This window comes from Ascidiella aspersa, chromosome 6 (genome assembly GCF_963924565.1).
Source record: "Ascidiella aspersa chromosome 6, kaAscAspe10.2, whole genome shotgun sequence".
Classification (NCBI taxonomy): Eukaryota; Metazoa; Chordata; class Ascidiacea; order Phlebobranchia; family Ascidiidae; genus Ascidiella; species Ascidiella aspersa.
Genome location: NC_139452.1, coordinates 6,963,381 through 7,035,469, shown reverse-complemented (window position 1 = coordinate 7,035,469; position 72,089 = coordinate 6,963,381). Strand labels below are relative to the sequence as shown.

Here is a 72,089-nt window from a genome sequence, read left to right as displayed (position 1 = left end):
TGCACTAAAAAAGGTTTATGTAATGTTCGTGCCTTATTTTTGTACATTATATATTTATTTTTTATCTTGTTTCACCCATCAACAACTGGGACACAAATAACTACAGTAGGCCTATACTTAAAATAACTATATTTGGCTATGAATATTGATCTTCTATTTATGCTTCCTAAGTAAGCCGAAATCCTGCATGATATGTTTTATTAATTTTTTGTAGGACTCCGTGTTACTTTAAAGTTGCTGTTGTCAAACAATGTTGTGACTTAACATTTACCCTTAAAGTTAAGCTACGAAGTTCGGACCAGCAACATGACTGACATAATCAAGTCAATCTACTCGGTGAAAAGCTACAAAGGCAACGAGACTGGAACCTTAATTCTGCGAAGTGCCAAACTTCGCTGCGTGTTCTACAACACCAGTACGGGCGACTTTGAGGCTACTGGAATGACGCTGGTCGGGATGGAGCAGGGAAAAGTCGCCTGCGCTTCGAACCACGCCACCGTCTTTGCTGTCATGCTAACCGTGGAAGCTGTCGTCATACCGTATCCAGCTAAGGTAAAACTGATCTCCGAGTAGTGTCCGATTGGAACAGGTGCACTTTTGCTTAGTGTAAGTACTGAGACCTATATGCACGGGAGGATACAGAAAATCATAAGACCATGCTTCCTTTTCAATCTATATAAACTTTTATTATGTAAATGTAAACTTTTTTCACAAAAATACTCAGCTTCCATGCATTTTACTTCGCTTTTGTCTGTTATTAATTCAGCCCAAAGATGTTATACTTGTGAATTCATAAACACTGAAGTTTATACTAAATTAAACTACAAACGTTGTTATTCGAAAAATATTGAATTCGCTGGTCAAGAAAATGTGTTTTAAAGATTAGGTGCTTTATGACGTCACGTGAAAAAGTTACATCATTCCTAAAAAAGTTGACCCCTCAATAGCCTACCATGGTTCACCCATGGGTCTAAGTGACATTTTCTAACATGTGGCAACAATTCGCTTTATTATTATTGTAGTAACAATACCCTTATTATCTCGAGCCCTAAAATTTTAGCCAAGAAATATTGTAGCCTTTAATGTTTTTTGTACATCGAGTTGGGGCAGTAACATAGTTTTGGGCATCTTTGATACAATATTGTTATACTACGGAAATAAAAATTTGCATTGGTTTAAAGGCATTTATCGCAATGGATATGCATTCCAACACTTGCCGTTATTATTTACTATAATTGTTTGTAAGTTTTGATTTTCATGGCAAACACGAGCATTTGGATTTATTCGATAAGTAATTTAAAAAATAACAAGAATTACATCGAATCATAATAGCGTAACCCATTTGGACAACTTCAAACCGACCGTATTTTGATCAGCAACTTTGGCAACGATTTTAATATTAAAACGGGGCCGGGAGCTTTGCCAATAAGGTATAGCTGTAGTCTGTTTTATTGTGCAAATCGCCTAATTTAGAAGGAGATTGTTTGTTAGTTACCGCGCTCAAATTTGTTAGGGCGGTCCGATAAAGGTTGCAGTAATAAACGAAAACAGAAGCATGGCATATGACGACACATGTAAACAGCTCGGTAGCATATAGGTCCACACTATAAGGCTGGATTTAACAAACGAAGCGAGAATGTTTGACGCCTCGGTTAAAAGAAATAAAAGAACATTGGCTGATTTACAAGACTGGCAACGCAGAGGAATGACGTAGTGACCAACGTATATCCGCCTGCTTCGGCTTAACACAAATCGCAATTGATAGTAATAGTACGCCATTTTAATTTGTCTATATTACTACGCCATTTTAAGGGCCCCAGGCAGTTTCATCGGGTTTGGAGTGACCCAGGTTTTAAACACTGAAATGTAAAGAATTTTACAAAACTTTATAGCACTGAATTTTGTCATGTGATATGCATTAGGCATGTAAATGGCGGTTTGGGGTTTTCATGAATTTTTAGATTTTTTGTCTGCCAAACTAATCCCCGCTTACCTTAAAATGTCTCTGATTGAAATGAACTGGCGTGGATCAACCACAAAAGAGCGAGTTGACCATTAGTTGCTTTTTTACTAATTTTTTGCTGTACACAGATTCTTAGTTACGTCACCGGCTGCGTTTCTTCTTTCTCACTCGTACTGACGATCATCGCTTTGCTTGTGGCCAAACGAAAGGTCAAAAGCGGCCGAACCGTTGTGCAGATACATCTGGCCGCTTGCCTATTACTGCTGCATTTGGGCAACTTGGTTCACGACTTTGCCTTGGACGACCAACTTGCTTGTCAGGTGTTGGCGGTCGCGCAGCATTTCGCAATGCTGAGTTCAGGTGAAGGAAAACCTCAATTTAGAACATAACGCAAATGTTGAAATTAACACCCATTCGCCCAGACAGTTGAATCGGGGAATTGTGGCTGTAACGCAAGTTTTTTTACCTGAAATCATTTGGCAATTTTTAAATAAATTGAATTTAACTTTAATGTTTAGTAAATTTCATTATGTTAAACATAGCTTATTGCACAATAAATAAGTTGTTTAATAACTGCTCCGTTTTGCGCTTTTTTGAACGTTGGTTTCGTATCTCATTTATGGGTCTTCCATTTTATTATTTGAATTAGTTTTACCTCATAGCTTTAGATAAAATGAACTTTATAGATTACTAATATTCAGTTAAACTATTTACAGTAAGTATAAGTTGTTACGTATGGTAAAAACTAAACATTTGTCAGGCGTGGACAACCACATTTAAACCGTAAAATGTACCATTAACAAATGTTGCTAATTTACCTTGTCTCTTAAGGAGCCTGGATGTTGGTGGAGGGCGTGAACATCTTCCTAAAAACTTCCGACTTCGCTCTTCGTCTCGGCTCCTCCAGAAGCGTAAGGATCGGCCTTCTTGCATCCGGTTGGCTCTTTCCCGGTGCAGCGGTAATCGCAACAACAGTTTACGGTTTCCTCAACGACATCTACATGGATGAACCGCTGGTGGCTTTTAAACCGAATATAACGGCCAATTACGCTCAATGCTGGCTAAGTAGAGATTCGGGGATCCTTCTGATCAGCGTCATAATTCCCCTTGCTGCCATTGCAATCGTAAATCTTGCCATCTTGCTCAAAGTCAGTTGCTTTGTGTACGCAATGAGCAAATCGGAGGAAAAGCTAAGGCCGGTCGCCCAACGTAGCGAGGACAACAATCCACTGGTGGGAAACAACCTGATCCACGTCAAAGCCGGACTCCGAGCCATGCTTATGCTGCTTCCTGCGCTTGGCGTTCCGTGGGCTGTACTCTTCCTTGCTGGTAAATTTCGCGCTATAGGCCTAGATTTGAACTAGATTGGTCTGTTTAAAGCATTTATTTTAAGGTTGTCCTCGCATCTAGTTAAACCTTTCGGACCCGATATCTAGTTTACACGGTTGCTTACTTGGTGTCCTCAGGGTAATTTTCAACCTTGAATTACATTTGTCGTATTTTTATGGTTGGTCGTTCAATAATACCATGCAATGCATTATTTTCCTTGTTTATTTTAGCACACTAGTATTTGATAGGGAAGCGGTAAATTGCCTTAAAATTAAGTAACAGTGCCCAACGTCATTTTTCTAGGAACGTCCAACGTGTTTATTTATCTTTCGACTGTGGTGAACGGACTGCAAGGATACTTTTTGCTTCTGGTCTACGCGGTGTTTAACAGTGAGGTCCGGCACGCGATTGTTGACCGACTTCGATTTACAAGGTCAAATAGAAAGGCAAAAGAAAGCGTCGGTTCAAAGTCTACCAAGGAAAACAACATGGTTACGGAAAGCAAGGCATCGTCGGAAAGCAATATGGATCATATAAGAAAGATGGCTCACGAAAGCAGAAAGGCTTATGCAAGTAAGATTGACCAGCAAAACGAGATGTCTCGCGGAAGTACAACGGCTCACGTACGAAAAGTTTCTGACAAAAGACAGACGGCTCACGGAAGCAAGACAGTCAAAGAAATCAAGATGGCGGAACAGAGAAATACATCACAGAGAAGCGAAATATTTCACGGACGTAATAAGGCTCACGTGAGCAAGGTAGTTCAAGAAATTCAAAGTGCTGACAAAAGTAATATGTCGCACGAAAGGAAAATGGCTCACGACAGCAGGATGGTACACGAACGAAAAGTGACTCACGAAACCACGGAGTCACACGAAAGAAAAATGGCTCACGAAAGCAAGATGGCTCACATAAACAAGATTGTACAAGAAAGCAAGATGTCCTACGAAAACCAGCATGACCAGAAAGAAGATGTGACTCACGACAACCAGAAAACTCAGATGGCTCACAAGAGCAAAATGACTGACCAAATAAAAAGGTTTCACGGAAACAAGATGACTCGGAAAAGAACTGCATCTCAGGAAGACAGTGGTTCCCGGCGAAACAGAATAATCGAAGAAAGAACAATTACTCAGGAAAGCAAGATGGCCCATACAAGGAAGATTGTCCAAGAAAGCCAGACGGCTTATAGAAGTAAGAGGGACAAGCAAAACGATTTGGCCTACGACAGAATTATGTCCCAGAAAAGCCTGGTGGCCGTTGAAAAAAAGAAGAATGGCGACAGAAAAGTGTTGAACGATGAACAAACACTTCTGGAAAACAAGGTGACTCAGAAAATCACCACATCTCAGAAAAGCAAGAGTGACCTTCAACAAAGCAAGAGGACTCACGAAATCAAGATGGCTAACATAAGCAAGATGATCCTAGAAAACAGGGTGGCTAGTGAAAACAGAACTGCTAACGAAAGAAAAATAGCCCAAATAAAGGGGCCTGATGGAAGAAAGACGGATAACGTAAGCAAAACACTAAACGGAGGGCAGCAGAATATAAAGACTTCTAATTTTAGCAAGTGAACAATTAAATGCGAATATTAACAAGTGGGTCTGAAGTTGGAAGTTCGCGATGGACAATATCCGGCAATTTGTGTTTCCAATGGTATAAATCGGCTGTTGCCAAACTGGTGGATAAAAGCGCAGCTATTCAGTTCGTTATTTTAAGGAGCATTTTGGTGTCTATGTGCTCACCCTGAACTATTGCGTGATTTAAATCCTACCTTTTGTTTCCAATATACCACTTTTTATATAGTTGTTATAATTTTGTGAATCAATATGACAAATAAAGAGACACGTTAAATAATATACTTCATTTAGCATTATCTGTAACTTAACGAAACTCGGTAAAGCTTATTTAGAGCTATATGGTACATAAACTCCAGTCTACATTTTTTAAAGTGATGATTTTTTGCATTAGGTTACCTTTGGAGTATAGCGACCCAATGGTAACCCAGGAATGGTGGTCATTTCTTGTTAAGGGATTCGAAGTATTTTCGTATAGCATTTTAATTTTGCTTCTTCATAAATGTGTTAGTTGTAACTCGCCTTAATTTTTACATTTGTCCACTTTTGTTCTTTACAGTGCATTTTAATTTTACAACGAATATTGATTGCAGTATTGCTCGTTAATTTCAATTGCTGTATTATTTCTTCGTGTATTTCTTTAAAATGTACCGCAGATCATCTGATGCTCAAATTACACGGAGCTAAATAGGGGACGTTTTCGGTTCGGCTATATAGCATTTGCGTTACGCCCAAATATCAGAGTTAACTAAGACTAATTTTGAAATAATAGCATTGGGAGCAATGTCTTTTAACTTGAGTTGTATAGCACGATAAATTGGCACTTTTTACTTTCTTCTTGACTATTTGTTTTTATTACGTTATATTGTGTGAAAACTAATGTAATTACTCATTTGATTTTTTTCTTTTTTTGTTCTTTTGTCTGCTCGTTGAATCCTATGTGGTCGTTTAAACGTTGGGCCAATGCTTTTTTATGTATAAGCATTCCAGTGACACTTACACTATATCCTATCATAGGTTCGATGACTTTTTCTATGTTTATTATATTTACTTTTTGTCGTTGATTGTTGTTATTTTTCCCGAAGTGTTTCACTTTGTATTGATATGCTTCCCGCTCAAAAGTGTTTCATGCTTACAAACGAAAATAATACCAAAAATTAAAGCTAAAATATTATCAGTCTCTATAATTTGTAGGTTGTTTTTCACTTGTTTGTAGCTTTAAGGTATTTTAAAGTGTAAGATTTTTAAGTTTTTTCAATAAATACTAACAGTTCGTCCCTACATTACCATGTCAGTAGTAAAAGTCAAGGTATCGATTAATTTCAAGCATATATGAGTAAGGTTTGTTTATATGGATTTGGGGTAAAAATAACACAGATCTGATATTACCATATGACCTTGCTAAGGTCAAAAAAGGACAATTGATGAAATAGAAACCTACAAACGGCATATTTACCAAGTCGACAGGCTAGCAAATTGCTTAGCAATGAGAAACTTATGAATTATATGCTATTTTATTTATTATTAGAAAAAAAAATGGTTTTGTACCATGGGGGCATCGGGTATAAAATCCAATCCTATGTTGTCTCACATCTATGCTTGATTTCAGTGGCGGACCTAGGATTTTTGTTTGGGGCCTAAATTTTATAGGAATGAAGTTATAAAGTTATGTAACAACAAGACGTCAAATTAGTTACACGACGCAACATGCCAAAACATGCACAGCGTCTTTATTCTTATTAAATTACTTAAAACGGCCAAAAAAATTTGAAAAAAAGAATAGAAAATATGCATTTGGTATTTATAATGCCTAATGCCCTTCTTCTTCCCTAATTCGTCCCCTGCTTGTCATTAACGGTTCAACACGCATGGTTAATTTAAATCTATTTGAATAAGTTAAACCTGATAAGTTTCAACATGATTAAATTTAATCTAGGAAAATAACATAGGCAAGTTAGTTTGATATCTAATTGACTTTGTAAAATGTAAAATCCTATAACAAATTAAACCGAAATTTTGATTTGAATTTAATGCGCTAAAAAATGAACAAGCAGCATATACGCTATTTGAAATCCTCTACATTGAAAATACCAAGTTGTCGCATTGGCATTTGTGAAATTGTTGCCAAAGCCACTCGACAATCGACATGTTTATATCTTCACAAAAGAGGTTTTTTTTAGTTTAGAGATATATTATTTGCTGACCACAGTGCTAACTGACCAAAAGTGTACATTTGCTTTCTAAGTCGGAAACAAATTCTATTGTCCGACAGCACAAAATAAAATTTTGAACAGAATAATGGACACAAAGAAGCTAACAAAGTATGATTGGATTATTGCTATACTGCACAATACGACGAAGGTACAATCGTTTTTTTTTCTAGGATTTTCCTCGGAAGTTAACGTTATTGTACATCGCGTCACAGAAAAATAGACGCCGGTCTGGATGATATATCGTTAGCATTGATAGCACGAGTGTTGCCAGCATAGCAATACAATGGATCTATTGTTAATTTCGCAATCTTTAACACCAGATGTTCTCAAACTTAACCAGTTCGTAAAGTGGTCTAAACAAATTGATTTGCATTTCAATGAAAACTTTGGCAATTATGTTTAGCAGTGAACAGGATTGAAATGATTTCCGTTCTGGCTAAGCACAACCGCATCTCGTTGTCAGTTCATTAGATTTCTCTATAGTTTTTGTATTTTGCAACACGGGTCACGAAGCACCAAAGATGCAAATAGCGGGATTATTATGATGGTTATGACACCAATTGAATAGTTTGTGTGAGAATAAAGTTTGCATTGAAGTCCACAATGCTAGACTTAAAGCCTATTTCTTCCACAATGAGGTTATTTCTACAAGAACAAAACGTGTTACACATATTAGCAATCACTAATTAGGACGCATGACTGTGACCGCTCCAAATATTTAGGTACCGTGAAACAATTTATATTTTGACGCTCTATCGTTTGTTTGCTTAATATTTTTTATTTGAAAGTAGCGTTCATCGCAATTTGCGTTGTAGCATGTTGGAATGTGGTTGTTGGAGCGAAGCCAATATTAATTTAGACGTGTTTTGTTCAGGTTTAAGTATTTATCAGTACAACACATGGCTGGTCTTCGGAAAGGATTGCGGCAGTTTTCTTTTGTCGTCTTTTGCTTGTTTTCTCATCTGGCGTCTAACCAACTAACAGCTTTCAGGCAAAGAATGGTCATCGAAGTGAACGATGAAGTGCGGGTGAGAGGTAAGTTGTACAACGGGTAAAAATGGATTCAAGGTGTGAAGAAAACTTTTTAAACGGTAAAACGTCTTATTGCAATTGTGATGGTATAACTATATTTTCTACTGTGCTAAAACCCGGCCGCAAAACGCAAAGTATAAAGAGCACGCGAAAGATGGTTTTTGAATTGTTAAGGCCTTGTTATAACAAATCACTGAATAAAATTGAGGAATGCTTTCTCAGAGCTAATTGTAAGAAAAGCAGAATTAGTTCTTATCTTTTGCTCCCGTAAATGATTTTACCCCTCGTAAATCTGTTGAGACGAGTCCAGACTTTGTTGCGAATAAAGCAATGGATGTTTGTAGGTTTAAATGGTCCTGGTCAGCGAAATGCATATAAATCTTGCTTTAAAGACCTGGATATCGCAAGCAAACTGGAACTGACAGGTATGTTATGCACAGCAATAATTTTTATTTTGTACTTTTGTACTCAAATAAAGAAAATAATACTGAATCTTAATATGGACATAATTTGTTTTTGGGTTGTGCTTTCCAAGAATAGATTCTCAGTAGGAATGACAAAATGTATAATTGACTTAGATATTTTTTATAATTGAATTTGATATATATAGACATATATTTCTATTTATTTTAGATGGCACTAGCGTAAAGATATATGGAATTTTCGGGAAAAAGCAAAACAGTCGAAAAATATTTAATAACGCCAAATATATATGCTCTAACAAAGCAGGCCAACTGGCTAAAATCGAAGACGAACACGAAAACGAACTCGTTTCTTGTATTGGTAGAAAATACAATCCTGGTGTCGACATGTGGATCGGTAAGAAAGTTTGTGATCTCACATAAATATCTATACTCAGGTGAACAAATTTTCAATATACAGAAGAGGTGTAAAACGGCTTTATTTTGCTTAAACAGTGTTTATTAACATTTTAGGCGGCAACCCAAACACCAAACTTAAAGTATAATAGCGAAATTTTGTCAACTCAACTTTCTTAAGTAGATTGGTAATAAGCAAGACATCACAACCAAGAAAATAGCAACAATAATTTACAATTTCATCAATATGAGCCATTTCTTCGTAGTGTTTCCGCAATTTTTATCAAATTTTTGAAAATCTTACCTAGGTTTAAAACCACTTCCAATAAATTTAATCACGAGAACTAGTGCCGTCGGCGACACAATTTTGTAATGATATCAATGGGCGAGTAGCCGAGTAACCCTTATTTAAAAGTCACAGTTTTTTTAGAAATGTTTTACTTTGAATATATTTTTTAACAAATCAGGCGGTAATTCTAACAAAACTAGTGGTTTGTTTTTGTGCTGCATTGTTTGTGTTAGCTTTTCGGGTATTGCTCAATATTAAATGAGGAAGTCAGTTAGAACATATTAAAGCATTCGTGCCCAATATGAACCACTTATGACCACATTATAAAACGACTGGTTTACCACAATTCATCCTAAGACAGCTGCAATAACTTCAAGGCTGTTGTACTTTTTGTAGACGTTTACTTATTAAAAAAACAAACATTGTCGACACTAAATTTTTTTTTTATTTAAACTACAATAATGTTCACCCTGACCAATTTTGAACCTCTTCGACTTTGGTAACTTGGTTTTAAGACCTTATTGTAAAACAAAATACGACCACCATACTGTATTTTCCACTACAACGTCATACTAGGCTCTTGCTGTCCTGCTACACACAGGTTATATAATGGTTTGACGAAGTATATAATTAGAAATTAAATTTTGTTCTTATAAATTTGAACTTCGCAGGAGCACGCTCTGAAACAAATATAGGTCAAAAAAATTCTTATCGTTGGACGGATGGAAGCAGCGTTACATATCACGACAGTTGGAATACATGTCAGCCTTCGTCTGATCCAGATCAAAAATGCGTGATTATGATGAGAGATTCAACTAAGTGGGACAACATAGACGGGGACGAAAAAAACTCTTATGTGTGTTACTTCAATGGTAAGTGTAATTTTTAACCCACCAGGCTTATAAACAATTTCATCAACGCTTATACCCTGAAGCATTGTTTGCCGCGCGCCCCCGCTAGTTAAAAAAAATAAATGATTTTGCGAAATTGGAGAGATATTCTACCAAGATATAATGCTAATGTTTGGTATTGATTTTCCATATTTGCGATTTCGTTTTTTCGGGAGCTTTGGTGGTGTTTTTCGAGAATTATTTTTTTAGTTTAGAATAAATAATTCAATATCTATTGCGACGACGGCTCTAGTATATTGAAAAGCATTTAGATCAAAGTTTAGAACAATAAGATGAATTTAATGTATAAGTTAGCGTATTGCATAATATAAATGCAACAAATTGTTACATCATTAATGTGTACAGGCCTATGTCCTGCTTTTTAAAAATCCAACTACACAAAATCTAGCAAACTTAAATCATATTAAATCAACCTTTTTATTTACAGCAACATTTTATCGCATTAAAAGCGATGATTCTCAAAACGACATCTGCTCTAAATTCGGTAAGTTCAGCGTTAGATCAGTATTGGTTAAAAAGCGAAAACTAAAAGTGAACCTTTAAAAAGTTTATCAATTTGTTTGTTTTTACACAAACTGGTCTACTTACCCTGAAGCATAATGAGTAATTACTGAATCAAGTTGCGGGCGATTCAAATTACGATTTGTAAGAAAGTCTTAACCTTAAAGCCACCAAACCAATTTGTTTCGGCTAAGTCAATATCTAAATGCCCAGCAGTGTAAATTCGTTTATCATAGCCTGTGCATAAAATATATTTTATTATGGGCTACCATTCCTTTTCGATGGGACTACGACCTAAATACAGGGAGTCGAACCGTTTGCCTTTTCCGGTTCAGGTTCGGTTCGGGTTTAAGGATTTTTTCGGAATATGGTTCAGTTTCAGTTTCGGTTTCGGTTCGGAGCAAATCAAAAGTTACGGTTCAGCTCCGGTCCGACCATCGTTATTTCAAAACCGGTTGATAAAGTTCCGGTTCGGATATTATATAAATTGCGTTAAATCTAAAAATGTAGGTCAACAAATGTAGAGAATAATCTATGAATAGTAAGTCATTCAGTTAAAGTTACGTGACGTATTAAGAAAACAGCAACTCATTATTTAAATATCTAAAAAATAAAAAAAATCAACGTTTTTTAATCAATATTCAAATTTGTTTATAAAATTTTAAACATGGCATAATTTGAGTCTTTAAAATACAAGTTGTGACGTCATGCTGGAGCAAACCGCTCAGGTTCGGGTTCGTTTAAAGTTCATGTTCGTTCAAATTATTTGGTTCAGTTCCGCTTCGGCTACTTAAAGTCGTTTAAAAAACGGTACAGGTTCGGTTACGGTTCGAAAAAAATTGACCCAAAACCGGTTCATAAAGTTCCACTTCGGTTCCGGTTAGACTCCCTGCCTAAATGCCAAGGGTAGCTAACAGCGAATATTTGGCGACCCAATTCCTTTCAACTTTTTTAAGTGAGCAAAGCACGAATTTAATAAAAATGAGCATGTCTTTTTATCCGTCCTACAGTATTTTGAATTCTAAAAAAATCGTGCTTAGAACCAACCTCAAAAAATCCGAAAATGTGAAATGATGTTCTCGGTGACTTAACGAAATCAAACGTATATTGGTTTGTGTCCACGTTGCCGAAATTTTATCTTCTTTTACTAAACACAAGGAACTAAACCCATTTTGTTAAAGCACAAGCCTTGTTCAGAAACCGACACCAAAGGCAAGCCTTGTTCAGAAAACGACGCCAAAGTAGAATACCTGATGCACGAGCCAGGAAACTCGACCACTTACCAATTCGATGACGTAGCTCTGACGTCATTTATTACACCAAAGCGAGTCGCACTGGAATTGATCAATTTTACCCCACCGACCAACCAATGGGTTGCCAACAAATCTTTGAAGGAAGACGGAACTCTTGAAGGCAACTTTTTGATGGGAACCCTACTGGGAGTTACACCCGCAAAATTGACGGGGAATGTTACGGTATGCAGATTTTTTTTTATTTAAGTAAATTTTTACTGTGTTGCAAACCAGTTATTTTTAATTGAAAGTTAAATCATTTGCAGAAAAACAACTAAAAGTCAAATCATTTACTAAACACATGAAGTCAAGGCTCAGTCTAAGTAATTTTTATAGCAAGTAGAGGCTGGGCATGTCATTTACAAAAGTAGAAATAAAATGGTAAATTATTATAATTGGTAAATTTATCCGATCCGGAAGATGTTTGAATTCGCGAATAACAAAACGTAATATGTAGTTATGAAGCATAATTACTAACAGACTTTGCGGTAAGACTAAATAAATTGTATCAAAAATTAATTATTAAAGAACACGCTTAAGTGAAATGAATTTATTTGTCCGAAAGGGTTTAGTAAAGTTGAGCGATTTTGTCCAAAAGACTTATAGGTTAAGTTAATTAAATTAAAACCAGTAACTTACGTACACTTAAATTAAATCGTTCGCTTAAATGCACTGCCTGTTGGCCATTCCACTATAATTTACTTTACTCCTTATGAAAATGATATACTATTAAAAAAATCATAATGATCAATAGTTGGGAAATTAAAAATTCATTTTTTTATGCACTAAAAAAGGTTGTAATGTTCGTGCCTTATTTTTGTACATTATATATTTATTTTTTATCTTGTTTCACCCATCAACAACTGGGACACAAATAACTACAGTAGGCCTATACTTAAAATAACTATATTTGACTTTGAATATCGATCTTCTCTTTATGCTTCCTAAGTAAGCCGAAGTCCTGCATGATATGTTTTATTAATTCTTTGTACAACTCCGTGCTACTTTAAAGTTGCTGTTGTCAAACAATGTTGTGACGTAACATTTACCATTTAAGTTAAGTTACGAAGTTCGGACAAGCAACATGACTGACATAATCAGGTCAATCTACTCGGTGCAAAGCTACAAAGGCAACACTAGTGGAAGCCTACTTCTGCGCAGCGTCAAACTTCGCTGCGTGTTCTACAACACCAGTACGGGAGATTTTGAGGCTACTGGAATGACGCTGGTCGGGATGGAGCAGGGAAAAGTCGCCTGCGCTTCGAACCACGCCACCATCTTTGCTGTCATGCTTACCGTGGAAGCTGTCGTCATACCGTATCCAGCTAAGGTAAAACTGATACCCGCGTAATGCCTAAATGTAAACGGTACTCCTGCTAAGACATATGCAAGAGAGGATACAGGTAACCAAAAGGCCTTGCATCCGTTTCAAACTATATTTAAACTTTTATTATGTTAATATAAACTGTTTTTACAAAATAATTAGTTTCTATGCATTTTTACTAGGCTTTTGTCCGTTATCAGTTCAGCCCAAAGATGTTATATTATATGTCATGTTACCTGGTATAAATTCATAACCACTGAAGTTTATACTAAATTAGACTACAAATGCTGTTATTTTCGAAAAATAGTAAATTCGCTGGACAGCAAAATATTATTTAAAGATTAGGCGCTTTATGACGTCACGTGAAAAAGTTAAGTCATTCCTAAAGTAATTGACCCCCTCAATATCCTACGCCATGGTCCACCACTTGGTTAAAGTGACATTTTCCAACATGTGGTAACAATTCGCTTTAATATTATTGTAGTAACAATATCCTTATTATCTCGAGCCCTAAAATTTTAGCCAAGAAATATTGTAGCCTTTAATGTTTTTTTGTTCATCGAGTTGGAGCAGTAACATTGTTTCGGGCACCTTTAATATAAATTATTTATGATGCGGAAATAAAATTTGCATTGGTTTAAACGCATTTACCGCAATGGATATGCATTACAACACTTGCCGTTATTATTTACTCTAATTGTCTGTAAGTTTTGATTTTCATGGTAAACACGAGCATTTGGATTTATTCGATAAGTAATTTAAAAAATAACAAGAATTACATCAAATCATAATAGCGTAACCCATTTGGACAACTTCAAACCGACCGTATTTTGATCAGCCACTTTGGCAACGATTTTAATATTAAAACGGGGCCGGGAGCTTTGCCAATAAGGTTATAGCTGTAGTCTGTTTTATTGTGCAAATCGCCTAATTTAGAAGGAGATTGTTTGTTAGTTACCGCGCTCGAATTTGTTAGGGCGGTCCGATAAAGGTTGCAGTAATAAACGAAAACAGAAACATGGCATATGACGACACATGTAAACAGCTCGGTCATATAGGTCCACACTATAAGGCTGGATTTAATAAACGAAGCGAGAATGTTTGACGCCTCGGTTAAAAGAAATAAAAGAACATTGGCTGGTATACAAGACTGGCAACGCAGAGGAATGACGTAGTGACCAACGTATATCCGCCTGCTTCGGCTTAACACAAATCGCAATTGATAGTAATAGTACGCCATTTTAATTTGTCTATATTACTACGCCATTTTAAGGGCCCCAGGCAGTTTCATCGGGTTTGGAGTGACCCAGGTTTTAAACACTGAAATGTAAAGAATTTTACAAAACTTTATATCACTGAATTTTGTCATGTGATATGCATAAGGCATGTAAATGTCTATTTAAGGAATTTTATGAATTTTTAGATTTTGGTCTGCCAAACGAATCCCCGCTTACCTTAAAATGCCTCTGATTGAAATGAACTGGCGTGGATCAACCACAAAAGGAACGAGTTGACCATTAGTTGTTTTTGTACTAATATTTTACTGTACACAGATTCTTGGTTACGTCACCGGCTGCGTTTCTTCTTTCTCACTCGTACTGACGATCATCGCTTTGCTTGTGGCCAAACGAAAGGTCAAAAGCGGCCGAACCGTTGTGCAGATACATCTGGCCGCTTGCCTATTACTGCTGCATTTGGGCAACTTGGTTCACGACTTTGCCTTGGACGACCAACTTGCTTGTCAGGTGTTGGCGGTCGCGCAGCATTTCGCAATGCTGAGTTCAGGTGAAGGAAAACCTCAATTTAGAACATAACGCAAATGTTGCAATTAACACCCATTCGCCCAGACAGTTGAATCGGGGAATTGTGGCTGTGACGCAAGTTTTTTCACCTGAAATCATTTGGCAATTTTTAAATAAATTGAATTTAACTTTAATGTTTAGTAAATTTCATTATGTTAAACATAGCTTATTGCAGAATAAATAGGTTGTTTAATAACTGCTCCGTTTTGCGCTTTTTTGAACGTTGGTTTCGTATCTAATTTATGGGTCTTCCATTTTATTATTTGAATTAGTTTTACCTCATAGCTTTAGATAAAATGAACTTTATAGATTACTAATATTCAGTTAAACTATTTACAGTAAGTATAAGTTGTTACGTATGGTAAAAACTAAACATTTGTCAGGCGTGGACAACCACATTTAAACCGTAAAATGTACCATTAACAAATGTTGCTAATTTACCTTGTCTCTTAAGGAGCCTGGATGTTGGTGGAGGGCGTGAACATCTTCCTAAAAACTTCCGACTTCGCTCTTCGTCTCGGCTCCTCCAGAAGCGTAAGGATCGGCCTTCTTGCATCCGGTTGGCTCTTTCCCTGTGCAGCGGTGATCGCAACAACAGTTTACGGTTTCTTCAACGACATCTACATGGACGAACCGCTGGTGGCTTTTAAACCGAATATAACGGCCAATTACGCTCAATGCTGGCTAAGTCGAGATTCGGGAATCCTTCTGGTCGGCGTCATAATTCCCCTCGCTGCCATTGCAATCGTAAATCTTGCCATCTTGCTCAAAGTCAGTTGCTTTGTGTACGCAATGAGCAAAGCCGAGGAAAAGCTAAGGCCGGTCGCCCCAACGTAGCGAGGACAACAATCCACTGATGGGAAACAACCTGATCCACGTCAAAGCCGGACTCCGAGCCATGCTTATGCTGCTTCCTGCGTTTGGCGTTCCGTGGGCTGTACTCTTCCTTGCTGGTAAATTTCGCGCTATAGGCCTAGATTTGAACTAGATTGGTCTGTTTAAAGCATTTATTTTAAGGTTGTCCTCGCATCTAGTTAAACCTTTCGGACCCGATATTTAGTTTACACGGTTGCTTACTTGGTGTCCTCAGGGTAATTTTCAACCTTGAATTACATTTGTCGTATTTTTATGGTTGGTCGTTCAATAATACCATGCAATGCATTATTTTCCTTGTTTATTTTAGCACACTAGTATTTGATAGGGAAGCGGTAAATTGCTTTAAAATTAAGTAACAGTGCCCAACGTCATTTTTCTAGGAACGTCCAACGTGTTTATTTATCTTTCGACTGTGGTGAACGGACTGCAAGGATTCTTTTTGCTTCTGGTCTACGCGGTGTTTAACAGTGAGGTCCGGCACGCGATTGTTGACCGACTTCGATTTACAAGGTCAAATAGAAAGGCAAAAGAAAGCCTCGGTTCAAAGTCTACCAAGGAAAACAACATGGTTACGGAAAGCAAGGCATCGTCGGAAAGCAATATGGATCATATAAGAAAGATGGCTCACGAAAGCAGAAAGGCTTATGCAAGTAAGATTGACCAGCAAAACGAGATGTCTCGCGGAAGTACAACGGCTCACGTACGAAAAGTTTCTGACAAAAGACAGACGGCTCACGGAAGCAAGACAGTCAAAGAAATCAAGATGGCGGAAAAGAGAAAAACATTTCAGAGAAGCGAAAAAGTTCACGGAGGTAATAAGGCTCACGTGAGCAAGGCAGTTCAAGAAATTCAAAGTGCTGACAAAAGTAATATGTCGCACGAAAGGAAAATGGCTCACGACAGCAGGATGGTAAACGAACGAAAAGTGGCTTGCGAAACCACGGAGTCACACGAAAGAAAAATGAGCCACGAAAGCAAGATGGCTCACATAAACAAGATTGTACAAGAAAGCAAGATGTCCTACGAAAACCAGCATGACCAGAAAGAAGATGTGACTCACGACAACCAGAAAACTCAGATGGCTCACAAGAGCAAAATGACTGACCAAATAAAGAGGTTTCACGGAAACAAGATGACTCGGAAAAGAACTGCATCTCAGGAAGACAATAGTGGTCCCCGGCAAAACAGAATAATCGAAGGAGGAACAATTACTCAGGAAAGCAAGATGGCCCATACAAGGAAGATTGTCCAAGAAAGCCAGACGGCTTATGGAAGTAAGAGGGACAAGCAAAACGATATGGCCCACGACAGAATTATGTCCCAGAAAACCCTGGTGGCCTTTGAAAAAAAGAAGAATGGCGACAGAAAAGTGTTGAACGATGAAAAAACACTTCTGGAAAACAAGGTGACTCAAAAAATCACCACATCTCAGAAAAGCAAGAGTGAACTCCAACAAAGCAAGAGGACTCACGAAATCAAGATGGCTAACATACGCAAGATGATCCTAGAAAACAGGGTGGCTAGTGAAAACAGAAATGCTAACGAAAGAAAAATAGCCCAAATAAAAGGGCTGCCTGATGGAAGAAAGACGGATAACGTAAGCAAAACACTAAACAGAGGGCAGCAGAATATAAAGACTTCTAAGTTTAGCAAGTAGGCCTAGACAATTAAATGCAAATATTAACAATTGGGTGTGAGGTTGGAAGTTGATCGCGATAGACAATATCCGGCAATTCGTGTTTCCAATGGTATAAATCGGCTGTTGCCAAACCGGTGGATAAAAGCGCAGCTATTCAGTTCGTTATTTTAAGGAGCATTTTGGTGTCTATGTGCTCACCCTGAACTATTGCGTGATTTAAATCCTACCTTTTGTTTCCAATATACCACTTTTTATATAGTTGTTATAATTTTGTGAATCAATATGACAAATAAAGAGACACGTTAAATAATATACTTCATTTAGCATTATCTGTAACATAAAGAAACTCGGTAAAGCTTATTTAGAGCTATATGGTACATAAACTCCAGTCTACATTTTTTAAAGTGATGATTTTTTGCATTAGGCTACCTCTGTAGTATAGCGACCCATTGGTAACCCAGGAATTGCGGTCATTTCTGGTTAAAGCATTTCTTATTAAAAGAAGTATTTTCGTATAGTATTCTAATTTGGCTTCTTCATAAATGTGTTAGTTGTAACTCGCCCTAATTTTTACATTTGTCCACTTTTGTTCTTTACAGTGCATTTTGTTTTACAACGGATATTGATTGCAGTATTGCTCGTTAATTTCGATTACTGTATTATTTCTTTGTGTACCTCTTTAAAATGTACCGCAGATAATTTAATGCTCAAATCACACGGAGCAAAATAGGGGCGTTTTCGGTTCGGCTATATAGCATATGCGTTACGCCCAAATATCAGAGTTAACTAAGACTAATTTTGAAATAATAGCATTGGGAGCATGTCTTTTAACTTGAGTTGTATAGCACGATAAATTGGCACTTTTCACTTTCTTCTTGCCTATTCGTTGTTATTCCGTTATATTGTATGAAAACTAATGTAATTACTCATTTGATTTTTGTTCTTTTTTTGTTCTTTTATTCTGCTCGTTGATTCCTATGTGGTCGTTTAAACGTTGGGCCAATGCTTTTTTATGTATAAGCATTCCCGTGACACTTACACTATCCTATCATAGGTTCGATGACTTTTTCTATGTTTATTATATTTACTTTTTGTCGTTGATTGTTGTTATTTTCCCCGAAGTGTTTCACTTTGTATTGATATGCTTCCCGCTCAAAAGTGTTTCATGCTTACAAACGAAAATAATACAAAAAATTAAAGCTAAAATATTATCAGTCTCTATAATTTGTAGGTTGTTTTTAGCCTGTTTGTAACTTTAAGCTATTTTAAGGTGTAAGATTTTTAAGTCTTACCAATAAATACTAACAGTTCGTCCCTACATTACCATGTCAGTAGTAAAAGTCAAGGTATCGATTAATTTCAAGCATATATGTGTAAGGTTTGTTTATATGGATTTGGGGTAAAAATAACACAGATCCGATATTACCATATGACCTTACTATGGTAAAAAAAGGACAATTGATGAAATAGAACACTACAAACGGCATATTTACCAAGTCGACAGGCTAGCAAATTGTTTAGCAATTGGAAACCTATGAATTATATTCTATTTTATTTATCACTTGGAAAAAAAAAGATTTTGCCACATGTGGGCATCGGCTATCTAGTCCTATCCTATATTGTCTCACATCTCTAAAAAATAAAAATTTCAAAAATAAAATTTTGAACAGATTAATGGACACAAAGAATCTGGCAATGTGTGATTGGAATATTCCTATACAGCAGAATACGGAGAAGGTAGAATAGTTTTTTTTTTCCAGAATTTTCCTCGGAAGTTAACGTTTGTTGTACATTGCGTCACATCAAAATAGACGCCGTTCTGGCTGAAAGAACGCTAACAATAGCATAATAATGAAGGTATTGTTAATTTCACCATCTTTAAGACCAGTAGGATAAATCGGTTATCGTGCCTGAATAATGTACACCCAAAGAATCAGCTTTTAAAAGTTTGATACCTAATTTAGGTCCCAGAAACAAACCCTTTCTAAGCAATTAAATTTGAAAAAAACAATGAACATTGAGAAAAGGGTATTGCGGTATTCCTGAGCAAATAAGAAGAAGTTATAGTTAGGTTCTGCTGTTTGTTTTTGAAGTCTAAGGTACATTGCGCCATGCAAGATAAAGTCGTTTCCTGTTGTTATACCGTTGAGCAACGGGTACCGCCAGGGTAGGGATGCGAAGAAAGACATCAGCAAATGATCCACCTGACCAGTTGATAAACTTGGCCAATGCGTAACAGGACTATAACTCAGTCTTCACTAAGCAAACACAAAAGGTTTTCAAAGTTATCCAGCTTGCGGCTCACTTAGCGCATATTTTCTATGCGAAGCAAATATTTTTTGCAGTAAACAAGATAATCAATGAGTTTCCGTTGTTGCCAATCACGCCGGATTTGTTTGACAATTGCACTAATTGTCTATGGTTGTTTTGTTAATATTATTCAGGTCAGCAATGTGGTAAAGAGGTGGTTAAAAGTCTCAGTCAACTAATTTGCAAAAAATAATTCAAGTTAAGTAAATTCATTTGCGAAATATAGCAAATCAAGTCCCTGTCCAAATTCTTATCATCACAACAACTCAAATCCAAATCAAATCATTTGATTTCAAATAAAAAATTAAACTATAATAAACTGGTTCAATCGTTTGATCCTAACCCTTTGGTGCTTAAACGTTTTTTTTAGCGGGGAACTCTAAAACTGCTTTTTGGTTCTGTTGAACCAGGGTCGGCAAAAATGTTTTCAAATATGACGTCATTAAACAGGTAGACTTGTTGTTTCAGGTCGGACTCAAATAGCAAATTAAATATACTTTTAAGGAGAAGCCAAAGCAGATTTTAAATTAATCTTTTTTCTTTTGTAAAAGTCATTACATTTCAAATTATTATTTTAGGTTTCAATCAGGCCTTCATGGACCTCCTAAAACTATTCCACGCCAACAAGAAGTAAACAGACACTTTTAGAAACACGGTCCTAAACAATGTTTTAAATAAACAATAACCGAAAAATAAACATTTAGCTAGAAAATTGTTTTAAAAGCTGACATTGTGTGAAAAAATAACCAAATTTTACAAACTATTTTTAAAATTGCTTGAATCTAAGACAAGTCATTTGTCTAAAAAGACTTAAGTCAAGTCAAATCCGCTTTCCTAATGTACTTAAGTCTGGTTAAGTCATTTTCAACCAGTGACCTAAGTGCACTTATTTCAGGTCGTTGACTCATATCACTTCAACTTTGCAGAACAAAATATATTTAGAGAGAAACGAAAATACCAATGGCAAGATTTTGGTGGCTTGGACAACAGTTGTTAAACGGGAGTTTCACATGCCTGAGTGTTTCAGCATTTGTGAAGCAATTATGTTTTCGTGGCACACTTTAAATCACTCGTGGTAAACTTGTATGTCGCGAAATACACTTCAAAAACCACTGACTAATTTAAACGCATTTTTAGTTACATTTTCTGTTTATTATATTTATTTATTGTAAAATATAAAAAGGGCAGCGATTTTAGTCTTTGTAATTTCTGTCAATCGCTCTATTATGACTTTGTTTTATTGTTGGTCGGGATAAATAGCGTTAATTGCAATTTGCCCAGCCAGAAGCAGTAATTTTAATTTACAACTGTAGTTTCGTGTGTGCATCACTTTTAGGAGAGAGTATAGTGCAAACAATGACAAATTTTTGGATAAGTCGGTTGACGTTTTACGCTGTGGTTTGTTTATTGACTTCGGTGTTAGCCAAGAAAGCAGCAGTGGTCATCGAAGAAAACGGGAAAGTTCAAGTGAAAGGTCGGTATACTTCAGGCAAACGTTTTCACACTCTTATGTGTAAAATATTGGTAAAATCCTTAACGTTTTTAAACCGATCGCCTTGAACAGTGGTTCTCAACCTTTTATGCTTCGTGGCCCCATTTGGAAGGTTCTTAACCATCGTGGCCCCCTGCTTAAAAATATACGAAGCATTGTGTTTAACGTATTTCCTTGTTTTACTTCTTCACGTTATTATCAAATACAGACATTAATCTAACGAATAACTGCACTTACTTTTAAATTGTACAAATAAGACATTTTAATTTAAATTAACTTAGTTAGTCATTACAAATCTTGTTCTTCGACGCCGGCTGGTTATTTTTTATATTCGACTTTGTTTTGTACTGAGTCAAGCGAAGTTACTACATTCGTCGAGCTGATTTCTCGATTTTCCATTTATTAATGCGTTACTATAAGCCTACTTGGCAAAAAGGTGGGCATGAACCGCTGAATGTTGGCCTAAAAATGACCTTGAATAACCCTGTAGCATACTTTATGCCAGTGGTCGGCAAACGTTTTTTGTTGCGGCCCAAAGTACTCTTTTCCGGGCAGTTGAAGGCCCACGTAAAACCATTTGATATTAAGATGAAATATAACACGGCGCTTGGTTCCCAAAAGACTGTCATGGGGGCGAAAAAAATTGAATTACATACAGTTTAAGTTGGCAAAAAATATAGTTCGACAGGCCCTCAGGACCACTTTTGGCACACGGGCCTTTCCAAGCTGAGCCAATTTAAAAATTCTATTCAACACCAATTTTAAAATCAAGAGTAGTTAATGTAGGATTGTACGACTATCAAGCGGCCCACTAAAAATTGCTCCGCGGCCCTCAGTTTGCCGACCACTGCTTTACGCGTTTTACGATGGAACGTTTTTTTGCAACTGCACGTTTTTAAAGGAAATTGCGAAACCGTTGCACCTGGCATTGCACACTAGTTGCTCGCCGAACAGCATTTGTCGGACACTTAATGATTAGGCAAGGGTATCGGCAAGTAATAATTGGCCGCCCGAAAAAACGCTGACGCCGCACTACATCGCCTATACGTGAGTAGGCCTTTAACCAAATTTGCCACTCGCGTTACGCGTAACTTTTTGAGATAAAACGAATAAACCCCCCCCCCCCCCAATGACCGCTCCGTGGCCCCCCAAGGGGGCTGAGGGCTACGGTTGAGAAACCCTGGCCTATAACGTTCTTTGAAAATACGCTTTCTTTATTGATTTAACCAATTAGAACCGTTAGCAAGAAAGAAATATGTCTTCAGAAGGATGACGTTATTTTTAATAATTTAGAAAGATTTGCACCGTGGCTATACGCATTTCAAATCGAATGTCATAGTTTATAGGTTTGAAACGCTTTTTAGTTTAATACTGGTTTACTGGTTACTAAATAGCCAGGGTAATAACACAGTTTAAATTAAATTATCCCTTGTTATTTGAAACGAAACTGTAAAATTGGCTGCCTTTACCTATATGATTGGGAACCAAGCACAACTTTTTAACCGGCAGCATACTAACAGGAAGTAAAATTTGTGGCAGCACACCGACAAAAAAATGAATAAAACGACAACTAAAATATATTCAATGCAGCTGAAGAAAAAAAGAGAGTGTTTTATTTTAAAATACGTCAAATGCGGAAAATATTCTATATATTAGTTTCTCTTATTGTGTAAAAAAAGAGTAACTTTTCACCTAAATCTCTAAAGGTTTTTAATGTTCTCCATATAACATTAAACATCAGAAGACACATTTTGCATACAATTTGCATAAAAGCTCAAATTCGAAAACAGTGTTTAATATTCTATGATTAAAATGTATTTCGGAACACGAAAAAATGGCAAACGTGTACAATGCGCAATGAGGCCATGCTTATTTTTTCGCCATACTTGGCCACCTTTTAAAGTAACTTCTGAAAACATACAAACAAAAACATTATGTGAAGGTACAACCTTCGAAGTTGAATCCTTAACACGATATGAATTGTGTTTTACGAACAACTACGAAAACAACCCAGAGCAACTTCAAGGTATGATATATTCATATTTTATTTGGGAATTTCATTTAACAAAGAATCTATGCATAGCAATCGTTTAAAGCAGTGGTCGGCAAATGCCGGTCCGCGGACCGGTACCGGTCCGCGAGGAGTTGGCTACCGGTTTGTAGCAGGGTTGTCAGATTACAATTTTGTTTAAACACGAACAGTACATAAAACCTAAAAAAGTATTTAAAACACATTTAACTTCGTTCTAATATAGACTATTAGTCCATGGTTGTTTGGTATGATAAAAAATCCAAATTAGTAGTAAGCTCTCGTGAGGTACAAAACAACTAGTGCACTGTGTCCTGGCCATATGCGGTACATAGAACGTTGACAACATCCATAATGCAAATTTTTATTACAAAATCTACTTCTAGTTCTTAGAATATATCGAAAAATGGGCTAGAATATCATGTGATTTAATTTTAAGCGTGCTCACCTTAAAGTACAACAGAATTTCATGCAAAAAATGTTCATAAACTAATGCCCCATATTGAAATAATTTATTATTTTGATATTTAAGCAGGAAAGTTTTCGAGAAAACGTGTGTATATTAATTAGTTTTAGCCTCTATAGTTGTAATGTAGACTCTATAACAGGGGTCGGCAACCTTTTTCTAGTCGCGGGCCAAAACCAAACTCAGAAAAAAGTTAACTAAGAAATGTGTGATTAAAATTTTAGAACAACTTTTAATCAGGTGGTTTTCGGATTTGCTTTGCACTTCAAGATGTGTTTAATTACATTTAAGGAGACAAAAATGTGTTGGCACAAAGCGCGAAAAAAAGAGTTTGTTTGATGTAAGATTCGAGTCCACACTTGTTCATCCATACTACTAATGAAAAGTGTAATAAAACTACTTTGAAGAAACGCGATAACTTTATTGGTTAATCTATCAGTATTTGCTAAATTTTTAAGTCTGGGCGTACGTGGCGAGCGAAACGAGCGCGTTTTTTTTGTTATACCGGTGTTTCTTTGAAATTTCTCGCAAGAATTTATTACACTGCCAAAAATAATAAAATATATGTCAAAAAATTTGGTTTTCTGTTTGACCGCGGCGCACTTGCCAGCCTTCCACGCCGCAACGGTAAAGCGCTGATCTATTTAAAAAGACAGTATCATCATTCGCTCAAAGCGCGAAAATTTTTCGCATTAACGTAGTTAAAATAGTATAGACTCGTGTCTAGTTAGTCAAAGAGGCGACGGGCCGGATGAATTACTTAGGTGGGCAGGATCCGGCCCGCGGGCCGTAGGTTGCCGATCCCTGCTCTATAAAAATGACAAAAAAGTCAAAAGCCTTTTTTTTCTGACATTGTTCTGGCAAGCCTTATACGTAGGTCCATCCTATACTTTTCAGGTGTCGGTCTGTGGTTCCTACTTTTTCCATTATTATTTTTTTTTATATTACGTAGGCTAACTATCAAAAGTCTCTTGTAGGGCCTGGTCAAAAATGGGATTATACATTATTATATGATATACAAAAGTGTGACTTCTTTTGAAAGAATGCTTTAAATATCCTTATATTGACAAGCTGATAAGAATATAGGAATTGGCAATAATGGTATACAAGTCTAATTTAAGAAAAAAACGTGAAGGCCTAAAAGTTTTATTGAAATGAGCCGCGGTCTGCGGGATAAACTAAATTGTTTGGCGGGCCGGATGCCGCAAGCGGGTTCCAGGAAGTCCAATAATTCTTAGATGGGAGCATCTCTTTGCGGCAAAACAAGCATAAAGTTCGCATTGAAATTTGCAATAAATTTCCTTTCCTGAACATTTGTTGTTTTTTAAGGCCGGTCCGCGACAAAATTTTAGTTTTAAACCGGTCCGCAGTGCAAAAAAGGTTGCCGACCCCTGGTTTAAAGTATAAATATCTGTCCACAATAAATTCCGAAAAAATCCAATACACATTTATATAATAACGTCTGAGTAGGCAAGACCGTAACAGTAATTTAAACGTGTTTTTTTTGTATTTAGATGGAGCAGTCGTAAAGCTTTACATAGTTTTTCTAGATAAGAAAGATTTCGAGGAAGCCCAAAATAAATGCGCTATGAAAAATAACGGGCAATTGGCAAAAATCGAAAACAAACAAGAAAATGAACTTGTTAGTTGCATGGCGGAGGACAAACCAAATGAAGAACTATGGATCGGTAAGAAGGTTTGGGCTTAACATAAATGTCAACAAATAGTCAACATAAAGCGGTGTTGTAATGAAGCGAATCTTAAGCAAAGTCACTGTTTTTAAAAATAATTGACCATCCTCTTTTAGGCAGAATTACTTGACCTATCTCATTTAGATGAGTAATTCAACTTGGACTTAAGTTATTTAGATATTTAATTAAATTATTTCTTTAGTTTATTTTGTTTAAGTGTAATAATTTATTTTTTTGTTTATGGATAAAAAAACTATACAACATATGTCGATATAAGAAACCTATAAGACGAAATACCCGGCGTTGACCATATTAGGAGTTTTAATAAGCAACTCTGGCCGGATTACTAGCGCTTCCCGGGCATACTAAATAATAACCTCTGCAATAGCCTTCATAAATTGGCAAATTCTAGCTGATTTCCCAATGGTTAAATCAAATCTAAAAATCCATGAGGCCGTTGACTGTTTATCACTATTGTATATTTCGTGGTAACAACAAATTTGTTGTAGATTCGAGCTAATCACGCCACACATCTTTCGCGTAACGAAAACCGTGACATATCGCGTGAAAAGTGGCCACTGTAAAACCTTCTAAAGATGTTGTCCATATGATAACAGCACTGTTGACTCGGTGTATAAGCAAACATAATACAGTGAAAGGCGCGTGGTTATCGTGGTATTACGGAATCGAACGCATTAGAACCAGTCACCATTTGAAGACAAAAATGTAAACCGTTAAAGAATTTCAGAATGTATCAAATTTATGGCCAAGTAACAGACAAAAATGAGGCTGACCCAACGTGAGAATCAACCCAATCCCCAAAAAGCACCCGAAAATCTTTGTGTTAATTGTGATTCGTTTCAATGGCAAAACAATTACACTACTCCCGAGACGGCTTTACGGTAAACTACATTTTTAGGTATATCGTGTTGGTAGAAAAGTGTTCCATTTTTACCAGGCCTGGTCCTTTTTTACCAGGCCAGCCTACAACCTCCTTAAAGCCTTTAAGCTAGGGTTTTAGTTTAGCATATTAGTTTATTACGGCGATAACCTCAGTGTTCCTAAAGCTCCTTCTTGTTCTCAAACTGGGGTCAGTACAGCAGTTTCAAGGGGTCTGCAAGGAGAATTGGTCGTTATGTTTTTCAACATTAGGCTTTAGCGAATGTTTTTGAACATTAGTCTTTGTTTTAACCATTGTTTGTTACCATTATTGTCTTAATTTAAGCTTTATTATTCGACGATATATCGTGTTTTATGATGTCTATTGTGACATCATAAAGCATCTATGCTGTACTATCTGCTATTAGCGAATTGTTCCCATTAGTTACAAAGTTGCAACCTTAGTTACAAATAATCGTTACTTCACTAGTGTTCTACAAGAAACATGGGTCAACTGACCCTTGAATTTTTACAGAGCCGCGAAATATAAAATAATTGCAACGGGTATTTCACGCAAAATTTTTGTAAAGTTTTGGAACGTCTGTTTTAGACGCTCTGTTGTGACGTAATTTGTGTGTCGACATATCCGATGTGTATCTGTAAGATATTTTTTATCGATTCGATAAAAAAATTATTCTATTTCCAACCCTGTTTAGGAATCGAATAAACACTCGGCTACAAAGCACGGCACAAATACTAGTAAGGGATAAAACGTCTTTTCTCTATTAATGTTAGCCGTCCGGCGCGTGGCGGACGAATCAAGCCGACTATATGTAGTAGAAATGCCTTTCTAAAGTTTCGTATTATGGGGGAGAGCCGAAATTAACGGGGCCGTCGATGCATGAATATTTTTGATTTTTGTTGAAAATTAAGGAAAGAATCGGCTATTAATTATAATTCGGTCAAAATAAAACTCAAAAAATTGCAAATCTAAATTAAAAAAAATAAATTGCACAGTGATTACAGAAATACCGCCATTGAAAAAGTATCTTTTGGCAAACATAACCTCTTAGTATTAGATAAGTCATAATATAGGTAAAAGTGGGAAATATAAGGCCAATATTTGTTTTGCTTGCCAAAGCTAGTCAGGGAATAGCCTAAACCAACAAACCAAAGTTAAATATAAATTATCGAAAATTTAACCTTGTTAATAAACCTATTTTTAACGCCGACTAACGCTGAGAAACCACGCATGGAATACTAACTCCTCAAAATATTCCCCTGACAAATTATAAACAACGCAACCCTGTCTAAAATATATATAAAAAAAAAAAAATACCATTAGTCAGCTTTTTATGCAGGTTTACTTAATTATACGCCAAATTAAGGTTTTGCTGAAAATAAACAATATATTAAAAACACTATTTAAAAACACTATTTGATTTTTAACTAAATTTTGCCAGGAGCAAAGGCCAAAAATAGCAAGCCTCTAGATGAAATAGGTTCGTATTATTGGACTGATGGGAGCGAAGTATCAAAATCAACGGAGTTTTGGTCAGGCGGTCAACCTGATGATCGTCGAAACGAACTGTACGTCCACATATGGCAAAAAAACAAGTGGAATAACGCAGTAGACGGGATGAAAAATTATGTATGTTTCTACAAAGGTAAGCATTTAAGTCGTCGGTGCTGACTCCAAATATAAAATTCAGTAAGGTTATTTCGCAGATACAACATGTAAACTGAGAATGGTGCAACCATAACACCCGTTTATAAAAGACAAACGGTGAAATAAAATAAATGCAATATGCACGATTCGAAGCACAGCACTTAGCGCAACACAGTAAATTTAAACTTTTTAGTAAGGTATTCATTAACGTTTTTGCCAACCTGTTAGTCTTGATGTTTAATATTGCTTAATATTTTTGTCTTCAGTTTTCAGTTGGACGGCATTTTTTTAAATATAATCGAAGATAGTCTAACAATGTACATATTTTTAACGATATAATCGAATTGCCTGATTATACAGTCACATGTGTTTTAACAGCTTTGGTTAAAGTCAGGGTTGTCCAACAGTTTTTGATAGAGGGTTCAATCGAATATGTGGGGCGAGCGACGTTAAGTTAACAAATTGCTTTGTGCATTTTATTGACAGCGACATTTTTCCATATCGTCGGCGACGATTCTTATAACGACATCTGCTTTAAATTGGGTGAGTGCAGTGTTACGTCTGTAAGCTGTATCTGTATGTATTTTTTTTGTGTTGCTTCCCAAGGAAAGAAACCATTTAGTAAAGCTTGTTGTGCTTGTTCTACGTTTTATTAAATAATATATTCTTCTACTAAAATAATCTTGTTTTGATACTTGAATAAACTACTCTCCTTTTGCCAAAGTAGGAAAGCCTTGTTCACAAAACGACCTAAAAGTAGAATACGTCATGCACGAGCCTGGAAACTCGACTAGCTACCAGTTCGATGACGTATCTCTGACGTCATTTATTACACCCGAGGCAGTTGGACTGGAATTAATCAACTTTTACCCACCGGTCAACCAATGGGGTGCCAACAAATCTTTAAAGGAACAGGGAACCATTTTGGGCAACTTTATGATGGGAACCCTAATGGGAGTTACACCCGCGAAAATATTGGGGAATGTTACAGTAAGCGTATTTTTGCTGCAATTTTTCAATTTTTACTGTATTGTAAGCCAGTCATTTTTAGGTCTTACTTCAATCATTCGTAAAAAAAACTAAATTATGAATAATTTAACACATGAAGTCAAGTTAGTCCAAGTCATTTTGAGTCCAAGTCAAGTCATTTACATCAATATACATAAAATGTTAAACTATTATATTTGTTAAACTTGTCCGATCTGGAGAGTTGTTTTAAATAGCGAACAACAAAACGTGATATATAACTATATCAAGCAGTTTTACTAACAGATATTGCAATAAAACTAAATAAATTGAAACAAACATAAACGAAACACTTAAGCAAAGTAAACTTATTTCTCCGAAAGAGTTTAAGTGATTTTGCCCAAAAGACTTAGGTTAATAAGTTAAAATCAGTAACTTACGTGCACTTAATTTAAATCACTTAAGTGCACTAATGATTTACCATTCCATGATAATTTGTTTTACTCCACTATGAATGATGCGTAACAAAATCCTAATAATAAAAAGTTAAGAAAACGAAAATTCCACGTTTTCTATTCTAAAACGTTTTATGTAATGTCTGTGTCTTATTTTTGTAGATTGTATTATTATATATATTTAGATTATGTTACACCCATGAACACTGGTGCATATTTAACTACAGTATACTTAAGTCAACTATATTAGACCATGAAGATCGATTTTCACTTAGGTTTATGTGACCGAAGTAGGGCAATTCGTGAGTTTAGGCTTGCATGTAATTTTTATCTTACGATAATAAAGCTATACGCTACGTTAAAATTGCCGTTGTCAAGCAATGTTGTGACTTAACATTTACCCTTTAAGTTAAGCTACGAAGTTCGGACCAGCAACATGACTGACATAATCAGGTCAATCTACTCGGTGAAAAGCTACAGAAGCAACACTAGTGGAACCTTAATTCTGCGAAGTGCCAAACTTCGCTGCGTGTTCTACAACACCAGTACGGGAGATTTTGAGGCTAATGGAATGACGCTGGTCGGGATAGAGCAGGGAAAAGTCGCCTGCGCTTCGAACCACGCCACCATCTTTGCTGTCATGCTAACCGTGGAAGCTGTCGTCATACCATATCCAGCTAAGGTAAAACTGATACCCGAGTAATGCCTAAATGACATATGCAAGGGAGGACACAGGGAAGCAAAAAGCCTTGCATCCTTTTCAAACTATTTAACCTTTTATTATGTTATTATAAACTGTGACAAAATATTAAGTTTCTATTCATTTTTACTTCGCTTTTGTCCGTTATCAATTCAGCCCAAAGATGTTATACTTATATGTCATGTTACCTGGTATAAATTCATAACCACTGAAGTTCATACTAAATTAGACTACAAATGCTGTTATTTTCGAAAAATATTGAATTCGCTGGACAACAAAATGTTATTTAAAGATTAGGTGCTTTATGACGTCACGTGAAAAAGTTAAGTCATTCCTAAAGCAATTGACCCCATCAATATCCTACGCCATGGTCCACCACTTGGTTAAAGTGACATTTTCTAACATGTGGCAACAATTCGCTTTATTATTATTGTATAGTATTAATATCCTTACTATTTATAGAGCCATAAAATTCTAGCCAAGAAAAATTCTAGTCTTTATTGTTTTTTATACATCGAATTGGAGCAGTAACACAGTTTTGGGCATCTTTGAGACAATATTGTTATACTACGGAAATAAAATTTTACATTGGGATAAACGCATTTATCGCAATGGATATGCATTCCAACACTTACCGTTATTATTTACTCTAATTGTCTGTAAGTTTTGATTTTCATGGCAAACACGAGCATTTGGATTTATTCGATAAGTAATTTAAAAAATAACAAGAATTACATCGAATCATAATAGCGTATACTTTGGCAACGATTTTAAGTTTAAAACGTGGCCGTCAGCTTTGCCAATAAGGTATGGCTGTAGTCTGTTTTGTTGTGCAAATCGCCTAATTTAGAATAAGATTTCGTTACTGCGTTCGAATTCGTCACGGCGGTCCGACAAAGGTTATAGTAATAAAAAAACAGCAGCATGGCATATGACGAAACATGTAAACATCTCGGTAGCATATACGCCAACACTATAAGGCTGGATTTAATAAACGAAGCGAGAATGTTTGACGCCTCAGTTAAAAGAAATAAAAGAACATTGGCTGGTTTACAAGATTGGCACCACAGGGAATGACGTAGTGACCAACGTATATCCGCCTGCTTCGGCTTAACACAAATCGCAATTGGTAAATAATAGTACGCCATTTTAATTTGTCTATATTTTTACGCCATTTTAAGGGTTCCCGGGCATGTTACTTCGCGTTTTGAGTGACCCAGGTTTAAAACCTTAAAATGTAAAGAGTTTTACAAAACTTTATAGCACTGAATTTTGTCATGTGATATGCATAAGGCATGTAAATGGCTATTTAAGGATTTTTATGAATTTTTAGAATTTTGGTTTGCCAAACTAATCCCCGCTTACCTTAAAATGCCTCTGATTAAAATGAACTGGCGTTGATCAACCACAAAAGGAGCGAGTTGACCATTAGTTGCTTTTTTACTAATTTTTTACTGTACACAGATTCTTGGTTACGTCACCGGCTGCGTTTCTTCTTTCTCACTCGTACTGACGATCATTGCTTTGCTTGTGGCCAAACGAAAGGTCAAAAGCGGCCGAACCGTTGTGCAGATACATCTGGCCGCTTGCCTATTGCTGTTGCATTTGGGCAACTTGCTTCACGACTTTGCCTTGGACGACCACCTTGCTTGTCAGGTGTTGGCGGTCGCGCAGCATTTCGCAATGCTGAGTTCAGGTGAAGGAAAACCTAAATTTTATAACAAAACGCAAATGTTGCAATTAACGCCCATTCGCCCAGACAGTTGAATCGGGGAATTGTGGCTGTAACGCAAGTTTTTTTACCTGAAATCATTGGGCAGTTTTTAAATCCATTGAATTTAACTTTAATGTTTGGTAAATTTCATTATGTTAAACATAGCTTATTGCAGAATAAATAGTTTTTTTAATAACTGCTCCGTTTTGCGTTTTTTCAAACGTTTGTTTCGTATCTAATTTATGGGTCTTCCATTTTATTATTTGAATTAGTTTTACCTCATAGCTTTAGATAAAATGAACTTTATAGATTACTAATATTCAGTTAAACTATTTACAGTAAGTATAAGTTGTTACGTATGGTAAAAACTAAAGATTTGTCAGGCGTGGACAACCACATTTAAACCGTAAAATGTACCATTAACAAATGTTGCTAATATACCTTGTCTCTTAAGGAGCCTGGATGTTGGTGGAGGGCGTGAACATCTTCCTAAAAACTTCCGACTTCGCTCTTCGTCTCGGCTCCTCCAGAAGCGTAAGGATCGGCCTCCTTGCATCCGGCTGGCTCTTTCCCTGTGCAGCGGTGATCGCAACAACAGTTTACGGTTTCCTCAACGACACCTACATGGACGAACCGCTGGTGGCTTTTAAACCGAATATAACGGCCAATTACGCTCAATGCTGGCTAAGTCGAGATTCGGGAATACTTCTGATCGGCGTCATAATTCCCCTCGCTGCCATTGCAATCGTAAATCTTGCCATCTTGCTCAAAGTCAGTTGCTTTGTGTACGCAATGAGCAAAGCCGAGGAAAAGCTAAGGCCGGTCGCCCAACGTAGCGCGGGCAACAATCCTCTGGTGAGAAACGACCTGATTCACGTCAAAGCCGGACTCCGAGCCATGCTTATGCTGCTTCCTGCACTTGGAATTCCGTGGGCTCTGCTCTTCCTTGCTGGTAAATTTCGCGCTATAGGCCTAGATTTGAACTAGATTGGTCTGTTTAAAGCATTTATTTTAAGGTTGTCCTCGTGTCTAGTTAAACCTTTCGGACCCGATATCTATAGTTTAAACTGTTGTTACTTGGTGTCCTCAGGGTAATTTTCAACCTTAAATTACATTTATCGTATTTTTATGGTTGGTCGTTCAATAATACCATGCAATGCATTATTTTTCTTGTTTATTTTAGCACACTAGTATTCGATAGGGAAGCGGTAAATTGCCTTAAAATTAAGTGACAGTGCCCAACGTCATTTTTCTAGGAACGTCCAACGTGTTTATTTATCTTTCGACTGTGGTGAACGGACTGCAGGGATTCTTTTTGCTTCTGGTCTACGCGGTGTTTAACAGTGAGGTCCGGCACGCGATTGTTGACCGACTTCGATTTACAAGGTCAAATAGAAAGGCAAAAGAAAGCGTCGGTTCAAAGTCTACCAAGGAAAACAACATGGTTACGGAAAGCAAGGCATCGTCGGAAAGCAATATGGATCATATAACAAAGATGGCTCACGAAAGCAGAAAGGCTTATGCAAGTAAGATTGACCAGCAAAACGAGATGTCTCGCGGAAGTACAACGGCTCACGTACGAAAAATTTCTGACAAAAGACAGACGGCTCACGGAAGCAAGACAGTCAAAGAAATCAAGATGGCGGAAAAGAGAAAAACATTTCAGAGAAGCGAAAAAGTTCACGGAGGTAATAAGGCTCACGTGAGCAAGGCAGTTCAAGAAATTCAAAGTGCTGACAAAAGTAATATGTCGCACGAAAGGAAAATGGCTCACGACAGCAGGATGGTAAACAAACGAAAAGTGTCTTGCGAAACCACGGAGTCACACGAAAGAAAAATGAGCCACGAAAGCAAGATGGCTCACATAAACAAGATTGTACAAGAAAGCAAGATGTCCTACGAAAACCAGCATGACCAGAAAGAAGATGTGACTCACGACAACCAGAAAACTCAGATGGCTCGCAAGAGCAAAATGACTGACCAAGTAAAGAGGTTTCACGGAAACAAGACGACTCGGAAAAGAACTGCATCTCAGGAAGACAATAGTGGTCCCCGGCAAAACAGAATAATCGAAGGAGGAACAATTACTCAGGAAAGCAAGATGGCCCATACAAGGAAGATTGTCCAAGAAAGCCAGACGGCTTATAGAAGTAAGAGGGACAAGCAAAACGATATGGCCCACGACAGAATTATGTCCCAGAAAAGCCTGGTGGCCTTTGAAAAAAAGAAGAATGGCGACAGAAAAGTGTTGAACGATGAAAAAACACTTCTGGAAAACAAACATCAGCAAGATGATCCTAGAAAACAGAATGGCTAACGAAAACAGAAATGCTAACGAAAGAAAAATAGCCCAAATAAAAGCGCAGCTATTCAGTTCGTTATTTTAAGTAGCATTTTGGTGTCTATGTGCTCACCCGGAACTATTGCGTGGTTTAAATCCTACCTTTTGTTTCCAATATACCACTTTTTATACAGTTTTTATAATTATATGATTAAATATGACAACTAAAGAGACACGTTAAATAATATACTTCATTTAGTATTATCTGTAACATAAAGAAACTTGGTAAAACTTGTTTAGAGCTATATGGCACATAAACTCCAGTCTACATTTTTCAAAGTGATGATTTTTTGCATTAGGCTACCTTTGGAGTATAGCGACCCAATGGTAACCCAGGAATGGTGGTCATTTCTTGTTAAGGGATTCAAAGTATTTTGTTATATTATTCTAATTTTGCTTCTTCATAAATGTGTTAGTTGTAACTTGCCTTAATTTTTACATTCAACCACTTTTGTTCTTTACAGTGCATTTTGTTTTACAACGGATATTGATTGTTAATGTTGTATATTGATTTGTTGTGTCATTAATTTCGATTACTGTATTATTTATGCGTGTTATCCTCTTTAAAATATACCGCAGATCATTTAATGCTCAAATCACACGGAGCAAAATAGGGGCGTTGTCGGTTCGGCTATATAGCATATGCGTTACGCCCAAATATCAGAGTTAACTAAGACTAATTTTGAAATAATAGCATTGGGAGCAATGTCTTTTGACTTGAGTTGTATAGCACGATAAATTGGCACTTTTCACTTTCTTCTTGTCTATTCGTTGTTATTCCGTTATATTGTGTGAAAACTTATATAACTACTCATGTGATATATTCAGGTCTGTAATGATTGACGCTATAGTTAACATGAATTAAAAGGTTCGATACGAAACTCCTTTATTCCTACTAATCTTGTAGGCGGAATACACAACGATAGTATGAAGCTTATATAGAGTATACCAAATTCCATTCTTATATCTTCCTACATTCTCATATGGACAAGTATTATGCTGTACGTTTCAGCCCGTGCAGGATATAACCTTAGAGGCAATTCTACAAAAAGAATCATTGTAAAGCACACTAGTGCAGTAATCATCAATCATTATATTATAATTGCAGCCGTGCTTTAATCAACGATTTTTAGATGTGGTTGTTTATTTTGTTGTGTCGTGCGTGGCCTTCTTTCAATTCCGCGTCATTTTTTTTTGTATAATATATAGTTAAACGTATTTTAATGGTGTTGGTGTTCTCATAAAAAGCTTTTAGCTGCTAATAAAAGCCAGTCAAAATAAATGTAATGGTAACAGTTTGTTTAAAATGCTATGGATTTACTGTGATATTATATTGGACTAAAACTTTCGACTTTCTAAGGTATATTAGGCCATACATGTTCTGTTAGCCACACTAAGTGTACCTACCTTCAGACACAATAAATGAACAGCAAAACTATTGTTTTGATTTGAATATAATTAAGACAGCCTGCATCTTACCACTAGTCCATTATCGAGTTCAAACTACATAATATACTTTTTTAGGCTAAATAAGCCTGGGGGGGGGGGGGGGGGCAAAAGTGCCCTTTTCATGAAAAATTATACATGCTTTAACATCGTTAAATATTATGCGACGGAAAGTAACTTTCACTAGTCCACAGGGCCGACAGGAGTAGGGCTTGAGCTACGGAAAAATGCAAAAAAATTCGTAAAATGACATTGTTGAAATTTGAAAAAAATTCCGGGGGAGTACCTCGGAACCCTCAATATTTCGGCTCGCTACGCTCGCCTGTGGTCTATGTTGCACTTTCCAAAAAAAGTCGCCCCCTTGCCCTGAAATCGCTCCGGCGTTCCTGCGTTCTATTATGTGTATTCCAAATCCCCATTTTCGACACGGCCCGCCAAGATACTTTCTGTGTCCTATTGGACCTGCTGTTGAAAATAATTGCCCATCCCTGCCTTAGAGAGACAGACAGAGCAACGTCGGTCATACTGTTCCCTCTTAAACGAGACGCCAGGTGATAGGGTAAACCAAAATGGAATTCATGTTCTCCCAGACACAAAAAAATAATGTCTTTCAATGAAAGCAAGTCGGATAAAGAGACGCGCATCTCAAGCTAGAATGTCACAAACCGGTTATGGGTAAGCATTTTTTGTTTTCCAAGCTTAAGTTGATTACGTATTTGATTGAATGTCACCCAAGTCTAACAATTGCTGCTACAACTTAAAGCTTTACATTTATTAGTAATTGCCGATCGAAAAATGACACATGGTTTTGTTACCTCAAAGTTGTGTGACACGCTTAGCTAAGTGTTGTGTGCTATATAGTCGAGTACTTTGGTGTACCATTATAGAAAAAAACACACAACGCCCTACTTCGGTTGCATGTCAAATTGTCACAATACTTGATGAACCATCCGCTGTAACATGAGGCTTCACCAAACATTCATACCACGTTAGTTTAGAAAGCATTTAGTTAAATGCTACACCCTTTTTAGACACCACCAGCGTCAACAGATCAGGGACAATTATCCCCTTTACTGTTTAACAATGTATGTTGCATATTTCTCGATCACAGCGAAACAAAAACACAAATTAAATATGTTTTAAAATTTAAATTTACCGAACGTGTAGCGCCACCTAGCGCAACGTTTAGACATAAGTAAACTTGTTATGCCATTTGAAAATGTGTTTTCACATTGTTTAGCCCTCTGAAGGATCAGTAACATCACTTTTTGGTTACATGTCAATAGTGATTAAGAGCCAAAATCATAATGAGTTGGTCTTTTTAAGTATAGGCCTGATCACACAAAACTTAGATAGATTTCGCAATCTAATGCGCTTATTGCACTTTGAATTGGTAAACATCTCCGTAAGAACGCCAATAGTCCTTTACCAGGTAGAAATAAACTGTAAAATGCTGCATTTATTGCGGCATTTTCAACAAAAATAATTTTTATGTTTATACATGATTATGTTTACGTTTGATGCAGTTTGGTAGCACTGAACATAGCTTATTGGTTATATACGTTTTAGTATTGTACAAATAACTGTGTACCAGAAGCAATTTAATTTCACAAGAAGAAGAACAGAATTTGATCACACTCACGCAGATTAAAGCGAGATTATACCATGCCAGTCGTCCCAGTATAGCTTTCACATAATCCTTAACCTTATAAGGTGAAGTGGGGAAGCATACTGTTAACGCGTTTCAGACACAAACACTCAAGGGACGACCAGTATGGTACCGGGTCGAGAATTAGCTTAAATTTTGCGAAATTTGAGCCATTGCTGCTGCGACCTAATGGTTTTGCGTTTGTTGGTGTGTTGAGATTTATATATGCCACGACGTGCTTAGCCAAGGTTATGTGTTAAGTAGTTCCTTTTAAGCAAAACCCATAACATTGCAATTTGGTTAGAGGTTATACCCCCAAAATACCCCAATATTTCTTTAAATAATCGGCTATAACACGCGGCTTCGAATTAGTGATTCAAAGGTCACATCGCTTTCCGCGCTTTCATTTAGTGGCCTATTTTAGACACAAAAAACTAAATTTATTTTGAGGTTAAACCTAAATTTATCATTTTACACTGTTAAACTAAATGCAGAAATTTATGCTTATTTATGGTGAGAAAGAATTAGAATCTTTAGAGTCACGCATGACGCATATATGTCCAAAATAAACATGTCCTTCATTTAATGTAGGGCTACCATATTTTCAGCACGCGAAAAGAAGACGTTTTTTTGCCTGCAAGTTAAACGAAAGTAGAATTGTTACGTGTGACAAAAACTTGCGTATTCACAAGAAATGCACTTAGCTTCGAAATTAATACGTCACTTTCTGAAACAAGGATATTTCTGGCGTAGCTTATCAATAAACAGAGTTTTCTCTGTGACATGATAATTTATATCTTATTTTGCTTTCTGGTTGTCTATATTTCAATATTAATAAAGAAAAATGAAAGTATCTGCTGAAAACCACCTGCATGTTATAGACAAGTGGTTCTTAACCTTTTTTTCAGTCGCGCTATCCTTGATAATTTTCCGATGCCTTAAGCCCACCCCACACCTACGAAAAGCAATTCGGCATTTTCAAGTAAACATTACTGAGACAACAAAAATGTTAACCAAAGAAGAAAACACAATAAAATTTGCAGTTTCAATATTAAAGTTGGCAAAAAAAAGTTTCTAGAGCGCTGTAGGGCTAGGAGTGGTGTACAACCCAACGAAACCAGTAAATCGTTCCAAAAATTTAAAAATTTAACCTAGAGCTCGCGCCCCCTAAGAATTGCTTGGCGCACCCCGGTAGAGAACAGCTGTTATAGACTAACTAGACAAGCTTCTGTAAAAAATAAGAACATAGCCTACCATACAGTAACATAGGCTAGGCCTACAAAACTCATACCTTTGCTTTATTAATAGGCCTCTTTTAATGTGAGGTTCTGTTGCCGTTTTTCTGGCGCAATATTTGGCTGGTAGGGCAATTTGTTGTAAAACCTGTTTTAAAACAGCAATTCAGCATGTTTCATGACTACAGTAAAATTTTATAAATAAATACAACGTCTCGCCGAAAAGTCTTGTTAAAAGTATAAGTGAGTAACTCAAAATGCGAAAAAAGAGGACATTTGGACATTTTTGAGCGTCCTAGGAGTACCATTCACTTTTCTTGAGAAACGTGAACAAATCTTCCTAAAAGACGACATATGGTAGGCCTACTTCAATGCCGTTTTCACAAAGGCTATAGTGTTACTCTGATTGTGAGGAAGTATTAGGTTAACCAATTCCAGACACACGTAGGCCTATAGCGTCAAACAGAATAGGGCAACAAGCGCCCTTGCTTTTTACAGTGTAGGAGTAACGCCTTTGCTTTTTACTATGTAGGGCTGTAGGCCTATAACGCCATTCGAACCAACGCACAAAGCATAAAAACATATCACATGATTTGAAATTTCCAATTGGTGACACGTAGTGCAAGTGTTTGGGCATAACCAAAATGTTCTGCCATAAAAAAATCATTATTTAAACCTCTGACGAGGATCTTACGCTATCCGTAAATTATATGTTGATTGCCACATTTTTTGTCATAATAATAGGCTATAACATGATGCTAGCAGTTTAACATGTTACGACGTGATGTCCAATAGTGAAAAAGAGACCCCATCCCCGAACATGATGGATCGTTCTATAGTTCGTTTAATCAGGCAAAATTCAGGTAAGCTTCGTACACTATCGTGGTTAGTGTAGGTGTTATTAATTTGTATCGCCGTTCCGTTTGCTATAGTCCTTCACAAGCACCGTCCTTACTCTATAGCGGAAGTTCTCAAACGTAATAATTTGGCGGATACCTTTCGCCATATCAAAATATTGGCCGGCCTTAGCAATCTTTCAACAAGTATTTTTTATATGTTTTTGTAAACTTAAAACATGTACCGTACCCCAAATTTCAAATCAGTACTCCTACCATTGGTGTACATAAGCTGTCAAATAGATGTCATTAAGCTTAATCATTTCTCAGCTAAGTAAAATTTATACCTTAAAAATTTTGACAGATGTTGCAAAGCTTCGTCACGGACCCCAGTCTGAGAACCACTTCTCTATATAGTTTCATATGTGACGTTGAGCTATAATGTGAGGAATCATTTAGAAGTTTTAACCTATATAAGCACTACCGAAACACATCTATAAAGTGTTAATATTTTTCCGGAGCATGTTCCTTTGATTTTCTATCGCCTTTCAAGATGATTAATTATCATAAAGACCCGACCGTATTAGATATTTCCTCTATTGGCTGGCTAGCATACCGGGAAGTTGAGATATGAGAAAAAAATTGACGAATAATAAGGCTGTATGCTGCACAAAGCGGACGGCTTCCCCGCGCATTAAACGGGGCAAATTCCCGAATTGTTTAATAGTTGGAACGCGAATCAAATAAAGCGGGGCTGCGAAGTCGGAGTCGGACTCGGGACTCGGGACTCGGGACTCGAGTAAGACCAACTAAAACTACCCGAGCCCGGCGTGCGCATGCGCAGTACCACATTTTGAAACTGATGTGGCCGCCGACTGTAAATTTTGGAGGCATATGGTGAATATTTTCTAACCATGTATTATTGTGAATGGATGAAATATATGAAACCCCTCTAAGTGGATTGCTAAATATCCACCTCATTTCGATACGTAAATTGGTGAAATACACGCTGTAGAGTCAGGGCCGGGCTCGGGACTTGACGAAATCTCACATTTGGCCGGAGTCGGACTCGGGACTCGGTAGTCGGACTCGGGTTTATTTTTTTACCCGGAGTCGGACTCGGGTTATTTTTCACCGACTCCGCAGCCCTAAAATAAAGTAGCCTACACACCATTCTTTGTCATATACACCGTGTTTTGCCAGGCTATAACTTGTAAGATTTTGGAAATCCAAATAATACGAGTGACGTGTGTTGTTCGCTTCCGGAAAATGGCACGGGAGCAGAAAGCGCTTTGGCAAATGTTTCTGCTTTTTCCAAAGGAAGCTTGCTCTGCCTAAAGGCCAAAATGGGCACATCCTCTCAATTGGGCATTAAATTATATCTAAAATCGTGTAGGAATGTCAATGGTTGAGAACATAACATCTTGCATGGCTGGGTGGTAACAAAATATTGGCAGCGTTTTAATGATTCGTGGCGTTTATATTATTTAATAGTATGATTAACTTAATATGCCAGATACAATAGTACGGTATAGATTTTAACAGTTTATGTATGACTGTAAGACTCCTTAGTTAATGAAAGTGAACCTATTTTTTTTTAAATAATAGTTTTTTGAAGAAAACATATTGAATGAATGTTAAGTCAGACATTTTGTTTTTTGTTACCTGCAAAGTTCATGAGACTGTGTGATCTGACTGATTTTCTACGGAAATTTAAACGCATTTGCTTAGAAGATAGACTGAAATAAGGTTTACTACTTTTAACTGTGCCGTTTTGTTAGATTCAATAATAATAAGGAAATTCTTTAAATCAAACGATGGGTGCCTTACTGTTTTCCATCGTTTTTGTGCTATTATTATTAGTTTGGATGGATTCAAGTAATGCACTGGCCGTGATAAAAACCCACAAAGGAATGATACCTTATCCTGACCCGGGTAAGTAAAACAAAATAATCTACATAATCTAACTAAAATTCGCAATGCATACATGAATGTTGAGTTTAATGTTTGTTGTGATAATTTTTTCCATAGATCTATTGCGTGCTATATAAAAAGTATTTAGGTACACGTATATGGTTTAGCGCAGTGGTTCTCAAACTGGGGTCCGCGGTCCTTTTGGGTCCGCGAGACCATTTTCTGGGACCGCAAAGCACCTAACAAAAAAATCAACACGACTCTCCTTAGGAAAATAATTTTTGTGCAATAAAATTTTCAGGCAACTTACTTTTTTCAGCCCAGCTCATTAGTTGTTCATCAACTTTATTGCACGCTCGAAGTTTAATTCTCCATTGTGACGTAATAGTGTTGCCTTGTGCTGGTGAGAATTACGTTTTTACAGCTTGATGCGCTGCCACTGTGGGCACGGTTTTAAAACTGTTCGTGATTACTAGACTCAAATAAAGGTATTCGTTAATAAGAGGTTAACATAACTGATAGCAAAGAAGCAAGTGCACCAGTCCCATTGATACAATTAAACACAACGTGTTATTTTGAGTTTATTTGTGTAAATTTGTAAGGACCGTGAGCAATTAAAAAATTGCTGGGGGACCGTTGCGTAATTTTTTAAATTTTTACAAAAGTTTGAGAACCACTGGTTTAGCGTATAGTTAACAAGCAACGCCTTCATACGAAATTTGCGTCATATTTGAAGCGAAGCTTTAGATTACTTTGCTCTGAAAATTGTTTACATGCATTTATAGCAGTGTTCTTTAACCCATGGCCGACTAATAGTTCATAAGGTTAAATTATTTCACATTATTTTTAAGCATACTTATCCAAAATTTACGAAAAATGTGCAAGCAAAACTAAGTGGGGACCCGCTAATATTAAATCTGAAGTCATTCTTTTTTATGAATTTATTATTAATCATAATAAGCTTGCAAAAGTTTCAATTAAAATGGGGTTCGAACAACTTCTCTATTAAACTTACACATAGTATTCATGTTGCCTTGAGAAAGGTTGAGTAACACTGATTTATGAAATTACAGAAAAGCAACCAAAGTTACAACAGGCATTCCTTTCAAATTTTTTACTCCTCTTTTTACTCAATTTTTACTCCTCAAGCAACCGCAAACTTGCTGGGGCAAACTGTAGCAGCCCAGGGCGTCTTAAAATTTGTAATCTGTGACCCTTTAAAGCTTTCCACGAGCCTTAGCGAGTTAACATAAAAACCTGGCATATTCTTCAAACATTTTTTGCAGATATGTGCTAAACATAGTCCAAAATTGTCTTTTTCACCAGTTTTGTTTGTTCGGTTGTATATAGCGATTTAATATGTCGGATTACACTCGTTGATTGCGTAGAGCAACGTTTTTCAGACAAGATCGCAAAATTTAATTTCAATACATTTTTAAGGTAAACAGGGCAAAGATAATTTTACTCTCCTTTTCAATAAAGTACCCAGTCTACACCACAAAAAGGCAATGTATAGCCATAAAAGTTCTTATTAAAATGCCAGCCAACTAGTGTGTTGTCAAATTATACTGATATGGACCACATAACATTGGCTTTTTAATTTTGTTATACAAAACTATCCCTCTGTTTATTAATGGCTGGTGCCGCCGCACGATAAAAAGGCTTATGCCTTACCTAGCCAAACGATTCTCAACATTTAATGGTTAGTGGCACCTTGCTCTTCCAGCACCAAGTTAAACCCTTCTGAATTGACTCTGACGAAAGTGAAGGACAAAATGCAATACACCAGGCCTAAAAATCAGAAGCCGCAAATTTCGTATGCTTACTCTTATTATTGGTCATAATGTGTTGGTTATTTTGTTAGCATTTTCATTACGAGCAATCAAAAAAACGTTTTTACGGAGTGCTTTTTTACAATAAATTAGAAAAACAATGACATTTCCTGGTTACTAGCCCATTATTATGAATACATTTTTTATATTCAGGTGATATTGCATTTCAAAGTTTGGATTGGTTTAATGAATGCTTAGAGAAACATGGTGGATCACTCAGAGGTAAATGTTTCCCAAAACAATTATACTCTTTCGTTTATTTTATTTTAGCATATCTTCAAAATAGGTAAAACCTTGTTTTGAAATAAGCTTTAGTAAGTCATACATATGCCTTAACTTGTTACAACATGAACTAATCTTATTCGCTTTTTTAGTATTTAAATGCTTGACGTTTGCGACCCGAAAAGTTAAAATATATTATGATCGCAATTTAACAAACTCTAATCCTAAGAAATTTTGTTTAGTTTAACGTTTTGTTTATATGTAGTTGATATTTGCAACTGGCAACCTTTCATTCATTTTTTTAAGGAAAGTATGTGTTAACCATATATTTGTAGGAAAATGCGGGCCACAATAATTAAATAGTCGTGCTGCAGTTAAGTGAGCCCTGTCTTAAACTCAAAAGAGCTCCTAATGGGGCTAACGAGCCGCTTTATGATACTTCTGGCTGACATAAAATGTCAAATATTATTTTAATGTCAAAATAATATAATAACAAACATTTTGCTGACTGCAATTCTCACACGGCTACTGCTGTTCCACACGACGACTTCACTTAAAATAGTTTATCCTCCCAATATTGTATGACGGCTAAGAGCGGTTTGCTGGTTTTTGTTTAGGGGATCATAAAAATAACGTCACAAATTTTGTCATGGCGTGACGTCATAAAACAATTAATCTTAAAAACAGTTGTTCTTGTCCAGCGAACTGGTGAGCAAATCGCAGCTGAATCCAGTCGAAAATTGCACAATATTAGGTTTATTAGTTCACACAAACTAACATGACATAGCATGCATGGCTTTTTTACGCAGAACTAACAAAAACGTCATAAAGAGAGATAGAAATTCGCGCGACAGTCAAAAATTAATTTTGAGTCCACGGCCTCTTTTGCAGTGACGGTTTGTTGTGAGTTATATTCTCAACCTGTGCGTGATTTTAGGTAAAATATATACTTTTTTCTCATTTATTATGTACCCGATTTTTTCAGATGGAGCCAATATCAAGCTGTACAGCTTTCGGAACGACTCGAACACCCGCCAAGGCGCTGAACGCGTTTGTCGCCTTGGCAATGGGGCTTTAGCAATGTTCGAAAATAGAACAGAATTTCAAACACTGAAATGCATGGCAAGGAAGGCGAAAAACCACACATTTTGGATCGGTATGAACGACAAACGTTATTGGTTGGGCTGGGGGATGTGTCAAGGGGATGGGTTCGTTGGAGTGAGTGTAGGGTATTTAGCACACAAAAAACCAGTTCCAGGAACTTCATACAAAATTCTGATAACTCTGCTTTTTGTTTGACTTTGTCACCATACGTTATGAACAGCGTTGTAAATTAATTGTGATATTCACTACCTTACAATATAAATAACCAAAGGAAAACATTTTACCGTTTATTAATGAACTATAACACATTGTTAACAGTCTGTCAATGTAAATTTTTTTTTTCTGCGGCAAACATTGGTGGTATAAGGCCGAAACGCAATAGGTAAAATAAGTGTTTTAAATGCCTAACAATGTATGAGATTTTTGTTAATATAAATAGCATATTTTTCGCCCAACTATAGCAATTAAAATCTCTGTAAGTGTAAAAGTTAACATAATGAGATTTAAAAAACACAAGAAGCCTTATCGGTTGACGTGATGCAGAAACCTGTTACATGAGACTCCAGCAATAAAACTCAGGTAGAACAACATGAGCTTTAAATAAACAAAATAAGACCAAACTTAGACTAACAGCTTAGGCGGGATTAGGCACAAAATCGCAATAAGACATAAACGGCGAGAATATGACGTAAACAATATTTTGCCGAACCCCAAACCATGCCCTTATAGCTTAATCACTTACTCTACTAATAATTTAACCAACCCATATTCCAACCCTACATTTGATAACCCAAACAAAAGTAAACATAGTTTGGTACCACGGTGTTGCCAGTGCAAATTAAGGTTGAACGGCGGGGCCATCCATACCCTTTCCTTACTGTATTCAATGCATTTTGGCCATTAATGACTTATTAGACGATTTTATGTATTATTTCGTCTGGCTTATACAATTAGGTAATACTTCGGCGTGTTTATGTTTTTCCCTCCTGGGTTTATTACGGCCTAACTACATAGTTTTATTTTGTTGTTTGTCGCAATAATAAAAGGTAATACAAGCAATACAATTTCGCTTATTATATTGTTGCTCCATAGTTATTTTTGTAAGTTTCCTCGAAATGGGTTTATAATATTACATATATCCGCACCTTGTTTGCGGCGGCCAAAATGCTTTACATGCGAACAGATAAAACCATCCGCCACATTACGGCAATGCTTGTTGTTTCATGTTTTGCAATTTAGACGGAAAAGTGGAAGAGACGCGCCCAGGAACATATTTTGGCACATGGTCGAATGGAAGAAATATGTCAAATGATGAACGCTGTGAGGATTGGGATCAAACCTTCCGTTATGTCACTCTGACATATAAATTAAAAACCAAAACAGCTGAAGATAAAACGTGGTGTACGCTGAACGACAGAAAGGATGATGTCGTTTTGCCTTTTATTTGTTTTTACAATGGTAAATTTGTGAAGACTGTTTTTTTAATTAGTCATGCATATCTGACGACAATAGTAAAAAGATTTAACACAATTGTTCAAAATAAATCCAATTATAGGTTCTAGAGAAAAACGTAATTCATATTTTTTCTGAAAACATTTTGGCTATTTTAATTTGGTGTACTGCACGTTATTAACCTGTTGTTTTAACATTAAAGTGGGATAATCTTAAACAAAACCAATTTAAAATTTTGATCTGTGAAGCATTGAACAGATAACATTAATACGATTTCTTTACACAGCTACGTACTATCGCATCGTTGATGACGATTCGGAAAAACAGAAAATTTGCACTAAAGTCAGTAAGTATATACAACGGCTATATACTTGTGAAAAATTGTTCTGCGAATAAGGCAAAACGGCAAATTAAAATTAAACGTTAAAAGCGTATACCCGTGTGGTAAGTTTTTCATAAACTTATATATATATTGGGAATATATAGTAATTTAATCATTTAGTCAATTCACTCGTTTTTATACGAACTCTGTCTAATTTCAATAAAATGCAAGCACGTTAACGTCGCTGTGCAATCACAAAAATTTATCATTTTAACCAATTTAAGCAAAAAGTTACTTAAAAAGAGGCAGATACCAAAACTTAATCCTTTTAGAAAAAAATAAGCCTTGCTCCACCAACGACAACGCCGAGTACACCGTCTACGAGCCGGGAGACAATGTCGAACGCACGGTCGGTGACGTAAGTCTGATATCATTCGCGTCGACCAAGTCGGTCGCGTTGGAGATTCAGAATTACGATTTGCCGGAGGACCGGAAGAGTTGGGATGCAGAAGAGAGCTCCCAAGATGACGGGAGCATCGGGGGCAACTTCCTTGTGAGAGGAATGCTCGAACTGAAGCCGTCCAAGTCAAAAGAGGAAGTGGGGGTAAGTGGTTAATATACTATACACAATTGTTTTTTAACCTAGTGAATAGTTCACCCCAGGGTGAATAATATTTTCGCAGGGGTGACACAACCAAAAGGGGTGAATAAGGGTGAACCGTCAGAAATGGATGATAGCTTTGCATTAAATGGACTACTGAACTGTTGTTTTTTGGTGTTTTTTTTTTGCTTATTGTAATAGTGAAGTAGGTTTGCACTGAGTGTTTAAGTACAAAAATTTGATGACTGTCTTTGATGCTTTTGTAGCTTAATATTTCTGGACTCGAAAAATTGTAGATTTACAATGGTATAATTTAACTTAAGTTGATCTTAACAAAAATCGAAAAACTTAAGTCCATTTGTGCTGTTATATATAGACGAGATAGTTTTATCATATCATGAGACAAGGGTGAATGAAATCTGAAGATGCTAGGGGTGAACAAAACTAAAAATAGTTTAAGAAGCACTGGTATACACCATTTCTATCCGAGTTTAACAAATTATAGTATATAATAATCTTTGTTAATGGAGTGGCACATTACACCATTTGATTCTGAGTTCAACAAATTACACCTGTTGCCTTAGTGGAATCCCATCAAAATAAGGCTGGTACATATTATTTCTCAATAGTCAATACAACAAATTACACCTGTTTCGTCCCGGAAAGACCATTAAAAAGAATGCTGGCATACAATCTTTATAAATGGAGTGGAACATTACACAATAGAGTGCACCTTTCCTTCTGAGTTCGACATTATACTTGGTGCCTTCGAGGAGCTTATTAAAGTTGAGGCTCGTATACAATTTTTGTTAATCAAGTGGCACATAACACCATATACTGTAGGTTGACCTATTTGTTTTGGGTTCAACATATTTCACAGTTGGGTCTTGGGGATAGCTTGTTATAAATGGGGCCGGTACATGATCTTTGTTAATAGAGTAGAATATTACACCACACCTGCACCTGTTGTCTTCGGGGAAGCTCGTATAAAAAATGGTGCTGTTAATTCTAGAGGTAATGGATTGGCACATTGGGCCATTTAAAACAACAAACATTAAAAAAACGCTCGATCTCCAAGTAACACGGATTTGTCCAATGGTGTAATAAATATTTAACAACAACTATCAATCCTTTTATCCTTCCCCTCCTATAAAACACCCTACCAATAGGTGGGCTACAGCATTGGCGTTAACGACCGCTCGATAAGCAGCAAGAACGTTTACGAGGCGACGAACTACGGCGGAGACGAACGCGGTGCGGTTCGGGTTACCGGAATGAATCTGAGATGTATGTTCTACGACCCGGGAACGGACACATTCAGCACGCTTGGAACATGGTCATTGGGGAAGGGCAGAGGTACTATGGGATGCGGGGCCAATCACACAACCATCTTCGCAGTCATGCTAACCGTGCAAGCTGCCGTCATACCCTTTCCGGCAAAGGTACATAACTCTAGTTGAGGTCTGTACACTAACTCTACAATTGCTCCCTAATTAAAACACAGTTGAGTGGTAAAGCTCTGTGCCTCGGAAACAATTTGAACGGCATGATTAACCTTTTATTTTGAGCACACTGATATAATTTAGTTAAATATAACACCATGGCTTAAAACACGAATTATAGGAAACCTTACGTGTATGTGTGTGCCTGCTTGTCTGGATGTTTTAGGCAAGGTACACCTATACATATGTGGACTTCTGGATTTTTAAAGGTAGATAATTCTATCAGGCTGAGATTGGGGGTCATTTTGGGCATTTTACATAATATTTGCGTTTATTTTGCGTCTTTCTTTTTTTACTTAACGTTGTAGTGCAGTTAGTTTTAAGGTACGAAAAAAGAATAACGACGCCAATGACGTTGTAAGATGAGGCAAATCTTATATATACATAACATAATCGCGCACGACGATACCTGTTTATGGCGCGGTAAGCGGCCATCAATTTCAAAGAAAATACGCCGGATGTGTCGCGGATTGCGTTATTTAAAGGATAACAGCAAGGCACGAATACGTACTGGCGCAAATACATGCGTCACAGACATTAAGAACAGACTAATCGTTAGAAAATGCCTTTCTTACGCCAATATGTCTTCTATAGAAAGCGCATTGCGAATTTATAAACTGGAAAACGGGAAATATAATACAATTTTTAATCAGGTTCTTGGCTACGCCACTGGCGCTGTCTCCGTAATCGCACTCATACTGACGATCTTCGCATTGCTGCTGGTCAAACGAATGCTCCAAAGCGGACGAACCGTCGTGCAGATTCACCTGGCTGCGTGTTTGTTGCTGCTTCATCTTGGCAACTTGTTTCACGACTTCGCCATAAATAACGACCTTGCCTGCCAAGTTTTGGCGGTCCTTCAGCATTTCGTAATGCTAAGCGCGGGTAAAGGAAACTAACACTCTTACAACAGGCTCAAATTTAATCCTAAAATGATTCTAGTGCACACAGTTGTGGAAAGGTTTTTATGTGACAGCTGAATGACATAAATGCACTAACGCCACGTTTAAAAAACTATACATTTGGTCTGGATTCGGTTTTCAAGTTGATCATTTTTGCCACTCCGTGTTACCCGATCAAATTATGGCGATCTTAAATATAACCCTTTTGCTTGTATCGCGGCATGAAGGTTAACTTTTGCTTTACGTTACACACTTGGTGAATGGCGGCATTCTAATTCGAAGCATATAGGTAATGTATAACTAATTTTTTTCTTTATTTAGGTAATGTACTAAATTATGATCTCAACAGCATAATATACAACCCTGAAGCATTCACTTTATCTTTGCTCACTTCATAACAACCAATATTAGTCAATATAACGAATACAAGATAAGAAAATAATTTTTTTAGGTCATTTGGTTTCGAAAAGGACTAAAAGGTGAATTTAGCTGCGTTTGTTTTAAAGTACTTGAAAACTTCCTTGTTTATTATTCTAAGATAATTTGTTCTAAAAAGGGCTTAGAAAACTAAGCACTTTGCCAAGGTTTTCTAAAATAGTTTGGATTACAAAGGCCTCTTTTGTTAGGAGCTTGGATGTTGGTGGAGGGCGTCATTATTCTACTGAAGACTTCTGACTTCGCTCTTCGTCTTGGCTCTTTCAGAGTGGTTCGTATCAGCCTCCTTGCATCTGGTTGGCTTTTCCCCTGTGCAGCGGTGATCGCCACCACGGTTTACGGCTTCCTTAACGACATCTACATGGACGACCCGTTGAAGGCTCTCAAACCAAACGTAACGTTGAACTACGCCCAATGCTGGCTAAGCCGAGATTCGGGAATCCTTCTGTTTGGCGTCATAATTCCCCTGGCTGCAATGGCAACCGCCAATCTGGTTATCTTGATCAAAGTCGTTTGCTTTGTGTACGCAATGAGCAAAAGCGAAGAGAAGTTGAAGCCGGTCGCCGAACGTAGCGCGGGCAACAATCCTCTGGTGAGAAACGACCTGATTCACGTCAAAGCCGGTCTCCGAGCCATGCTTATGCTGCTTCCTGCTCTTGGAGTTCCTTGGGCTCTACTCTTCCTGGCTGGTGAGTTTTCCTTGATATGCCTGTGAAATTTTAGCATGGGCCTAGCATTCTAATCTATGCGCAATGTAACCTTGTTAAATGCTTTTGCAACAAACTATAAACCAACCTATCCAAACGCTATAAAAGCTTTAACGACTGGAAATACTTTGACGTCTAAGGTATTTGTACATATAACGCCTACGCATTAATATATTTACTATTAGGTTTAAAACGCTGTTTGAATTTAATTGGCTTGTATAATTGTCCGCATTTCTGGTTACAATTTGAAATCACCTGATAAGTGTTGCAAAAGCCAAAATTATAACTTGATTTCTGGTCACTTTTGCGATCAGTTCACCTTAAAATATAAGCGCAAGTAGTTATTATTTTGCCGAATTTTTCGTACCTTATGAGAATTTTTTTTTTTGACCTGAAGTATTGCAAAATTTACTGTTCGACCTGAATTATTGCAAAATATGCGTCAACATTTTTAGGCTACAGCGTTTTAGAGCTGCATAAATCCATTAACTATGACTATACCCAGCTTAGTTCTCGCTCGATAATCAAATGCTATTATTTATCACAGGCACATCTGTTGTGTTTATTTACCTGACGACCGTGGTGAACGGACTACAAGGCCTCTTTCTCTTTCTGGTCTACGTGGTCTTTAACACCGAAGTCCGTCAGGCGGCCACACGTCGACTAGGAATCAAGTGGCCAAGGATGAAGGCGAAGGAAAGCCTGGGAACTTCACGTTCGACCAAGGCCAATGATATGTCGAACAACGCGGCAGCAGTTCAAAATGAGGATCCCCACCTAGACGCAGAAGGCAAAAAACGGGTGGTGACCGCGAACAACGTTAGACTCACTTGGCGCTGAAGGTGCAACTGACACAGGCGATTTTGCTTGCAGACTTTTACATACAATAAGCCGTGCTCACGTCAGGTATTCTCCTGGTTAGTACATTGGCTATCTAATAGCCAATATATTGGCCACAGTGCTCATTACAATCACGTTGTTTATCTCTAAGAGAACTTATTTTGTAGCGATTGGAACTAGATTGTAACCGTTCGCATACTTTTTTGTATTGCTGCTCTTAAATTAACCCTTCATTCGATGTAAATTACTGGTTTGAAAGTCAATAATGCCAATTAGGTAGTCATGGGACCCGAATTAAATATCCCTCGGTTATATGAAACTAAAGTAATAAAGAACTGTTTAATAGTTTTCTGTCTATAACACAACTATACAAAAAAATCCCATCCTCTTCCAGTTTATAAGGGTTGACGATGGGCGCACTATACGTGCATCGTAAAGTAAATGTCTCGTTCTTTAAAATTTTGTTTGAAGCAGAAATGTATAATTTTTAACTCAGCTTCTAACTATACATCAGTAAGCGTTGACAAGGGAGACCCTAGAAATTGTGACACTTGGAAGAGTTGTATTTTTGTGAATTGTTACTACAGCATGGGATCAAATTTCAACGTGTGTTGCTCATCTAAATACTGATATATTCAAATTGTTATATTTTACGCTTACCAGTTGTAACCATAGCAAATGATTTCTTTATTAGACAACCGATGTTAAAAAAAAATAACATGAAAAATGATAAATCACGGATTTAACACTTATGCTTTCACCGACGCCTATAGTTAGTCCAACCCTATGGTTGTTGATTTTTGGTGAGATAAGTGACTTCCGGGCCTGGCAACTGCGAGTGAATTGACTCAAAAAGCGAAGCGTGATAAGCTAGGAAAGTACAATAAACCGGGAGAAACAGGGGAAATATAAGCGTGACACGCTTGAAGCAATTTGCAGGCCGCTAGAAATTTAACGAACTGATTTGCCTGAAGCAAATATGTTTGTATTGATGGTTTTACTAGTTGGTAAGGTTATCCGCTTCATGAAATGTTTTATTTACTGCATATTCTCTTCTGTTTCCCCATTTATGCATACGCTTTACAGTTTTTCTAGTTTTCTTTTGTCATTGTGCAGTATTATGCCCGATATTTTCTCATGTATTCGTATTGCATGCGTCGTGTTGTTATGCAATACAGGCTCCATTTATTCACAATTGCATTTGATAACTCTGGCAGGAAAAATAAATTTCTCCGGACCGACGGCACATTCGTTGTTAATTGTGAAAAAGAGAAAACATAACTTCGACAGGGCCAATAATATTCCATTTGCGGTAATTATTATCTTAAATTTCCCATAAGGCCTAAAAGCTTGCGTATAGCACATGAAAAACCTTCACGTAACTGTACTGCGGTCATTTTCACTGCAGTTATCTATATATGATTGTTCTAAGTTATGCCATGCTGTATATCATAAACAAACTATTAGGGTAAGGATTTGGTGAAGCAAAAAGCAAATGTTAACTATGTACTAAACGCTTCTGAGCAATTGCACGTTGCTTTGTTAAACGACACCAAAATTGCTTCCTCACCAGTCATGAGTACCACATTCAAAGCTCCGCACGTGTATATACACTTATAAGAGTCTAAACTCTAAACAATATGCATTTAAACTAGCGAATAGTGTGATTGATCGCTCCTTTAAAAACTTATACTGCCTTTTTTTAAAGAACCTATATTATATACCCTTTGAACTAATCTTATGTTTATTTTCTAATAGGCCGACATGCTATAGCATTAAACGACTTTTTCACCTTTGGACGGTTAATGGGTTTGAAACCAGAAAGAGGATAGAACTAAATGATAAGTCGTTGTTTCACCAACTGCTTCATCTTCGGAACAATGTTGTACAGTTTGTTATACCGAAAGACTAAAACGTATAAACGAACCACGTTTTTGCGGCTGATTGCAAGAAGGAAGGGGATTTTTAACGCCCCTAGGAAACGATTAGCGTGACAGCACGCATGAGCATTGACGTCCATCGCCTTCTTAAATACGTCGGGGGACAAAAGAGCATGTCGCACATGATCTAAAAAAAATTACTCAAAACAGTGCCCACGAGCACAAGATATTTTTTGTTAGAATTCCGGAAGGAATAGAAAATGGATGAGGATTCTTTAAATACAAGAAGCGCTGTAATATTTATTTCAACAAAAGCGTTCGGCTTTTATTTCTTATTTCTGCCCGGTAGTGCTGCAAGAGTTCAACTGGTTTTAGCACACTATAGCCCTTTTCAGTTTCCAAAACTATGTCCACCCAAGTTTTTGTTTATTACATATTAAGAAGAACTCAGGTTTGTAGGGTTAAAACAAGAATGATTTTAATATAGATTAGGTAGATATTTTGTACCCGTAATTTTATTAATATTGTAGAACAAAGAGAAGCGTTTTTGTATTTAAATCTGAAATTGAAAAAAGTATTGTCACAGAAAATCTGACGTGTGAAAGAGTTTGAGCGTCAATGTGCAGTTCTTTATTACTTTAGATTCATATAAACGAGGCATATTTAATTTGGATTCCATAAATACCTAATGGGCATTAATGACTTTAAACGAATAATTTACATCGAATGAAGGGTTAATTTAAGAGCAGCAATCCAAAAAAGTATACGAACGGTTACAATTTAGTTCCAATTGCTACAAAATAAGTTCTCTTTGAGATAAACAGCGTGATTTTAATGAGCACTGTGGCCAATATATTGGCTATCAGATAGCCAATATGCTAACCAGGAGAATACCTGACGTGAACGCGGTATGTGGATTTTTGTATCTTGGTGTTATTTACATCGCAGAACCTTAAAAAAAGTTCACTGTATTCAAAAAACTATTGATTTGAAATGGTTTTCATTGAAAAGTGTCACAAAAGTTAAATTTGGCATTCATCAATTGATGTGATCGCTTCAACGTTTTTTGTTAGAATATTGCATTAGTTGACATTTGATGAGCTTTATTTTACGCAGCGGTCTTAAATATAAAATGTTGGAAAAATCAAATATTCTGCCAACGACAAAATTTCATGAAGTTGCGTTAGCTTTGCAACATGGAGTATAAATCAATTGATCAGCATTGTTTACCGACAAATTTTAAAAAATCGTACACAGACAGTTTAATACCAACAGACATTTTAATTCCAAATAGCACAATCGAGTAGATACAAAGTGCCGTTCAAGAAAGTGCAATGTGGAATAACGGAAATGTAATACGTTCAACTATTTACAAAATTCTAAATCAACAGTCTGCAAAATAGTGCGACATTAAGTCAGCTTTATAACATTCCGAATAAAATGTAACATTGAATACAAGTCAACAAAGAATATATATATCAATTTGAACTAGCTTTTCGTTTCAATAAAACACTTTTTGTGAGTTGGTATAAGTAGCAAATTAATACTCAATTTAGACCAAAGTGCCTTTTTACAGTGGGTTCAGCCGGCTAAAAGATAAGCCGCGCATAAACAAGAAATCGACAACCTTCACATAAATATTAACGAATTAAATTGTTTATCGTAAATTATTTGATATAAAGTGTGTCTGCGTGTTGCTAACGGGGACTTTGTGGCCTGGAAGTATCTTTAAAGGCTCATACAATTAGTTTGGAACGCTTTTAAAACTACAAAATCCAGCGTGAAATCATTGGCATTAAAATAAGATTAAAACCAAATCTATAAAAGTTGGAAAAGACAATTGATTTTGAGCAATATTTTGCATAGAAATACACATCAAGAAGGAAAAATCGCAAAATCCGTTTTTATGAGAAATATGTAGATACGAAAACGAGCTTTAGCGCCAAGATTAACGATAAAACCGTTTAAAATTAAATTATGTATTCTGCAAAAGTGGCATATTTTCAAATTACAATCCAGTCGTTGGAAAACAGGAATTTAGAACGATATTAGTCAACTCTTGGTTTGAACTATTTAAAACTGAATCGAATCAAAAAATCATAAAAGGATACGCAAATCAAATCGTGATGTAAATAACTTTTTTCCTATCAAAGCTGTTTACTATTGCACAGGGGTTGTTCGCGATACCATATTATTGCACATATTTGTTGTGAAAGGTGGCTGACTGTATAAAAAAAAATAACAGACCGCATGCAAAAGTTTCTAGCAAACTAAATTTTACATTTAAAGCGAATTAGCTTCTATCCGGAAAAACTGGTATGGCATCAAAACATAAATAGAATTTAAGAGAAATGATAATACGTTTAAATTTTTCAACAAAGTAAAGGCCACGAACGCATTTAAAACGTAGGTAAATTCTACTTGTAATTTAACGCAAAATGGACAACGTTGTTAAGACACTTAATTTAAAAGTTTAAAAGAAATACAAGAACGCCCAATCGTGCATTTATGTTTCGGGCAGTGGAACTATTGCATAAAGCTGGGTAAAGAAATAAGTCGGCTTATTACGTGAAACAACATGTATTCAAATAATTTAAGCAATTACTTTCATATTGTAACTTGCCTTAGAAATGGTGTTAATGTCGCCCAAATGGCTGAAAGAGTTACTTTTATGCCAAAGTTGGTGAAACTATATAGTCATATCAATCGCAGCCTAATAAACAGTTCAGTTGTTTGTCCACGAGCTATAGTTTTTACAATGCTGCTGGTTGGACGAATGAAACTTGTATATAAGTAGAGTGTTTTGAGTGGTTTGTATGCAACGAGATTCGTATGCATTTGTATAGTTAAATGTAACAGAATACAAAGCTCAGTGTTCGCCTTAAAATCTATATACACTTAAGAATCGGTCGACGGCGCATGATCTAAAGCAGGCGAAATTCAAGCTATCCTTCTATAGCATGCTGTGTGTCGTTTAAATCGTGGATTGCCTTGTGGAAACCGCTTCGCTTCCCTTGGTAGTTGCCATTGCACTCCCACTGCTGCTTGTGATGGCTTGATTATGCTTCTTCCTCGATATAGGCAGACGTTTTCCGACATCCGTCTTGTTCCAAGCTCTTACGGCGGCGTTTCGTACCTCCTTGCTGAATACGCAGTAAACGAGGAAAACAAACAACCCCTGCAGTCCGTTCACCACGATCGTCAGGTGCAGGAACACAACGCTCGCATCTGTGGAGCAAAGGCAGTGTCACATATGTAAAATGCTCTGTAACAAGGACTGGAAATAAGATGTTTTACACTCTACCAGACAAAGGCGAAATATAAATATGATCTCAGCGTTCGGTATTGAGTTATTTTTTCTAGCTTTCGCGTATTTTGCAAAATGCTCGACAAATGGACTCCTTTTTTGAAACTTTATTTTTAAGTTAATTCAAATAATTCACTTCGATTACAATATAATATTTAAGTTACTGTTTTTTTAGTGATTTTTTGTTCTTTCTTCAAAACAGTACAGTGATGTCGCACATACAGGGTTTAGCAATTATGACTCCTCGTCCTATCGAAAGTCCAAAAATCGATTAAATACCGTTTAGTAAGAAAGCCATTTGTGCCCATAAACACCCCAGGTTTGAAAACTACAACTGAGTCGATGTTAAAGCGTCTTTAGTCTCGCAAAATTTGTTTCGGAAGTTCAAATGTGATAACTACCAATCATTCGCAGTTTTTTACTGCAAAATTTAAGGCTATACAAAGCACTTGCGAGGTAAAATCTAATCACCCACATTACGACAACATGATCAATTGTGAAAGCGCCGTGTTGAAAAAAAAACAGTCTTATCAAAGATACAAGCTTTTGCGTCTTTTACGGAGGACTAAAGTATTACAGTGAACTTACTGACGAGCAGGAACAACACCCAGGGAAGGCTGAGAATTGGCAGCAGCATGACCGTGGCCCTGAGAGCGGCGCGCAAATGAGTCGGGTCCAGGTCGACGGCGGACGTGCTGGTGTGCCTTTCCGCGATCGGCTTGAAGCTCTCGGTGTCCTTGCTCATCTTGTAGATGAAGAAGCCGACTCGGATCAGGATGAAGAGGTTGATCACGATGGTGACCCCGACTGGCGCAATCACGGACGCGTAGAGGATCTCAGGAGAGGCAATCCAGCATTTGGCGTACCTTCCAAGGCCGGCATCCTTTAAGTATATGTTGAGGAGAAACCCGGGAACGGCGCTACCTATCACCAAGAGTGCCGGTATTCCCCAACCCACCAGGTAGCGGACAGGTGATTTCGAGGAATTGGACGACTTCATTGCTCGGCTGGTCGTCTTCGCCAACAGCGTTGTGCCTTCCAGCAGCATCCAGAAAGCTGAAAGCACATCGAGAAGGTTGTGGCAATGTGTAACATATAATGGTCACAGTAAGGTTTAGCTGGTTTGTGTTTGAGTTTGATAAAAGTTTAAAATGGGTTGATAGGCTACTTAGAGCTGGTAATTTAGAATTGACGAGACGGGTTTAATCAAAAAACATGTAAATTTTAATCGACGGACATCGGGGCTATGCTATTGGAAAGCCCTACTTTCTTCGTTTTTTTCGGTTGGAACATTTTGGAATTAGGTAACTTTTTGCAGTCTATAATAATCAATCAATGCGATTTTTTTTTAAAATAGGAATGTACGCCATATCAACAAACTAACAGTTAGTTTGTCGTATACTGCAAAGGACGTAAATGCGTTTCTTAATGTAATACACCACCGTCAGTATTCAATGTTATATACCAGAAAGTTCGAACAAGGTTGCATTACGCATACATATGTGTAACGTTAAAACAACTAAATGAGCTTTGAAGACTGTTAAGTATAAACAAACATGTTATATCTGTACCCCGCAGTAAAGTGCTATATGATTAGAACTGAGTTATAGAAATCAGTATCTGTCCAACGTTACGAGCGAATTATTTTTCCAGGTTTTCACTGTCGATTTCGTCAGCCGTGACTTGCTTGAATATCAGAGTTGCGTCTTGTTGTAATTTCATGAAACTTTTTAATGGTATTTAAAGCGGTCTACTCGAAAATGTTTAGGAAGCAAATTGACCCAAACTAATCAAACCAATTACAGTACTTGCAATTAAACCTTTATCTGCTTAAACATTAATTTCTTTGTCACAAATCAAAGCGCATATTTATCGACCTTTAAAATCTGGCTACAAATTTTAAAGAAAACAAGAAAAGTTTGCGTTTGGTGTTTACGCATCGTTTACAGGCAAAACAAACAGCTGATACACTTAATACCTGAGCTGAGCACTGTAAAATGCAGGACGACCGCTATCACTTCGCACATCCGGGAGTTTTTCAGGGCTGTGTCGTGCAGGAGATTGGCGAGGTGAAAGGTCATCAGGGCGAAGGTCAGGTTGATCTGCACAACGGTTCGGTCGTTGCGCAGACGTTTTCTCAATTTTAGCAGCACGATGGCCGTCAGTACGAGTGAAACCAAAGAGATGCCCTCGAGAATGTAAGTCAGGATCTGTTAAAAAATAAGTTTTTAACGAGGTTTGTTTTGAAATATGAGAATAAGTTCACAACTTTAAAAAACATTATGTTTATGAAACGCATTTTTGACAAAAGTTAAATGTAGGATCTTAGCGATCGGTTAGTTGATATTATCTTCTATTCTATTTGAACATATTAATTGTGAAACATTTGATGCATATTTGTATGAACATTGATGCATGTTTGTAGTTATATCATTATTTTTTTTAGGTTTAGAAAAAGAAAACAAGAATGGTCGCCTGAAATAGCCTAATTCATGCCTATGCAGGTTATATTTTAGAAAAAATTTGCTATATTTCTTGGTGTTTTTTTGTTTTATATATATGTGTTGGTTTGCCATATATATATATATATATGTGTGTGTGTGTGTGTGGGTGTATCCCCCAACTAAAGAATCATTTATACTACTATAACAATTTTGTGGGCACTTCAGGCCAAACCATTCGCTGTCAGATTCCAATTTCTATACCTATTCTTATAGAGCAGGGCCAAAATAAATAGAACAAAGGTCTCGCGACATCAATACTTCCGGAATTGTTTTTAATAAATAGATTTGTTATGAAAAGCAGTAACTTCTATTTCTAGGACAAATCTGTTAAATATGTTTTATTCATTTTTAAAGAGTAAGGATTCTCTAACTCAACTGAAAAGAACCCTTGAGTTTTACTACTGTCTCATTCGGATGGCAAATATGATTTAGCAACCAATATGTGTTCTGGGGTTGCAGCCACATCAACTTCCCGCCATAACCCCTTCAATCCCCGTCCGCTACTTAGCTTACTGCAATAATTACTGGCAAGGTGTATAATAACTTTTGGCGCGACTAAAAATGTCCAACATCTAGCAATCCTTTTAGGAAACCCGTTATTGGCGCGTATCTAAGGATTTTTGAGCGGGCAGTATAATGACATGATTTTAGATAACTAGACTAAAACGCAAAATCTTAGCACAAGAACGGTAAACACCCTGCTTTGTCCAGCGTAACTCTCTGCGCCAAGGGCAACCAGATTTCCTGCATCTGGTTTTAGTTAACAAAATTTCTCATTTATAAAGGATGAACGACGCTTAATCACACAAAAAATATATTTCCGCAAAGCTATAGGTTGCTTTTGCATCACGTTACTGTCCCAGAGCTGTATAGAAACGCATCAACACATAAAGATTCGCGTAACGTAAAGCGTCTTATAATAGCCTGTTTATATCGTTAGTTATAATAGCCTGTTTATATCGTAAGTTTGTGAAAAACCTGGTTCAGCAGTTTATGTTTGCAAAATTTGACAATAATGCTCATTAAATATCGTGTTAGGCCAAAAAAGTATCTAACTTGTTCATGGTTACATATTTTAATTATAGATTGCAACGTACGCACGACGCTTTGTTTACAGCAAGCGTGCTAAAAAAAGCACACGACTATAGGAAGTAAACACATATTCCGGCTAAGCGGTTTAGTTTGACGTTTCGGTAATGGCCCAAAATAGTGTCGGATTGCAAGCGATTTTTCCCTCACCAGATCGAACGAAGGTCTCACGACATTTTATGCGGCTTATAGTGTATATATATGCGTGACAATGCTAGTGCGCTCAAAGTAAGACGGCTCTGTTGAATGTATTTCATTCCACTAATAGAAATACTGTAATTAAAAAACTACCAAATATAGGCCGCTATTCAATAATATTAAGGCTTTCGCGACGCAAAATTAATCATCCCGCAACCCAATTTGGGTTCACGACCCACTATTTGCGGACCCCTGTTAAATAGTGAAGTTAAATATAACCAACCCCTGTAAGTTGTTTTTTTTTAAGTTCTGCAACTGTTAAACGACAAACAACAATTGAGAGTTAAATCTTAAGGATTTTTCTTAACTTAATAAATGCCAAGTTTTGGGCCGTAGAATTGTCTCCTGCTACAGGTAACTGCTGGTTATCCACTTCGAACTTGGTCATTTACTAAAGACATGGCGAAATCGAACGCAGTAGTCGACTATTCACAATACATACAAATCACGATATCACTGCGTCAACGGGTTGAAACAACAGTTCCACTAACCTGAGCCAGTACAGGCACCACCCTGCCGCTCACCGACATCAAAACGGCGAACACGGTGGTGTGATTGGAACGACAACGCACTCCGGCTCCGTCTACCCCTTCCACAGTCATTCCACGGTCCGAAAAGGAACCATGGACTGGATCCAAATAAACGCAGCGGTACTCCACTGCGCCAAGCTGGAACTGCCCACGGCCACCATAGGTTTGGTCGCTCAGTGCTGCCTGAAGTGTGGCGTCGTCCACTGGAACGCTGTACAGGATCTCGATTTCTGGCGGGCTGGGGTTCGGCGTGACGTCATAGAGGTTGGTCAGGGTGAAGAGCTGGGTGACGCGCAGGTCGCCTGGGCTCGTTGGGGGCCCAGGATAACAGGACTGGACCTGGTCCAGGGTGATGCTTTCCAGACTGACATGAAAGCTGTACGTTGAGTTGATTTGGATCGGAAGGGGAGACTGAAGCTGGCCGCCGCCTGTGTAGTTCACCTTCAGCGAAGTGCTCACTTGGCCGCTGGTTTTCGAACTGCTCTGGTTGCCTGAAATCAAAGGTTTATAAGTAAAATGGGTTTGGTAAAGCGTCTTATAATAGTACTGTCCAAAGTGATTGCATACAGCAGTATTGGGACTGTAAGACATTCAGCTTTGAACAATCCCTATAAATCCTATACACTTAGTACAGAAAGTCCAGCACTTAGTTTAATATTTATCATTGATATGGAATCAGATTCGTTTGTTTTCACCTTTCAGAGTCAGTAATATTCTGCAATTCGTAAGAAAATCCTAAATAAATAGTGCACATTTATACTGTCACATGAGCGACAAAGCCTAATAGGAATTATAGCTTTAGGACATTTACAAAATTACACTATTCGGTGGAGGCTACATCTTATTTTCGTCCACAAGTTGTTCAGTTTTCGTTAATAACCCGCAAGCCAAGTTCAGTCGGGCCTGTCCGACCTGACAAATCAAACATCCTTGAAGTTAGCCATCATTAAATATACCATTAAATATACTCCATTTTATAGCAGGCGTTGATCAATTGTTTACCTCTGACTATTATAGTCCTATATAACACTACGAAATGCTTGCAAAACGGTGGCACCCCACTTAGCGCGTCACCGTTTTGCAGCAATGAAGTTTGGATAAAATGTTTGTCCCTATATGTGGCGAAATTTTCGCAGGTCTGATTTAACGCGTTACCGGAAACATGGAAAAATGCATATAGGTGCTACAAAACAAAGTAGGTTCGTGTTTTGTCATTTTATTTACCTGTAGCATATCACTCATTTTGTCGGGTAAGAGAGTTTTAAACATTTAATAATTATACATAATATTAACTTGACAAGTAGGACTATCATGAACTATGGGAGTGTGTGCTCTTAAAAATAAAACAAAACATTATACAAAATATTATGAAGTCTCAAATTGCACCAATGGCTTGACTTTTCGTATTTCTGCACTTCAGGTTCTCAAGTCACGGTCGAAAGGTTATACGCGAGCATCTTGCTGACCTTGAGACCACTTGTAAGGCTACAAGGTCGAAATAAATGGTTCCGTGGTACAAGTGACATAATCCGGGCATTTTATGTATACTTTTACCTATTTGTATACAGCCAAATAAGGGTACGAATAATAACTTTTCCCGTTGATTTGATAAGCACCACCATTTTTTTGCGAATCTACCAATTGGCGGCCACCTTTTTACTGTGGCCTGAACTAACTTATTTGTTTAAAAAATAAAGTTTGAAAATTTTCTTACACATCTTGACATTATATGCCTTGGTGCCTGAAGCAGCTGTTAGTCCACCCGGGCTGGTTGTCGCATCGGCTGTGGTCACCTTATCGTTTTGAGTGGGCGTTGACTCAGTAAGGCTGAACGTCGTGTTGTTTGTCGTTGCGCTTGTTTTGAGACGTGTTGTTGTCGCCATCGTTGTTGTTTGGAATTTTTGGGTTGTTGTTACTGCTGTTGTTGTTGCTGTTGTTGTTTGATAGCTTGTTTCTGCTGTTGTTGTTTTGTTGATAGCTGGAGTCAGGCAACCCAATGATGCCGTGCTTTCTCCTGAAAATTTTAACAAATTCTAAAAAAATGACATTCGGAACAAGGTTTCGTTAAACTGTCAAAATGTGCGATTAATTTGCAGCTAATTCGATTGCGTCGTCACCAGAATTAGGGAAAGTTTAAGTCGGAGGTCGACTTCCTGAACCGTTATTCCGTTTGTTCGACGGATAATTTTCCATAAAAATCTCAAGATATTTCAATATTTGTTCACGTCAAAATACGATTTACGCTTATCTTGGAAACTGATGTAAGAACAAAACGATTATCTTGATATTGTTCAAAGATAAAGAAAACAACGTTTTTAATTTGTCATATATTAGACAAACGTTTTTAATCATCATATAATTTTCTTTTTAATGTTTTTACCTCTCTCACAAACGTAGAAATTCTTTTTGCTACATGGAGCATCATTCCATCGAAGTTGTTGTTTCCCTTTGATGTCAGTTCTCTGTTCAACACAATTCTCACTTTCGCTTGATGGCTCACCGTCGTACCAATTTGTCCACTTAAAAGAACAGTTATTTGATTTCCATTTGTACGAAGATTTGTTGTTAACCGCTCCGAGTGTTGTACGAAGACCTAAAACGTTTAGCTGTTATACATATAGTGTTGGACAAATCACATAGCGGTTCTTTTCACTATCCAATCACTTTCGGGTAATTGTTTATCATTTTCCTAAAAATATGAAAATATATTACCTATCCAGAATCCAATGGGGGGGAAACGGCCCGTCGTGTTTACAGATGATTCGATTATGCAATTTATCAGGTTTGTTTCGTTTTGAGTCCACAATTCAGCTAAACTTGCATTCATCTCACTACAACGTTTCTGTGCTTCATTGAAATTCTTTTTTTGAGCACGGTTAGTATCCAATGAAAAGACAGCGAACGCCTTTGACGAATCTTTAAAAACAGCAGTGCGCCATCAAAAAATTGTAGTGTTGATCCTTATACTAGCAAATCGTAAATGATATTGTTGTTATTTGGGTTATTACACTTTCACAATTGTCATTTTCAGAAAAATACCCAAACTAGATTTATTTTGTATACTCACTGTACTTTTCCTTTTCGCTGCACGTCATTTGAATTTTTGTCGAGTTATTCCATATTTCGTATGAGTCACTTTGTGATTGGCAGTTTTTGAGAATAATTAAGAGAATCCCTAATGTAATAATACTATGTATTCCATTTCGCGCCATTCCAGATTCTCAAGAATTGCTTACTGTATTGTCTGTCGCCTGGGTTAATTGCAAATCCTATAAAACTAAACACACAATTTAGCGGACGCAAACAATTGTGAATTTACTTCATTCACACAGAGGTGCCAAATTTTCATTTGGCGTCAATGGGAAATTACTATACCAAGCTAAACTGAAGCACGCAAAAGCAGGAAGTTCTTAGTGCAATCACTCGTCTATAGTTTCGTTTGCGCAGCCTTAGCGCGGACTGTACAACAACGCTCTTAGCACGTCTCCGAACGCAGTTTGAGTTTAACGTCGTTAGCGTTGAACTAAAATTAAAAATAATGATCGCGCCACAGTATAACAAATACGATAAACAATGTGGAGCAAAATGAAGGTCATAACACTGGGAAATTTCTAGTTACTCGCTATTTTAACCTGAGTCTTTTACACCCCCGGCTGCATTTTTACAAAATTAAAGGCACACGCTAAAAATTGGAATTAGATTTATAATAGCAAGATTTCCAGCGCCTGTAAAATTTTACAAACCGCCGGCTTTTTTTAGTTAGATACCAACGGCTCATTATGACGCTGCATCGTCCACTTCAAATTAAGCGCCACAAGTTGTGTGTATCAACGATGTATAGCGCACTATAACCTGCACATATATAGTGAAAAGCTATAGCGCTTTGCGCAATAACCGTTCTGTTTGCGAACTAGACTTAACAGATGGGCGTTGCGTACGTTAATGGTGCCCATGGTGCCTCTGTTTTTTAAGATCCTTCTACTTTTTAAAAGCGAAACATCAGTCTTCTTTATCTATATTTAGTCATCCTGAAAAGCGTCGTGTGTTCATCGTTTATTACAATCAACGTAATTCGATCGAAGCGGATTTTCGAGAAGCAAGGAATCTCGTCATCGTTGGCGTCAAATTTCTTTTAAAGCTAATGCCGTTAACTAAATACAGTTTATCGACCGGGGCAGTTTGGGTCAAACGTTTTAACAGTGGGCGATTAAAGAATGCGCTGCACGTACGACGTACGTATTCAAACAGGAGTCTTACGTCACAGTTATACCATCAGCCTGAACGTACACCGAAGCAGAAAAAGTTATACTGTGTGACGTATTCGTGCCAAAATTTCAAACTGCTTCCTATATTTATGAATAAGTTTTCGTATCTAATAAAGTGTAGCTTTAATTATCAGATCCTTTATGCGATCGGTTTATTTAATTTGCACGAGCATACAAAAATTGTCGATATTGCTAGTAGGTAAAGTATGTTCGTTTCCTGAACATATTGCCCGAATAAAAACGTTCGTGTACATTCTTTAGGGACCAAGACCAGTTCAAATAGGCGATCCAAACGCCACATACTTGTAATTTTCGCCCAGTCTTATAAGACAAAATCGACTTTAAACTCCAAAATTCGTGGCTAAATACCATTGGTTTCCTAAGTTATTTTATGTGCCACCAAATTTGGTCAAATTTTAGCAAACTGTTTAAAAAGGATAATTGTCTTATTTCAATAAACTGTTTATTTAAACTATTTACATGCAATTATATAGTCCTGTAATCAACCAATACTATTATACTTCATTTAATAAATAAATGACTGGAATACTTGTAAAACTGATGCAATAATTTGGTTGAACTAATCAAGTCAAACAAATGCGTGTGTTGTAATAAATCACTTCAAATGGGAATAAAAAAATAGAAAAAAATTACCATTGCATCTCGATACCACAGCCAACATTTCTAATATCTAATTTAAATGGAAAGAGAGGAAAAGCTCCCGAGTAACTATTCACTGGCCCCACATCTCCCCTACCCTGTAATAATAGTGTTAAAGTGCTAAAAAATACTTAATAGTGTTAAGGTGTTAAAAAAACGGATTGTTTCGTTGGAACATCTTCACATAATATTATTTATTAAACCTTACGTTAGGGTTTTTGACTGTACGGTAGAATATTTAATTCGTCTAAAGGTCTAAACCAGGGGTCGGCAACCCACGGCCCGTAGGCCGGATCAAGCCCGTCGATGTAATTCATCCAGCCCGACGCCTTTTTGACAAATTAGACACGAGTCTATTTCACAAACTTTTTAACTATTTTAACTATGTAATTGCGAAAATTTTTCGCGCTTTGCGCGAATGTTGATTCTACGTCCGGTTTGTTTAAGTTTGAATGCTGTATTTTGAACTAGCTTAGCACTTCTTTACCGTTGCGCCGTGAAAGACTACCAAGTGCGTCGCGCAAAAACGGAAAACATATAAAAAATATTGGATATATATTTTTAACATTTTTTATTTTCGGCAATGCAATAAAAACTTGCAAGAAATTTAAAAGAAATACCGGTATACCCCCCAAAAAATCGCGCTCGCTTCGCTCGCCAGGTGCGCCTTGACTTAAACGGTTAATAAACACTGAGACCTTCCCTCGAAGTAGTTTTATTACCCTTTTCATTAGTCGTATGGATGACGATATGTAAACTCTAATTTTAAACCAAACAAACGTTTTTTTTGCGCTTTCGTCAACCCTTTGCTGCCAATGTAAAAGTGCCAAAAATTTACGAAGAATATAATATTAATCTTAACATAGCTATCAAAACGACGGAGTGAAAGTTTTGTGTAAACACAAGTACAGAGCAGTCAATCTACACCCAATAGGCGTCATTCGATAGATTATTAACCGACGCCGCGGGCGAAATGTATATTTCAGTACCATCAAAAGTAATTCCAATTTCCATCCGTTCGCATTTTCTTAAAACAAATAAATCAGGAATAATACTTTTATATTATACTGTCGGGGTAAGTATCTTGTCATACACAGGGTCAAATCACGATCCTTTTGATCTTCAGAGAGGTGGTTGTTACGTGTGTATCAACACAGTAAACACCTAAACTTGTTAATTGTCACAAGCATATAATCTCAAAGTTCCACTATCATTAGGAGTTATTACGAATTGTTAAATAGGTTTTAAGACGGCGATAATTCTAAAGTGTTTTTGTATTTCGAAATTAATGTAGTTATTGTCTGTTTCTTTCTATCTTTTTCAGGTGTACATTACCACGACTTTATTTCGGTCATTTAGAGCATACAATGTTAATGTAGCCTGTGTGTGCGAGCGACATTCGCTGCCCGAAGCGATGGCCACTCGCGCGAGATAAGTGAGCCGCGTACTGTTTATCTTAAAAATTCCTGCTGGCCTAGTCTGCAGGTCTTTGAACGACTGATGGACTTTTTTGTGTTTCTAAATTATCAACTTGGCCAGAAGTAAAATTGTTAGCGTGATGACTTTGCTAAATTGTATTGCATTTTGTGCTATATATTTGAGAACGATTCGGTTCTAATATGCCAGTTTTGATTCGTGGTTATTGCAGTAACATGTTATGATTTGACAATAATATTGTAAGTAGATTTGTGTAATGCCGATATTAATGCTAAACTCTTGTTTGTGATAGTTATTAACGCTCATCTTTTAAACTTAACCCAATATATACTAAAGAGATACATTTGTTGTGTTTGATTATTCCTAAGGACAGAATAGAATTTATAATTACCCGGATAGAACTCACTTAGCGACTTTAGGTTTTGTTACTTATTAAACGAATATAGGATACCACCAATAAGTTTCTCAACATAACTAAAAAGTCGCTACATTTAATTGGTGCCCTCGAGTCTTTGGTTGTTTTTGAAACACTAATTGGAGTTCGGGTAATATTGTGCAATTGAAGGTTGATAAATTTGGAAAATTTTTTGGATAAAAGTGCGATTATTTCGCGGTTTTTGTGTTTGTTGAAAATTGGTTGAATTTTGTTTCTGTTGAGTTTTGAATTGTGTTTTTGCAAAGTCATGGAAAAGTCAAGTTCAATTTTGTCATCGCTAAATAAGTCTAGTGTGTCGAGCGATCATTTGCCAAGCGTTTCAATGCAGGAACAAAAAGTCCAAAGTTTGATTGCAGAATTCGAGCAAAGCAATCTCGTTGTTTGTTTAAAATGTTTTTGGACAGATTTTTGGAAATCATTGATAAGAACTAGAACGAAAGAAAAATTGATCATATTGTTTAAAGTTTTTTGAGTTTTTGTAATAAAGCAGTGATTTTTGAGTTAAGTTTGTTGTTTAAAATATAATTTGGAATATTTTTGCGTTGTTGCAGTTTGGTTATTTGAGTTTCAGAATAAGATATGATAGAAATAAATACGGTTTGAATTGAATTTTTTTCAAATTGGGTCCAATGTTTGTCGGACCGTTTAAAATTGCAAAGCTATAAAGATAAAAATATTGACGATTGTGGATACATAGGTTTACAATCAGCGTCGCGACCTTGCGATAGCAATAACGAATTGCGCTGTCTTTTTGTGCAATGATTATAAACCGATTTTCGAAATTGAAGTTGAAACGCCGATCGTGAGATCTGTCAAATCGTAAGTGTTTTCTGTTTGTGAGTTGTTTGTTTTGTCTTGTCGAAATTGTTTTTGTGTTCGTCAATGGTGTCGGGTCGTTGCCCCCCATATAAATTAAAAAAAAGGTTGAAAATACTTTCCCTTTCAAATAAAAAAATATAGCCGTAGGAAGGACTAGGGAAGTTCCTTGAGCGGCGAAGGAGGTCGACTTATCCCTCCTAAATTGTAGTGCGGCGGAAGAGTTGATAGGATCCTCTTAGACGCGCACTATCTTTTTGCATATTTAAGTGGTAGGGCCGGTTTGCCTCACAAATGTGTATCTGGGGAGTGGAGAGTCCCCTTTCGTGCTAGTGTCGCGCAATTGACGCGTTCTTGAGTAAAAATGTGGTAGGGCCGGGTAGCCTCACAAGTGATAAAATAAGAGATGTAGCATTCCTCTTAGTGATAATATAAGAGACGTAAAATTCCTCTTAGCGATTTAGCGTCGAAGATGATGACGTAAATTCCATCTGACGACAATAGGACAGGGATTGTCCTCTCGAGACTTAAATGTCTGATACTCGTGGGCGAGTTTGAAAACGTGACAAATTTAAGAGCGGTTGAAGCCCTCTAGATGTCTGACGAGACGTCGGTTTTTTTGAGAAGGGATGGATAATACCCCTTTAGAAATGAGGTCGTGGACAGGTGAAGGGTTAAGCCACCTGACGACTAGATAAAAACGTGACAGCTGTAGATTTGTGAATTTTGTATAGTAGAGAAAATGCTCAAGCAGGTTCTTTTGCATCCTGAAAATTTTGACCTAAGGCCTGATCAACCTTTTGTAAAAGCGTAGGGAGCAAGCGAAACCTGGGCAATATAAAAATATAAACTGATATTAAAAATAAAAATATAAACTGTATAAATGTATCTTTGTTTCGGGCATGACGGAGTCGCTGACCCCGCGTGTCCATGTTATAATCACTTGTTTTGTTTGGCAGTTTTCGTCTATGAAGAAGGTTTTGTTTTCAGAATAGGGGTGGTTTTAAATTTCAGCACAGCAACCATTTATAAATGTGACGGTCGCCGATGCGTCAAGCTTTCATGCATTGAAGATGACAGCAAGAAAAATTCTAAGTGCGATGCTCGAATCTCACTTTCATTTGACTTGCGACAGCCTTATACAGGTCGCACGAGTTAAAGACTTTCTTTCAGACATTTTTGTCATCTTTAAGTCAATTGCCAGGAGGTGGACTAAAGTTCGTCATCAAAAGGGAAGTACAATGCTACAATAGACAACGCCAATTGGTCAAATTCCAGTTGGGCGAAAACAATAAATGGCGTCACCAAGACAGCAAATATTGCATGTGAACAATAAAAATTCAATTATTTTTGATTCTAGAGAATGGTCAACATATAAATAAGCTTTACATGGTGATGTTGAAAGCTATTGATGATAAATTATTGAGATAGAAATATTTTCTAGAGGTGTTGATTTTAAAGGGATAAGGGATAAATAAACATTTGCGCTAGGAATTTAATGTTTAAAGAACAGCTTGATAACTTGTAATTTTAATTGTGTTTTGTTTTTTGTTTAAAAGAAGTTCTGCTTAATGTTTAAATTATTAAATCTGTTGATATATTTCATTGGTAAAGGTAAAGAGTAACTTGTTTATGCAGAGTTATGTTAAAAATCATTGTGTTAATTCCACGATTAATATTTTCATGTTAAATGTTTTCTTAAATTTGCAAAAATTGTTTGTTTTTCAGAAGTATTCGTACACTTTGGAATGGTCCAGTGGACTACGCCGCGTCTAACCACTGCAACCTGAACTAGTCGCTAAATTCACCAGGTTGCAGCCTTTTTCATTTGCGGATATACTCACTGAGTATATAAAAACATCGGGACTTTGAGATTGCTTGGCAATAAACCCCCAAGGTTCGGTTACAGTTGAGATTGGCAGCTATACAGCTCAACCCTCAACCCCCAACGAACACAAGCCGTAAACGAATTTAAACACCAGTCGAGTGTGCACTTCTACAGCAGCTGGTTCGAGACATTTTTGTCGCTTGAGGCCATCAGCGTTGGACGAACATGGCCTTGGCTCCCATTCGCTGAACAGGAGGCCATTCGTCATTCCAATTAAAGAAGTTGATCTCGTGTACAGTTGGAATCGCTGCAGGAATCTTTGGGAAAACCTACTCACGGTTTTCGCCAAATATGGAGCACCGGCTGCGACCATCGTCATGCTTTTTGTGCGACTACGATGCAACCAGACTTTTTCGTCCAATAGACAATATCACATATTACGCGACATGTAATATGCATTTTCGGCAAAGGTTATTTTTTGGACGGCAATAGTGTTACGTGTGTATCAACACAGTAAACACCTAAACTTGTTAATTGTCACAAGCATATAATCTCAAAGTTCCACTATCATTAGGAGTTATTACGAATTGTTAAATAGGTTTTAAGACGGCGATAATTCTAAAGTGTTTTTGTATTTCGAAATTAATGTAGTTATTGTCTGTTTCTTTCTATCTTTTTCAGGTGTACATTACCACGACTTTATTTCGGTCATTTAGAGCATACAATGTTAATGTAGCCTGTGTGTGCGAGCGACATTCGCTGCCCGAAGCGATGGCCACTCGCGCGAGATAAGTGAGCCGCGTACTGTTTATCTTAAAAATTCCTGCTGGCCTAGTCTGCAGGTCTTTGAACGACTGATGGACTTTTTTGTGTTTCTAAATTATCAACTTGGCCAGAAGTAAAATTGTTAGCGTGATGACTTTGCTAAATTGTATTGCATTTTGTGCTATATATTTGAGAACGATTCGGTTCTAATATGCCAGTTTTGATTCGTGGTTATTGCAGTAACATGTTATGATTTGACAATAATATTGTAAGTAGATTTGTGTAATGCCGATATTAATGCTAAACTCTTGTTTGTGATAGTTATTAACGCTCATCTTTTAAACTTAACCCAATATATACTAAAGAGATACATTTGTTGTGTTTGATTATTCCTAAGGACAGAATAGAATTTATAATTACCCGGATAGAACTCACTTAGCGACTTTAGGTTTTGTTACTTATTAAACGAATATAGGATACCACCAATAAGTTTCTCAACATAACTAAAAAGTCGCTACAGTGGTGTTGCACAAAACCTTGCAACAGCTACCCAAAAATCGCTGCTTGAAATTGTGTCCAAAAAAGCATAGCCGATGCTATTAAATACACATAAAACAACTCACGCCAATTTCAAAACTTGCTACCGAGGATCTAAATAACAAGCTAGGCTACGCCTCACCATTATACCACCACCTGCCAGAACAAACGTGTTGCCTGTATATTTAGTGTAGTAGCGATACCCTAGACGTTAGCATCCGTGGCTGTTCTGCGTCTACAGAAACCTAAATATAGTTCGCCCTGGCACACGCAAGCACGGTCTAAGCGCGCAGCCTGGCTTCTTGAATCGACGTCATTTTCCGGCCTGGTAATTTTTCTTTGACGCCCAGCTCGGGTTCGCAAAGGGTCGAAAAAAATGCGCGCATTAGACTCTCTGCGCGCGAACGTGGGAAAACTGCGTCCGGCTGCTTTACATAGCTGCTTCAAAATCGGAAAGCTGCTTACCCCACGCCATGTTCTGCCCAATCAGTGGCTCCCAACATTGGGCTGGCTCGTTCATTGATTTCTAAGTGAAAACTCGTCTAGGAAAATAAATATATA

The 72,089-nt window shown here is 37.0% G+C and overlaps 1 protein-coding gene across 1 annotated transcript; it reads right to left on the bottom strand.

The window, feature by feature from the left end:
- Positions 1-54,483: 54,483 nt before the first annotated feature.
- Positions 54,484-62,668, bottom strand: LOC146139414 (adhesion G-protein coupled receptor D1-like). Its single transcript, XM_083392432.1, has 5 exons — positions 62,499-62,668; positions 60,746-61,275; positions 58,442-58,673; positions 57,052-57,519; positions 54,484-56,384 (listed from the first exon to the last, which is right to left on the bottom strand). The coding sequence occupies exons 1-5, from the start codon at positions 62,665-62,667 to the stop codon at positions 56,131-56,133; spliced, it is 1,653 nt and encodes a 550-aa protein (XP_083248558.1). The 5' UTR covers position 62,668; the 3' UTR covers positions 54,484-56,130.
- Positions 62,669-72,089: the final 9,421 nt, after the last annotated feature.

Coding starts and splice junctions, on each gene's coding strand:
- LOC146139414 (XM_083392432.1), bottom strand. CDS start 62,667: ATGGCGACAACAACACGTCTCAAAACAAGCGCAACGACAAACAACACG. Junction 61,276..62,498: donor GGCATATAATGTCAAGATGT/GTAAGAAAATTT, acceptor CTTTGATTTCAG/GCAACCAGAGCAGTTCGAAA. Junction 57,520..58,441: donor TTTTACAGTGCTCAGCTCAG/GTATTAAGTGTA, acceptor ATGTGCTTTCAG/CTTTCTGGATGCTGCTGGAA.